Source organism: Cibotium barometz, chromosome 61, assembly GCF_041138505.1.
Source record: "Cibotium barometz isolate CiBa-2024 chromosome 61, ASM4113850v1, whole genome shotgun sequence".
NCBI lineage: Eukaryota > Viridiplantae > Streptophyta > Polypodiopsida > Cyatheales > Cibotiaceae > Cibotium > Cibotium barometz.
The window spans coordinates 738,345-810,433 of record NC_141106.1 but is presented as its reverse complement, the minus strand read 5'-3'; the positions used below and the strand labels follow the sequence as shown (position 1 = coordinate 810,433).

At 44.2% G+C, this 72,089-nt stretch overlaps 1 protein-coding gene across 5 annotated transcripts; it reads right to left on the bottom strand.

Annotated features, from left to right (window-relative positions):
• Nucleotides 1-19,455: 19,455 nt before the first annotated feature.
• On the bottom strand, nucleotides 19,456-46,851 carry LOC147604442 (P-loop containing nucleoside triphosphate hydrolases superfamily protein). Of its 5 annotated transcripts, none has more exons than XR_015265292.1 (13): nucleotides 46,457-46,842; nucleotides 22,705-22,846; nucleotides 22,129-22,557; nucleotides 21,766-22,034; nucleotides 21,541-21,668; nucleotides 21,322-21,440; nucleotides 21,132-21,224; nucleotides 20,864-20,965; nucleotides 20,671-20,773; nucleotides 20,491-20,561; nucleotides 20,280-20,375; nucleotides 20,061-20,188; nucleotides 19,456-19,778 (listed from the first exon to the last, which is right to left on the bottom strand). XR_015265292.1 is itself a non-coding variant. In XM_086794564.1 (13 exons), the coding sequence occupies exons 1-13, from the start codon at nucleotides 46,774-46,776 to the stop codon at nucleotides 19,677-19,679; spliced, it is 2,115 nt and encodes a 704-aa protein (XP_086650690.1). In that variant the 5' UTR covers nucleotides 46,777-46,851; the 3' UTR covers nucleotides 19,456-19,676. The 5 variants fall into 5 exon arrangements, 3 of the variants coding, with proteins under 3 accessions (XP_086650690.1, XP_086650691.1, XP_086650692.1); XM_086794564.1 differs by having other exon boundaries at nucleotides 20,491-20,574; nucleotides 46,457-46,851; XM_086794565.1 differs by having other exon boundaries at nucleotides 20,280-20,388.
• Between the last annotated feature and the right edge of the window lie 25,238 nt (nucleotides 46,852-72,089).

Sequence of the window (72,089 nt, the reverse complement as noted above, 5' to 3'; positions counted from 1 at the left end):
TCCTCTTGCTAAAGGGCTTGTTCTCGCACACACCCAATTCACTTGTAAATTTCAACACCTCCCCTCCAGTAAATAATCCTAGCACACCTGGATCCTATACCAAGTTTCCCTCTTACTTGATAGTCTGCGACTAGTGCTTCAAGTCCCTAAACTCATAGTCCTTGACTCTCTCTCTCTCTCTATGTGTCCAAGGCTACTACAAGTGCCTGTGACCTTCACTAAAGTGCTCACACATACATCTACCACATGGCCTACAGCATCGGTGGCTCAGAGGTGGTTTTACTCTGTTGGGGCAGGTTACATTGGTGGGTTGTGGGGTTTCTATCTCTCCCCCTCTCTCTCTCTCTCTCTCTCTCTCTCTCTCTCTCTCTCTCTCTCTCACAAAAGATGATCCGATTTCACTTTCGTAGGAGCCTCCATGAAGTTTGCCGATGTCGTTCCTTCTCCACTGGGTTTGTTGTAGTAGTCTCTTGCCATGTGTCCTGGCTTTCCACAGTTGTGGCAAGTGAAGGTCCTTCCTCCTAGTCTGCCTCTTCCTCGTCCTCATCCTCAAGAGAATCCTCCTCGGGTGAAGAATGCTTTTTCCTCTCCAGAGCCATTTCTTCTCTTTGACCTTGGTCTCTTGCTCTACTAGAGCTCCTTCTATCTCGTGTAGCTTCAATTCAGGTACATTGTTTAATGTTGCTACAATGTTTTCATATTCACCTTTGTCCACACTCTTCAGAAGCATTGCTAGTGCCTCATCATCTTCTACCTTCTTGCCAATGGCTGTCAGTTGTTGCTTAATGCTTTTATATTTGTTTGTGTGATTAAAGGTTCACTTTCCTTCATATCCAGTTTGTAGAATTGCATTAATAGATTTATCTTTCAATTTTTTGCTTGAGTGCCAAATAATTTATTGAGTTCATCCCATGCATCTTTTGCCCATTGTATCCCTATGATGTGATGAATGATTTCATCATTTAAACTGAGTGCGATAAGTCCTAATGATTTCCCATTCCTGCTCTTCCACTCATTTTCCCCACTTACCTCTGGGCATTCATCTCTTCCCTCAACTAGCCCACACAAATTTCTCCTCATGAGCAGATACATGGTTTTTGTTTGCCATGTATAAAACTGCTCCCCATTAAATTTGGCTATCACTTGTGTCGTGCTCATGATGATGTGAAGGGGGTCTTACCTCTTGATCCAATTTCAAGATTCAAGGGCAGTGTCTACGCTTTTACAACTCAATCTGGTGTTTAAGTGATGATTACAATAGATTTATCAGCATAAATTCACCAGAAATTACATAAAACAAAGAGTAACAAATCTGTACTGAATGGTTGGATTATCAAACCATCTACAAATTACAATCTAAAGTTATAGGGATCTATATCAGATACCCAATGGTTAATTTGAACCCTCAATTGTACCAAAATTTAAACCCTCAATTGTAATTTAAAGTTATAGGGATCTATATCAGATACCCAATGGTTAATTTAAACCGTCAATTGCACCAAAATATAGTGATTAGTACTAATTAATCACTGATTAGCAAAATAATCCTTTGTTTTGTGTGTAGAAAATAGACTATGCGGGGAGTTACAAAAACATGATGGGATATACAACTAAGCCTCATCTAAGAGGAACTAACATGTCCCCCACTACCTCCTTCTTGGCTCTTATGTTCTACAATGGTCCTCCGAGTAAGACACTCCTCTGCCATGGTTGAGGACTCACCACGTGTGGCACAACAACTGCATCACTAAGCTCATGGTCAATCACACATCGCCTCTATGCTTGTGCCTCATCTCCCATAAGAGAAGGTCAATGTACAACAATTAGTATAGTAGAGGATTAAGCCATTAATAGCAATTAGTATAGTAGAGGATTAAGCCAAGAAACACAAGATTTGACCAAACACTGAATGCTTAATCTCTATTTCACCAAAGTCACCTGCAAATTTGATGGAGAGCTTGGATCTCACTGTAGGCGTGGATAATAAAAAATTAGCAAATTCTCATTAGGCCAATGCCTCATTTTATAGAGGTTACATCCAAGCATCTAATCCCACTAATCTCTCCTTGATTCACTCCACCTCTTTTGCTTGATTCTCTCCACCTCTTCTCAGAATATCTCCACACATCCTAAATCTTCTCATGCTACCCTTTATTCTCTCCCAGTAGATACCTCTCACCTTTTCATAGCTTCTCACTCATTTACAGATTCTCTTTTACAGCCTCCTCTTGCTAAAGGGCTTGTTCCCGCACACACCCTATTCACTTGTAAATTTCAACACCGCCCCTTCAGTGAATAATCCTAGCACACCTGGATCCTATACCAAGTTTCCCTCTTACTTGATAGTCCGCAACCAGTGTCTCAAGTCCCTAAACTCATAGTCCTTGACACACACTCTCTCTCTATGTGTCCAAGGCTACTACAAGTGCCTGTGACCTTGACTAAAGTGCTCACACATACATCTACCACATGGCCTACAGCATCGGCGGTGGCTCAGAGGTGGTTTTACTCTGTTGGGGCAGGTTACATTGGGTTGTGGGGTTTCTCTCTCTCTCTCTCTCTCTCTCTCTCTCTCTCTCTCTCTCTCTCTCTCTCTCTCTCTCTCTCTCTCTCTCTCTCTATGAAAAGATGATCTGACTCCACTTCGGTAGGAGCCTCCTTGAAGTTTGCGATGTCGTTCCTTCTCCACTGGGTTTGTTGTAGCAGTCTCTTGCCATGTGTCCTGGCTTTCCACAACTGTGGCAAGTGAAGGTCCTTCCTCCTACTCTGCCTCTTCCTTGTCCTCATCCTCTCAAGAGAATCCTCCTCGGGTGAAGAATGCTTTTTCCATCTACAAATTGCAATCTAAAGTTATAGGGATCTATATCAGATACCCGATGGTTAATTTGAACCCTCAATTGCACCAAAATATAGTGATTAGTGCTAATTAATCATTGATTAACAAAATAATCTTTTGTTTTGTGTGTAGAAAATAGACTATGCGGGGAGTCCAGATCTGGGCCCTTAGAGTTCAAATGAGCTCAACTCCTTTCAAAGCCATTAATAGCAATTAGTATAGTAGAGGATTAAGCCAAGAAATATAAGATTTGACCAAACACTGAATACTTAATGTCTGTTTTACCAAAGTCACTTGCAGATTTGACGGAGAGCTTGGATCTCACTGCTGTAGACTTGATGAAATCAAAACCTGTCTTCACCAGCTCTTGTAGAGCACCCTTGAAAACCCCTAGGGCCAAGAGAAATTAGATCCATTGTATCTGTGGAAGACAAGATCTCCATTTTCCTTCAAAAAAAATGGTGCTTGAAGAAATGCGAAAAACAGGAGCATGCGCTGGTGGTTTTTTAATTTGATTAGATGGGCTGAAGTACAAGGAGTATGCCTACATGTGGCTAAGAGGTTTTGGGCCAATTTTATGTGTGAAGGGAGAGAGAGCTCCTCCACCAACTGGGGGTACCGAAGCTATTTGAAAAAAGAGGTAAAAACTTGATTATCTACTAATCCTAATTAACTAAGTGATTAGGAAGATAATGGGCTCATAAATTTGATGAATTCTAAGCTAGGCTCTGATACCATGTTAAATTTGCAGCAATGTGATGAGCTATGGTGGATCAAATGCTAGAATCAACATCATTAATAAAGAGATTAGATGATGATTAATATGTGATTAGTGAGCAATTAACTGATAGCTTAATGTAGGCATGGATAATAAAAAACCAACAAATTCTCATTAAGCCAATGCCTCATTTTATAGAGGTTACATCCAAGCATCTAATCCCACTAATCTCTCCTTGATTCACTCCACCTCTTTTGCTTGATTCTCTCCACGTCTTCTCAGAATATCTCCACACATCCTAAATCTTCTCATGCTATCCTTTTTTCTCTCCCAGTAGATACCTCTCATCTTTTCATAGCTTCTCACTCATTTACAGATTCTCTTTTACAGCCTCCTCTTGCTAAAGGGCTTGTTCCCGCACACACCCTATTCACTTGTAAATTTCAACACCTCCCCTCCAGTGAATAATCCTAGCACACCTGGATCCTATACCAAGTTTTCCTCTTACTTGATAGTCTGCGACGAGTGCCTCAAGTCCCTAAACTCATAGTCCTTGACTCTCTCTCTCTCTATGTGTCCGAGGCTACTACAAGTGCCTGTGACCTTCACTAAAGTGCTCACACATGCATCTACCACATGGCCTACAACATCGGTGGCTCAGAGGTGGTTTTACTCTGTTGGGGCAGGTTACATTCGGTTGTGGGGTTTCTCTCTCTCTCTCTCTCTCTCTCTCTCTCTCTCTCTCTCTCTCTCTCTCTCTCTCTCTCTCTATATATATATATATATATATATATATATATATATATATATATATATATATATATATATATATATATATATGAAAAGATGATCTGACTCCACTTCGGTAGGAGCCTCCATGAAGTTTGCCGATGTCGTTCCTTCTCCACTAGGTTTGTTGTAGCAGTGTCTTGCCATGTGTCTTGGCTTTCCACAGTTGTGGCAAGTGAAGGTCCTTCCTCCTACTCTGCCTCTTCCTCGTCCTCATCCTCAAGAGAATCCTCCTCGGGTGAAGAATGCTTTTTCCATCTACAAATTGTAATCTAAAGTTATAGGGATCTATATCAGATACCCAATGGTTAATTTGAACCCTCAATTGCACCAAAATATAGTGATTAGTGCTAATTAATCATTGATTAACAAAATAATCCTTTGTTTTGTGTGTAAAAAATAGATTATGCGGGGAGTCCAGATCTGGGGCCTTAGAGTTCAAATGAGCTCAACTCCTTTCAAAGCCATTAATAGCAATTAGTATAGTAGAGGATTAAGCCAAGAAACACAAGATTTGACCAAACACTGAATGCTTAATCTTTGTTTTACCAAAGTCACCTGCAGATTTGATGGAGAGCTTGGATCTCACTACTGTAGACTTGATGAAATCAAAACTTGTCTTCACCAACTCTTGTAGAGCACCCTTTAGAACCCCTAGGGCCAAGAGGAATTAGATCCATTATATCTGTGGAAGACAAGATCTCCATTTTCCTTCAAAAAAATGGTGCTTGAAGAAATGCGAAAAACAGGAGCATGCGCTGGTGGTTTGTTGATTTGATTAGATGGGCTGAAGCACAAGGAGTATGCCTACATGTGGCTAAGAGGTTTTGGGCCAATTTTATGTGTTAAGGGAGAGAGAGCTCCTCCACTAACTGGGGATACAGAAGCTATTTGAAAAAAGAGATAAAAACTTGATTATCTACTAATCCTAATTAACTAGGTGATTAGCAAGATAATGGGCTCATAAATTTGATGAATTCTAAGCTAGGCTCTGATACCATGTTAAATTTGCAGCAATGTGATGAGCTATGGTGGATCAAATGCTAGAATCAACATCATTAACAAAGAGATTAGATGATGATTAATATGTGATTTAGTGAGCAATTAACTGATAGCTTAATGTAAGCATAGATAATGAAAAACTAGCAAATTCTCATTAGGCCAATGCCTCAATTTATAGAGGTTACATCCAAGCATCTAATCCCACTAATCTCTCCTTGATTCACTCCACCTCTTTTGCTTGATTCTCTCCACCTCTTGTCAGAATATCTCCACACATCCTAAATCTTCTCATGCTACCCTTTTTTCTCTCCCAGTAGATACCTCTCACCTTTTCATAGCTTCTCACTCATTTACAGATTCTCTTTTACAACCTCCTCTTGCTAAAGGGCTTGTTCCCGCACACACCCTATTCACTTGTAAATTTCAACACCGCCCCTTAAGTGAATAATCCTAGCACACCTGGATCCTATACTAAGTTTCCCTCTTACTTGATAGTCCACGACCAGTGCCTCAAGTCCCTAAACTCATAGTCCTTGACACACTCTCTCTCTCTATGTGTCCAAGGCTACTACAAGTGCCTGGTTACCTTGACTAAAGTGCTCACATATACATCTACCACATGGCCTACAGCATCGGTGGCTCAAAGGTGGTTTTACTCTGTTGGGGTAGGTTACATTGGGTTGTGGGGTTTCTCTCTCTCTCTCTCTCTCTCTCTCTCTCTCTCTCTCTCTCTCTCTCTCTCTCTCTGAAAAGATGATTTGACTCCACTTTCGTAGGAGCCTCCATGAAGTTTGCCGATGTCGTTCCTTCCACAGGGTTTGTTGTAGCAGTCCCTTGCCATGTGTCCTGGCTTTCCACAGTTGTGGCAAGTGAAGGTCCTTCCTCCTACTCTGCCTCTTCCTCATCCTCATCCTCAAGAGAATCCTTCTCGGGTGAAGAATGCTTTTTCCTCTCTAGTAGCCATTTCTTCTCTTTGACCTTGGTCTCTTGCTCTACTAGAGCTCCTTCTATCTCGTGCAGCTTCAATTCAAGTACATTCTTTAATGTTGCTACAATGTTTTCATATTCATCTTTGTCCACACTCTTCAGTAGCATTGCTAGTGCCTCATCATCTTCTACCTTCTTGCCAATGGCTTGCTTAATGCTTTTATATTTGTTTAAGTGTTTAAGTATTATTGCTTAATGCTTTTATATTTGTTTAAGTGTTGTGTGATTAAAGGTTCACTTTCCTTCATATCTAGTTTGTAGAATTGCATTAACAAATTTATCTTTCAATTTTTTGCTTGAGTGCCAAATAATTTATTGAGTTCATCCCATGCATCTTTGCCCGTTGTATCCCTATGATGCGATGAATGATTTCATCATTTAAACTGAGTGCGATAAGTCCTAATGATTTCATCATTTAAACTGAGTGCGATAAGTCCTAATGCTTTCCCATTCCTACTCTTCCACTCATTTTCCCCACTCACCTCTGGGCATTCATCTCTTCCCTCAACTAGCCCCCATAGATTTTTCCTCATGAGCAGATACAGCTCCCCATTAAATTTGGCTATCACTTGTGTCGTGCTCATGATGATGTGAAGGGGGTCTTACATCTTGATCCAATTTCAAGATTCAAGGGCAGTGTCTACCCTTTTACAACTCAATCTGGTGTTTAAGTGATGATTACAAAAACAGATTTATCAACATAAATTCACCACTAGAAATTACATAAAACAAAGGGTAACAAATCTGTACTGAATGGTTGGATTATCAAACCATCTACAAATTGCAATCTGAAGTTATAGGGATCTATATCAGATACCCAATGACCCCACCTTACTAAACATAACTATATAACTTTGAAGCTTTGTAAACATCATCAAGTTCACTCACATGACTATTTAGCATTGTCATCATAACCAATATAAGACCTATGACATGGCACTGAAAACATAACTAGTAAGTCTAATGAGCCCTATAAGTGTCATCATAGCTACTAGAGGGGATGTAGCATTATCATGAATATTGGATGAGGGGGGATTTGTTGGGATATACACCCAAGATTTATGTCCAAATTCTAAGGTTATTTGGGACACATAAAATCTTGGCTTTACTCTTGTAGTAAAAGAGCATCATTCCTACCTAGAAGAAGACCCCCTATTTCACATACATTCAGGAACACACCAATGTTGACTTTGATGAGAGATTATAGGAGAGCATTTAGAGAGAATGTAGGAGATGATTGAGGAGGGTCTTGACATTATCCATGATACATTCTCTGCCTTGTATTCAACCTATTTAAGAGACACACCTTCAAGAATGAAACATGCCAGATCACTCCTCCATTAATGTTGTGATTATGCTAATTCTAATACTTAATCTTTGCATCTTGAAGAATGCACCCAAAGGTTTAGCTATGGTTCTCATTGATAATTTCATGAACCTATAGCATACATGTAAATGGGCCTATGGGTAAAACACTATAAATAGGGCCTTGGACACATGGATATGACCTTTTGTCATTTTACTAATCTTGGACATTCCATTGTACCTTTGGCTCCTACTATGGAGATTGGCTCCTACTATATGGAGATTGGCTCCTACTATGGAGATGGCCATCTATGGTCAAGGCTCATGGCTAGCTTTCAAGCCATCATCTTGGTGAGAGGTTAACACACTTAGGCCATTGTGTATCTTTCTCTTTTGCTACATATACATATGGATTCTCTCTCTTGTTCATCTTTGGCTATGATGCTTAGAAATGCTAATTTCATGTGTAATCGATGTTAGAATTCATCTTTCATGTGTTTGATTTCATCTTTAACTCTAGAATTCATCTTTCATGTGTTTGATTTCATCTTTAACTCTAGATCCATTTCATTTGGTATCAGAGCCTTGATTTTGATCCACTTTCAAGGTTTTTGGTGCACGAGATTGGTATTTCTTGATGGATTTCTAAAAATTTTGGGATTCTTGAGGTTTTGGTGCCTAGTCTTGTTTAATTTCTGATTAATCTTGAGGGATTAGTGGGGTTTTCAAGTGATTTTAGAGAGATTTATTCAATTTGGACCAAATTTTAGAGTCTTGGACCAAATTTTAGAGCGGGTAGACCAAAATTAGAAAAAATTTAAATTAATCACCTGTTAATCACTCTATTAATGACGATTATGAAATTGTGCTTATTCCTCAATCTTTCCATCACCATTGCTCCTGATTTTTGCACCGTTTTGCTTCCATTTCTTGGGGTTTTGATAGAGCTTGATGAGATGATGAGAATGAGTACCACAATATATGATAAATTCTAAAATTTTCTGGACATTTCTCTTCTTCTTCCTCATTTTCATGAAACCCTAGGAAGGACAGCCATTAGATCTCATTGCCATTCGATCCATTCTCCACCTCTTCGCTTCTCACCTCTCGGAACTCATTTCCTGCTGCGCGATGAATGGCGATGGCAAGCTGTGAGACAATGTGCCGTGAAGAAAACACACTTCGAACCCTAGAAGTCCAAGGGCGAGCTATGACAGCAATGGCGATGGCGTGAAGGAACTGCTACGATACACAATTAGAGTTTCGTACACAGATTTCCTTCTGTAGCTTCAGCGACACCATCACTTCCACACTCACAGCCAAACACAAACCCTAATCACAAGAGTGAAGAAGAAGACACCTATCGTAGACAAGCGTTGAAAGGCAGCCCACAGTAAATTGAAGCGCTTTTCTCTATGGGAAGGCCATTCTATCTCTTTGAGCAGTCCATTATCTTCTCTTTGTAGAAGGGGCAAGATCTACAAGGGATTTGGGAGCGTTTCCGCACCATAAGGGCCTTCCTTGGCACCACCAAGGGAGCTGAGATAGTGGTGGTGATTTCTTGGACATTCTTGGTGCTATTCTTGGCTATGGTGAGCTTCCAAAAATAGAGAACAAAGTTTTCACAAATAGAGGCATTCAAGCAATTTTCTTTATCAAGATCAATAATGGCGGTTCTAAATGCTCCATGGTAAGTGGCTATCCAACATTTTCCATGAATTCAAGCTTCCATTGCAATCAAGGGCAAGTTTAGGGATTCTATGTGTGGAAAGCCCTAAATTATAAAAATTAGGTTTCCTACATGCTTAATTAGCAAATTAGTATTATCTACTGCAATAATGGGAGTATATAGCAAACTTATTGCTCTCATTTGCCATTGAGCCACATGTTGGATGCCTTTTTGAAGAGTTTGATGATCAAGGCAAGCATTCATACCCTTATGATGAATCTATGGCTTACCATACTCCATTGGGATGACATTGATCACATTAGAGAAGGGAATCTTCATCAAATGAATGGTATTATGCATGCACATGAATGTAATGGATGTGATTCTATGCATTGGAAGAGTTATGGAACCCATGAATGAGCTATTGGCACCAATTATATTGCATTGATATGACACATATTCTCATATCTTTGAGCATTGCTAAGGGTATTGGATGCCATTGAGGCACTTATAGCTATGAGGAGTCACATGGAGTGTGGGCATGCATATGAGATTGTGGATTGAGCTATTGATCTTGCTTACCCTAACATGCTATTGTTTTGGTGATTGGATTTGAGTGGTTTTGTTGGATGGATGGAAGATTCATGGGATTTGATTGAAAAAAGCATGAGTCCATGCTCTTTGGTTGTAATGAATGAGTTGTAAAAGGGCATGAGTCATGCCATGTGGTTGTAAGTAATCTTCCTTGCTTTTACATTCAAGCAAAGCACACTACCACATCACAATTGTTCTCATAACTTTCCATTCCTAGCATCTAGTATGTTGTGAGGGTACCTCGGGCATTGGAGGAGAAGAGGCCCGAGGGGAGCATGGCTTGAATCCACCGTGCCGTGAGTGCTGTGATAAAGAGGTACGGTGGAGGATTAGGTGCTTGGAGGCAAAGAAATGGCCCCAACTTGTGCTTAGAATCAGACTAGGTACGAGGGTGGGAAGAGCTTGGCTAGGAGATTAGCAAGCTTTGACGCGCTTCATCTCGACGACGACGACATTGGTACATGTATTGCAGTGATTCACTTGGGTTATGCATGGATTTGATGCCTATTGGATGAGGCAAACATTGGGGCAATGTGATATGCAGTTTATGCAAGATGCCAATGAGTATTGATGCTGCTTAGGAGATTGAGATTTGGCTCCTAATACAAAGGAGATCATGTCAAAATTTTTCCAAAATCCTATGCATGGTTGGAGTTATGGGCATTGGTGAACACATTCTATGAGCTTTTGGATGCCAATGGAGTATTGGATGCTTGAACAAGTGAATTGGGGCAAGCGAGAAGCCATTGGTCACTAAGAAGGATACTTAGGCAAGATTCTACAGAATTGTCAAAACCCTAATTTAATCAAAATCCTTTAGGACTAAATTAAAGGTGATTACACAAGCTCTTAGTACTTCCTTAGACCTAGCCAACAAGCCCTTAACCTTTGAAATCCGATATTCTTTTAGGGTAAAAATTAGGGTTTTACCAAGATTGATAAACCCTAATTCAGTCACATGGAATTTATGGTCTCATAGATCTAATCACATAGGCTCATAGAACTCATCAAGGGCTTTGATTTAAGTAAGAAAGTTTTGAATTCCGATTCCTCTAGCTCAAGATATAGCCAAAATACGATTTCAACCTAGGGGTTTAGAGTATCTCATTGGCTCTCTATCAAGCTATAGATCTCTTTAATCCAATAACCCTACCCCAATCTATTGCCATTTTTCCAAAAACAGGGATTTTATGGCACTGAAACCCAAGGGACAACTGAGGCGCAATGCATTGGCCTCCGAGGAAGTAGAAGGGGAGGAAGCAATGAAGCATGGCATTTTTGGATGTGCAGGAGGAAACTTTTGGGCAAGCTTCAAGAGAAGTGGAGGAAGAAATGAATGTTGGGAGTGCCCCCAAGTATACCCCGCAATCCTCACACTCAGTCTCCAATGACACCCTCCTACAAATGCTAATGGAAATCAATGCAAAGATGGACACTATGGCTACAAAGGTGGAGTTCAATGATAAACTTGACACTATGGCTGCAAGGATGGAAGCCTTGGAAGAGAAGGTCACTCGACGAATGAGTTATGTTTCATCCAATATCCTTTACCAAATGAGGGATAGGCTTCATCCAATGATAATCAAGATACATGCAATGATAGGCAAAGTGACGCCTATGGTGATTATTTTGATGAAGGATATGTTCAACAAGAGACATGTGAAGAAGAGTATGCTCAACACTATGCAAGCGATTGTGACAGTGATGCTTATGATGATTCTTTTATGGGTGAAGAGCATGCTTTTCAAGATGCATTTGGCCATGTATGGTATGAAGACAAATATGGAAATGTTGTTACTCATGGGCAATATAGGAAGAGGAATGCTTGCCAAGGTGAAGGAATGTATTATGGGCACCATGTACATCCTTATGCGTATGAGTATGCACATTATGATGTCCATGAGGAGTCTTCACAAAGCGGTTATGCTTTTGAAGAGCAGACAAATGGCCAAGAAGATGAAGAAGAAGAGGATTCTTTTGAAGAGGACACCAATGGCTAAGAAGAGGAATAATATGCTTTTGAAGAAGAGCCTTCTCTCTATCGTTTGGACCTACAAGCGGCCAACCCTTCATCCTCTCCATCTACTTCTTCAATTCCTTCATACCCTTTACCCTCAACCTCGCACTCTTCAACTTCATCAACTTTTTCATTCCTTCATGCTCCTACAACCAATCTTGTTTGGACACAAGGCAATTGTAATGCAAGGGCAAGTATGCTCAAGGAGTGGCAAAAGATGCATGAAGATATGCAAGGACTACTTCGTCAAGAGTTCCAAGGAACATTTGAGAATATAAGAAGATTACCACTAAGGGATGTTGCTTCTTTTGATAGTTCTTCTTCATTTGGGAAGGATGGGAAATCTTCTTATTTGCAATGTCAAATGGAAATGATAGAACTTCCATGTATGAAAGTCCAACTTAACTTGGGAGAAGAAGGGGATGGAATACCTCCCTTGGTGTATACTCTTGTACATGAATTGAATTGCAAAATGGAAAAGAGAGGGTTTCCATTCACTCCTGCATTTGGGCTTTGCATGGAGATGGACATTGAAGATCTTTTGAGTGAAGGTTGCTATCAAGTCCCAAGTCAAAGAAGAGCGTGCTGCAATTTTTGGACAGATTAGTACATGTGGTTTCATCACTAATTATCTTGGCAAATTTGATATAATATCATGGTTGGATAGTTTCCATGTACCAAGAGACGTTCCATGCATCATGGAAACACCCTTTTGTGATGTTATGTGGACCAATATGGTTGACTGCATGTTTATTATGCAAGCTGAAAATTTATAGCTCGTGTGTTTGGAAGATAATGGAGTTCTTTCCTCCTCTATGAGCAAGTTTGATACTTGGTCACATGGATTAATGAATTGGGATGCTTGTGGACAGCTTGTATGCAAGAATGGAAACTCTTTTCCACTTTACAGACGGTGTTTTTTTGCATATTTTGAGAATAAGGATGCATCTATGTCATGCGTTGTTGATTCATGCGTGGATCTTAAGCATGAAGAGATGATGATGCTTCCTATGATTTTAGAAGAGACATATGAGGCAAGTGATTATGACATGGATTATTTTGATGCCTATACCACTTGGAAAGATGATGGATTGGAAATCAATTGTATAAAGGAAGCTATGTCATATGAAAGCTTCTCTTTTGTTGATGTTATGGACTTATGCTCATATTGGTTATGCATGGGCATAAACTTCTACATAGAGCAATGGGAAGTAGCATCTATGTACTCTCATTCATCGTTGCATGATCGTGAAGCTTTCTATTTTGGAGATTTGGATTTGGAGCCACATGGGGATTTCCAAAGATCATTACTCATGAAGGATGCATTTTTTGTGGATATTTGGGATGCCCATGTGGAAGTATTTTGTTTTCATGATCCAAATTTTGATCATACATGTCATTTGATGGATTATCCACCACTTGGTGATATGATTTTTGGGGAGATAATTTCCTACGATGTTTTTATGGATCATCATGTTGGCATGCCTCATGATCTGGAAGGACTCCTATGTTTCGCAGCAGTTTGTGTATGTCAAACAAGAGTGTTATTTTTGCTAAATTTGTGTTGCAGACAAGATGTCGAATGTGGAATAAACCAGATTGTTAGAGAGAAACTTGACAAGAATAACTTCCATGCTTGAAGGTTTAGATTGACAAATTTCCTGATGGAAAAAGGTTACTAGGACTATATTGAAGGTGAACATGAGGAGGCATCAGAGATACCAGAGATTAATCCAACTCTTACATATGTAAAAGAATTCAAGGATTAGAATCAAGGAGTAAGGAAAGTCATGTAGTGGCTTTCTATCAGTATACGGGACACCACGATTGGACATATACAGGATGCCAAGTCATCTAAGGAGGCATAGGACACCTTGGTGAAGCTGTATGAAACTAACACCAAGGCACGAAAGATTAGTTGAACAATGAGCTTTATACTGTGGAAAAAAAAAATGTCTAATGATTATGCTTTGAAGATCAAAGGCATTGTGGAATCCCTTGCGCATCAATTGGTGTTTCTATTGATAAAGTGTGTTTCGGGCCACAATACAAGGCGTTCAAGATGTCTATTTAGACTCAGGAGAACATTTTCAACTTCACAGATTTAGTGTCAATGCTGATCAGTCTTCATAAAATAAAAAACAATTCAAAGCAGCAGGCCTTCTACACAAGTTCAGGTAGATGAAGAGGTAGAGGTTGTGAATGTGGCCAAGGTGGTGATCGAACAGGTCAGCCAGCAACATACCCAAGATTCGCAATAACACACAGGTGGAAGAGGCCAGTTTAGAGGCAAGGTGGTCAACGAGGTCCTGGTAATTGGCAAAGGCAATATAATGATACACACGAGGCTATTTTTATTATGGTAAGTCTGGACATGTGCAGGTAGATTGTTATAAAAAACAGAGTGACATGTGAAATGAAAAAGTACAACAAAATAACTATATATCCTCTAGTAGAAATAATGAGAGGTTGTTTGTAATGCAACATGTAGTTAATGCTATGTCTGGAAATGATGTAGCAGCATGTAAGAATGATGTATAGTATGTTGATTTAGGTGCTTCGAACCACATGACAAGTCATGGTGAGTGGTGTAAGGAAATGAAGAGTCTTAAAAGACCATGTTTTGTTAAAACAAGGGATGACATTGCTCATCAAATTGCCCATGTTAGAGATGTGCCATTGTCTATGCATGATGGTAAGGTGAAGTACCTTGCAGATGTACTTCATATTCCAAACATTACTAAGAATCTGGTTACAGTTGGCCAGATGATTGAGTAAGATTTGCAGGTTCGGTCTAACACCGATGGCTGTTATGTAGAAGAATTTAAAGATAATGCAGGTTGGTTGCAAAAGGTAACAGAGTAGGCAGAATGTTTACATTAAATGTAAATATGCCTGAAGTGAGTGCTGCAATGTTTGCAAATGGTTCAGGAGTTGTTGCAGATACAAACATTTGGCATAAGAGAATTGGGCATGTAAATGTGCAAAGAATGAAGTCTATGCAAACTAAAGAAATTGTGACAGGGTTGCCTAAGTTTAAGGTTGAAGGCATGCAGAAAGTATGTGAAGCATGTCAATTTGGAAAGCAAACAAAGCATGTATTTTCACATGACATAAATGTGAGCAGGAATGTACTAGATGTTGTGCATTGAGATATATGGGGTCTTGCAAAGACTATGTTTATGGGTGGCTGTAGGTACTACGTAACATTCATTGATGACCACATGAGAAAAGTGTGGGTGTATTTCATTGATGACCACATGACCACATGAGAAAAGTGTAGGTGGCTGTAGGTACTACGTAACATTCATTGATGACCACATGAGAAAAGTGTGGGTGTATTTCATTGATGACCACATGACCACATGAGAAAAGTGTGGGTGTATTTCATGAAGGAGAAGAGTGAAGTTTTCACTCATTTTTAAAATTTTAGAGTGATAGTGGCTAAAAACAGACAGGAAAGCATGTGAAGTGCCTAAGGTCAGATGGAGGGGGAGAATACTTCTCCAATGAGTTGTCTAAATTCCTTGCGAAAAGAATGGCATTCAGAGATAATTTACATGTAGATACACTCCGCCAACGAAATGGAGTTGTTGAGTGAAAAAACAAGCACATTGCAGAGATAGCACGAGCATTGATGGCACAGATGAATATGCCGCATAGCTATTAGGCTAAGGCTGTGTCTACAACAGTTTATATCATGAACATGACTCCTAGAGCAACCTGTAATGCCAGAGGAGAAGTTTACTGGCAACAGGAAACCTGATTTGTCTCACTTGAAAATTTTTGGATGTATTGCATAGGTGCATGTGCCAGATGAGTAATGTACTAAGTTGGATCCAAAGGTAGAAAAATGTGTGTTTATTGGGTATACCCTTGAGCAAGAGGGATATAGATGCTATAATCTTGCTGCACGTGAATTGAGAGCAAGCAGGGATGTTGTATTTAATGAGATGAGTAGCTAGTATGCTGTTGAAAAAGATGCTGTTGGGGCTAATGTAAGTGGAAACGTGGTTGCACAGAATGCAAGTCAGTAATCAGTCACATTGAGTGGACCAAGAGAGTCCTCATCCAACGGTTCTGTTGATAGACCAATCCTGGAAATATTGTTGGTACATCACATAAAGAGCTTGTAAGAATGCTCCTTTGGAGCTTAGGAGATCTTCTAGGCTTAACTTAGCCTTGTGCATGCAATGGCCTCTCATTGAGGTGCAATTGATGAATTTGCAATGAGATTGCCAAAGAGGAGTTCTTGGGGAAGGTTACTATTTTAGTGACCTAACAAAGTAAGAAAAAGGATCAATGTAGAGGCACATATTTTGAGAGTGAAAATTTGTGACAAGGGAGGGAAACTTTATGTGATAAGATTCTATGATAGGGGTTGTAGAGGCATGATGATATTTTTAAAAAAAATAGATGCTTTAGTCACCATGTATGCAAGTTGTGGCGTGTTATAAAAGAAAAATAATTACTTTAAGAGTAGTGTCATGTTTGTTTGAATTGTGCTGAGAAGGGTGAGAGTCAGGATACTCAATTGTATTCTAGATGAATGCAACAAGATGGTTTCTCTCCAAGTGCATAAGCATGTAATTGACTAGGAAGTATGGGCTTTCAAGTCTCATTCATTCAATTGAATAAGACTCTCCAAAGTTGAAAATTTCCTTGAAAAAGAGAGCTTATTATGACTCTAAACATTTGAGGACAAGAAGACTGTGGGGATTGCTATGTCCCACAGGTGACATTTGTACTCATTTGAAGGTGGACTAGGACCTACAATCATGTAGGGAATGTGCAATGAGTCTTCCCTAGGAGTTCCCTAAAAGGCAATGTTCTAAAGGGAATGAAATGTAGGGTCACCAAGAACTGTGGAAAAAAAGGCGTTGACCCATTGGAGAAAAACTTCAACCTTCCTAGTTGGATTGGTTCTAGAGCCGAAGGCTCCGAAATTGGCTCTTTTTGAAGCCTTGACTTGGTAATTTCTAGGCTCCCAAAAACGTAAATTCTCTTTCTCAAGTCTTGACTTAGAAATTTCCAAGCTTCCAAAAACGTAAAGTTCGAACCAACTCTTGGATGTAGGTGGACTTGCCACCTTTGTAGTAAGGTGTCATTCTTCAAGAAGCCAAGCCACACTTTTGCACGTGCAATGGCTTGTTGGTTAATGTTGGTGTTGTGAGGTAGGAGGAGGCTTACCAACTATACAAGTTGTTGAATTGGCTACAAGTTATTGGTTATCTATTGGTGTTATGAGGGTAGTAGATGGCGACCTTACCAATAGGTTCTAAGACTATACAACGTATCACGTTTGTTGTGTTCTCCCCTTCTTAGAGGAGCATTGTTACCTTGTCTGTGGGGATCTCTAGGATTGCTTTTTAGCCAAGTTGACATTGCTTTTAGCTTTTCCCACTTACCTTCCTCGAAGGATGACTTCCTCTTTGAGTACACTTGTAGGGACTACATGAAACTTGCACACCAAGTGGGATTTCTAGCAAGGAGTCACCTATCACAATCAAGGTGTGAGTGAGGCATATGCTTAGTACATATTATGGTTTGAATCCACATACTAAGTGCCTTTGATTCTAGCAATGGAAACGTGAATCACTGCTATCCAATCGTTGGCATCATTGTGCTCAACCTCTAGGGCTTGATGACAAATCCAACAAATATTTTATGATTGAGGTCCTTGCAATCGTGACAGACTCATCAGGTAGAAAGTGTTTTACCCATGGGGTGTGCTTTCCATGTGCAATGATTGACCTTCAACGTTTTGCACTTGTTTTGAATATAGATGTGGTCGATGCCCCAATCATGATCAGTTAAGATTCACATGCAAGGACAACCTAGGATGATTTCAGAGTTGATTGTTAGCTAAAGTTCCTTACCATGAAAGTGTATCTAAAACTTAACCCAAAGGTTTTGATTTAGAGGTCTCAGTTGTTACGCACAGGTTTTGTGGTTGTTCTTCCATCTACAACCCCATTGTTCCCAACAATGTTTCGTTAGGATGCTAGCTCCTGGACCATGTCCTAGAATTCTCAGCCTTTATAAACTATGAGCAACAATTTGTGGCATCACACTCAAAATAGTGCCCTAGTTTATTGACCGGTATTTTGCGTACCTAACCTGATGCAAGACTATTTCAGCAAATGGGCTTAACCCAATTGGTTTGGGTGATGAGCTCCAATGCTATCAAAAACTGGCCTTTAGTGTATTTTCAACCAATTGAACTTTATCCTCAAGAAAACTGACGAAATTTTTAAATATTTAGTTATATACCGACTAGTAGCAAGATTTTTATTAATGAAAACCGGGTAGGCTTCAACCTTGTCCTTTTTAGACCAGTTGAGAAAAAAGTTTCGCATGAGCACTAGTGAGCTCCCACTTGTGGATCATGAAATCCTATGAGTTGGACAAATCAAATGGCCATGCTTACATCTAAAAGTGGACTGCTTCAAGACTGTAACATATGCCTTACGAACGCGTCACAGGACATTACATAGTGAAGCACTCTCCTTACTTTCTCAGATATCTCTACATCCTTGCTAAAACAAGAATCTGTGCATTCATTGGTGGTGGCAACCTCGGGCCCAAGCCCCAATGGATTCTACTCAACCTGCCGATGCATGAGTGCCAAGTTCAAATTGTGAAAAGGGCTGCAAATCTTAAAACAGAATTGAACACACTGATACATTTACATTATGTTGATGGAATGTTTCTGCAAGCACTATTACAACAGTAAGCGCTTCTTGACCCAAGGTCTGCGTGTGTTGTATTGGTGACCTAAAAACATCCAACCGGACCCCTCACCTAACCACTGCATAGAGGCCACGCTGTCTAGGTAGTACCCTTGAAACGTAGCCTACAGGGGAAACCTTTTTTTTTAATGCAAGGGACCCTATGGTGCTGGACTAACATGCCATCACTCTCCACTATAGGAGTACGCAGATTTGAACCCTGTACCTCCTTCAGGAGGCAAGGGCACTACCGCTGGGATAAAGCCCCAAGGTGAATTTTTAAGGGACCTAAGACTCTGCACTTACAAGTCTTTCAAGAATGACCCTAAACTTTAAAAGTCACTTCAAACCTAACCCATCCCTAAAGATGGTCACAGTCCATCTTAGCCTAGCCAAATAGCAAGTAATAGTATGCACCGTATGCTCACGAAGTCAGCGTGGTATCCAAGGCAACCAAATGGCACTGCTGCCACATGCGTATTTGCCCATCTAGCATCCTTCACGGATGTATGAACTCTTACTAAGATAACCAATGCACCGTCTCTATATTATCTTAAGGAAGAGTTTCACAAAGCTGCCATGTGGTAAGAATTCGAAGGTTCGGGAAGGGGATGAGGAGGTTTGGGTAGAATTTGATTTTGGAAGCCTAAAAAGACGTGCGAAGCATGGGTTCCCATTGCCCAACTCGTATTTATAAGTATACTTGTGTTCTAGTTCGTGCACTATGTTTACATCTTAATCAAGGGTTATTAAGTAAAAGCTCCTAACCCACTTAACAACTTACGATAGATTAGTATTCGCACTATCTTTTAGCAATATAGAACTATTATGTAATAGCAATGGCAATGGCCAGCAAGCCACATTGTCCAGAAAAACAGATATGATCTACAAAAGGGGACAGGCGGTTCTTCAACAGGTTGCCCATGCTGAGTCCGTAGCTAGAATCTCATTTGAACAACAGGTGGCTGTAATCTGTAAAGAGCCTAAGACTTGTCCTTGTGCAACGTTCCATGTCCTGTGTGTCCGTCCTAAAAAGAGTGACTTCCAAACTGCCGGTTCCAGTCTTCATAGATGCCGAGCTCGCTCTGAGAGACAGATGGTTTGACATGCTGCAGTGCACTTTGGAAATCCTGCACAAGGCCAGACGTAAGCAAGAGAAGAGACAGAATTCAAATGCCCATTGGCTCCCAGCGGCATCTGGGCTATTTGTGACCATAATTGTACCGTCTTCGGGCAGGAGACCAAGCCACCATCGGGTGGACACTCAAGTTGCTACTACAGAAGAATCCTCGAGGAGAAAAAAAACAGCTTTGCCACAAGTCTTAAAATAACACCGCACTCTTACATATCCAGACTCATTTGCCTGTGGCTGATAGCAAGAGCTGCTTTATCTCTACCCCTAACTGACTTACCTGCAGCATAACAGACCTCATCTCTTCCTTTTTCAGCTTACTGATGTCAATCCCTTGCATCAAGACTTCCCGAAGTGGACCCATGGAAGCTTCTTTTACAAGATTACTCATATCAGACCCTGAGTAACCTGAAGGTTGCAGGTACACAAGGTTATGATACAGGTCTTACATGGTTAGCCTTCATAAAAGGACGTGCTTTTGAGATACATAAACCCACACCTTCGGTGCCAGCACAGATTTTGTAGATGTCATCCTCTGATAGCGTGAAGAGGCCATCCTTTTTCAACAGATTGCGGATAATCCAGGCCCTAGCTTCTGCACACAACATCTACAATTTTCTTTGATGTTTTGGAGACAGAAACAAAGGCCTCATTAAGTTCACGTCTCAATTTTTACTCTAAGGAGAAGTCAAAGAAGTCACAAAGCACACCTGCAGAAGGCAAAGGTATGTAAAGGCGCTTGGACAATCGTCTTCTAGCCGCTTCATCAAGCTCTTGAGGCCTGTTTGTAGCCCCTGCCCAGGTAATCATTTCTAGTAATACTCGATGCTTATAATATACAATCAAGTTAAACCAGCAATGGTGCATATCACATTCAATTTCTAAATTACCAATAAGAAGTAGCTGATCATTGCCGCTTCCACATCCCTCCATCTCTATGAGGAACTGAGTCTTCAACCTCCTACTGGACTCGTGCTCTCCATCCGACTTGCGCTGCCGTGAATAATTACCTCATATCAGGATGAATTCTGGAATGTGAATCAAGCTTGGCAGGCATATGAGCAACAGTCCCATGACTCCTACCTGCGACAAGAGTGAATCTATCTCGTCTATGAATATAACAGCTGGTTGACGGCAGCTTGCAACTCCAAAAAGAGCCCTCACTAGCTTTTCAGCTTCCCCAATCTGCATGATTCACAAAAATTAGGAAACTTGCTTGACAAAAGTTTGTAGCTAAACAGCAAAAGCCCAGCAACACCTACATCACATCACGTAAACAGCTTTGCACCAACGAAGTTAACACGGTTATAAAGAGCACAATGAATCCTCAACAAAATCCATGTAAACCAACCCATTTGCTAGTCAAAGAGCTTGCAGAGATTGAGAAAAATGTGGCCTTTGCTTCCCCAGCGATGGCTTTACCAATCATTGTCTTACCAGTACCCTGGCATTCCCAAGGCCAGTATGTAAAGTTTGTTAACATTCGGATACACCCAGATAGGCAGTTTACAAACAAAACCTTCTTGACCTCAGAGACTTACCGGCGGACCAAACAAAAGAAGACCTTTACCAGGAGAACGGCAACCTTGAAAAATATCCGGCCGCAATAATGGCCAGATAACCATCTCTGTGACACACTTCTTCGCATGCTCTAGTCCAGCTGAAGCAGAAACGTACAAGATAAAGAGAATGTGAAAACACATTTTGAAAGCAGCCAGGGAGCATACATCAGTCCAACATGCAGAATACTGCAAACTCACCGATATCATCCCACCGCACATTGGGGTCTTGATCCATGATCTCATTGCTAATGTGTTCAATGAGCCTGGGCTCCACATTCTTGAGCTTATCTGGTACTTCCCCATCTGGTCCTGCAAGAAGCTCCAAGCTGAAGTGCAAAATCCAACAAGAGTTATGATCCAATCGTGCTATAAATAAATATTCAGGAACAATGAACAAATGCTTGTTCGACCAGTCTTCTTTACCATCTTCTGGTAGACTCGTCAAGCCCATTCTCTGGTCCTGCAGAGTTGCGAGGGGTCGCTGCATACCCAGCACCACCTCCACTGGAGCGAACAGGAGGGATGAAATTTCCACGAACACCTCGACGGCTCATGCCTAGCGTCTTTGGCACAGTGCTTCGATGACCATTGCTACCCGAATGATATGCAGAAGCTGAGGGACCTGTAAAGGCCGGAGATGTAGGTTGGGTATGGGCAGAGCTGCTACCTTGCTTCTGAAAACTATCCATTGCCTGCAGAAATCACCAAAGAGCATAAAGACACTCAAATCAGTGATATAGAAAGCTTGCTATGCTTCTGATGGCAAGATAAATGCAAGAAGGTTACCCATTTTTGTTTTGCTGTAACAAAACCAGCAGCCCTAACATCTTGCTCATTTTCATCTCCAACATTTAGTGTTTCTACTCTTTTAGGGACACAACTGGACTCTTCTGGATGACAGGCCTTTTGCCTCTTTGCTGTGGACACATAACCTTTTTCCTCTTCGTCATCCACATACACAGGTGAGGTGGTATGTTTCTGAACAAGTCCAATATGCTGTCTGTTCGATGCAGTGGGAGTTTTTGTGCTCCCATTACCGTAAAGAGTGGTCAATTTGGCTTGAGTTAGACTCTTGCATGCCTTTGGACCACTGTCCACTTTCAGGGACTTGTCCTTCACCACCTTATTACCAAGCGGAGATCTTTGATGCCTTGTACTCTCCCCTGTCAAATTTTCTGTTTCCAGAACTGATGTGCTGCAGTCAACTGCAGCATCCTGCAGCCACAGCATCATGAGCTTGGATTAAGAGGCATAACATTAAAGTTTTCTCCTCAACAGTTCCCAATTAAGCAGGTATGTAAGTAAAAACAAAGGTGTATAGGCTTAGGCTCAAAGTAAAAACGAAGGTGTATAGGCTCATACGATTCTTCTTTCCGACTGTACATTGGGGTTAGAGTCCATGTATGAAAGGAAGTACTTGGATCGCTTTATCTTGCCCAGATCCACACCTGCACTTTTCTTGAAGACACAACTCTCTTTGCAGTTGGCCTGTTCAAACGTACAACTGAAATAAAAATGAGGTCATTGGATGGCTTTCAAATGAAATCAGTAGAGAAATATCAAAGTTGATGCACCACATATCATTGGATGGCTTTCAAATGAAATCATCAAAGTTGATGCACCACATATCATGCCCATGAGAATGCAGACATAACATAGCCATCATAAACATGGTAAGGCTAACACTTATAATGAGAGAAACCTTGAAAGCTTCATTAGAGTGAACGTAAATGCCAATGAAGGTTAGCATGTTGCAAATAGGTAACCTAATCTTTAACACCATAAATTGGGGATTTTGTTAACATAATCAACCTCATGTTTTGGTAAAACCCCTGGATAACCTCCATAAAAATAATTACCCTAATTCTTTATGACCATAAAATAGATACCATGATAAACCCAGTGTGCTTCGTCTGAAAATATAGTGATTACCCTAATGACAAGTGATCATTCACTTGATATTTAGCACCATAAATTAGGGACTTGATACCACCATTGACTTGCACCGTTGAAGTCTCACTGGGATGCAGGATTGCGGATCTTGCGGTATCTGTAGGGTACGAAGGATCTTGGACTCTTCTACACCACTGGAGGTGAAACAAAAGAACAAGTTTGACTCCAAGGTTGGAGTGACTCAGATTGGGGAGGAGATCCAGACACAAGGAGATCTACATCAGGCTACAGTTTTACCCTCGGCTTAGGAGCAATTTCATGGAGCAGCACGAGGCAGTCAACTATTGCCTTGTCGTCTACAGAGGCAGAGTACCGGGCTACTTGATGTGCTGCTTGCGAGGTTGTGGGGCTGCGGAGGTTGCTAGGTGAGATTGGGTTTCCACAAAAGGAGCCCACGGTCATCCAGTGCGATAACCAGAGCTGTATCGCTATTGCTTGGAACCTGGTCTTCCATGCCCGGACCAAGCACATAGAGATACAATATCACTTTGTTCGTGAGAAGATCTTGGCTGGTGACATCTTGCTTCTTTATTGTTCGACGGAGGACAATGCGGCGGACCTCTTCACGAAGTCTCTACCTCAGGCTATTCTCCGGCGGCACTCCAACTCACTGGGGTTGGTTCCACATCTAGGAGCTGAGAGGGGGTGTTAGCAGTCATCTCCTGTCTGTACACTATGTTAGGGCCTCTGTTGTGGGTGTGCCCGCCCGTATTTGGTGTCTTCCCATTTTTCCTCACTCTCTGTATTTTTTCCCATTTATTTGGAGCTCTGTTTGGGTTGTCGCTGCCCCCAGGTTTCTGGCAGACTGAGTTTGTGCTGCCCGTGTGATCTGGTGCTGCCCGACTGTACCATACCGCTGGCCGACTACTGAACTGCTGGCCGACTGGGTATTTCTACAGGTCGTGGGCACCAGGGCAGCAGTCGGCTGACTTTGGGCTGGCCGACCAGCAGCCAGAGGCCATTTGCCCTCACACTCATTCATTGTGTATTCCGGGATTTTATTGGTGTATATAGCAGAGTTACACCAGCTTCTTTTTCTCTTTCATCTGTGTATTGCTCTCTACAGCAGTTGTCTTCATTTCCGCTGTGCATTCTGACATCCTCTGCAATCAGGTTAACCTTCATATTTAAGCTATCACATAAGGTTTGTGATGACGATGTCAGAACCATCCTTTATGATACTGATGAGTCAACTTCAGTGAGATTTAACTATGATATCATCTGCCAAAAGGTTAGGTGGATATGTTGTCAAATCCTGAGAAATTAAGTGATCTGTTGCTGCAGGTAGGTCAACCTTCATATTTTCAGTCAAATTGTCAAGTCAATAACCAACCAGCTTCCAGTATAGAGAGGCATCAACTGACTCACAAGGATCATTCACTATAAGCTTTGTGTTCGGGTCCATCGGTGACGTGATAGGCTTGTAGTTCTCCATCCCAAAGGCCTCAAGCAACTCATGAACATACCGCTGCTGAGCGACAAAGAACCCCCTCTAGGTCTACCAAATCTCCAATCCCAAGAAGAAGTGGAGTAAGCCTAAATCGGTCATCTCAAACTCCTTTGACAAGGCAGCCTTCGTCACTGCAATGTGCTCCATATGACCGCCAGGGAGAATGAGGTCATCCACATAAAGAATGATCAACGTGACCATACCACGTTTCCGAAAGAGAGATAGATTGGGATCTGCAACCGATCTCTGAAATCCAGTCCGTAGAAAGAAGGAATCAATCTTCTGATTCCAAGCCCTGGGAGCCTGCTTAAGACCATACAAGGCCTTCCGCAACCTGTAAACCATCCCCTTTGATCCTGGAACCTCAAAGCCTGGAGGATGCTCAACATACACCTCCTGTCAGAATATGCAACGGAGATGAAGACAAGATCTGAAAACACTAGAGCAAGTACACAGAAAAAAAACGTAGAGAAGAGAGAGAGAGAGAGAGAGAGAGAGAAGCGTATAACTCCGCTATATACACAAGAAATCCCGGATACAAGATGTGTAGTATGGGGGGGCAAGGGGCCATTTTATATGGCCCCCAACAGCCAGTCAACCTGCTGAAAAGACAGCCGACAGCCAACATATCAGCCCACGACCTGATATCCTCCAATCGGCCAGTAGTAGCAATCGGCCAGCACACAGATCATGTTAGGGCAGCCAGTGACCAATCAGCCAGCATCAGGTACAGCCGACAGGTCCAATACAGCCTCCCACACCCAGAAAAATAGGAAAAAAATAGAGAAAAATATGAAGAGTGGGAAAAAATGAGAAAACACCTAAATCGGGTGAGCACACCCACAACAGAGGCCCTGGTGTAAATATACAGACAAGAGATGACTCCTAACACTCCCTCTCAGCTCCTGGATGTGGAACCAACCCCAATGAGCTCGAGTGCCGCCGGAGCATAGCCTGAGGTAGAGACTTCGTGAAGAGGTCCGCCGCATTGTCCTCCGTCAAACAATAAAGAAGCAAGATGTCACCAGCCAAGATCTTCTCACGAACAAAGTGATATTGTATCTCATGTGCTTGGTCCGGGCATGGAAGACCGGGTTCCGAGCAATAGCTATACAGCTCTGGTTATCGCATTGGATAACTGTGGGCTCCTTTTGTGGAAACCTAATCTCGCCAAGCAACCTTTGCAGCCACACAACCTCGCAAGCAACACCACAAGCAGCCCGATACTCCGCCTCTATCGATGACAAGGCAATAGTTGGCTGCCTCTTACTGCTCCGTGAAACCGCTCCTGAGCCGAGGGAAAAACTGTAGCCTGATATGGAACTCCTCGTGTCTGGATCTCCTCCCCAATCTGAGTCACTCCATCCTTGGAGTCTGACTCCATCCATCAATCCCCCTCCTGTGTAAAAGAGTCCAAGATCCTTCGTACTCTGCAGATACCGCAAGATCCGCAATTCTGCATCCCAATGAGCTCCACTCCATAAACTAGTTGAAAAGGAGCAAGCAAAAACCTCGTGGCCAATTCTGTCACGTGCATCCCGCACTTGGATGCCATGTAGACATTTCTGTACAGAAGGTGCAGGACCTGGGATGGTGAACTGGTCCCATGTGAGCCCAGTCCGGGACGAGTCAGCCAGGGATCCATCTCAGTCGTCCGAGGTCAGGTGTGCATCCTCCTGCACATGAGTCCAAGGTCAGGTGTGCATTGTCCTGCACATGAAGCAGTGCCAGTCCGCGCTGTGAGTCTCCCTCTGGAATGATGTCAGATGTGCTGTGTATCTGGTTTGCAACTGGATGCCAGGCCTCTGTAGGCATGTAGGTTTGCATGTAGAGATGGGGCCAGTCCATAGGGCTACCCCAGTGCAAGGATTTGCATTTTGCATTCTTAGTCTGGGCATATGGGAGGTGTAGAACCACCCCCAAGGGGCCAGGAGGGCCCAAGATTTGCCCACCAGCCAAGGCATGGGCTGGAGGGGCTGTCGGCCAGCTGTACTACTGCTGGACAGGTAGCCGACCAGGTCTAGTACCCTACCCACCTAGTCGGCCAGGTGTAGGGAGCTGTCCCACACCTCTGCGCAGCATGCCCAGCAGCCAGGATGCTGCCCCAGAAGCATGCGCAGGCTGGACAGCAAGGTAGCATAGTATTTAACATAGTGTGAAAACACTTTAATAATAAAATTCAGTCGTGGAGCTCCCTGAAGCCAGCCGACTGGATGATATGAGAAGTATAAAAGCCCAGCCCATAATTCATTGTAGTCATCTCATAATTCACCAAGTGCTCCAAGCAACCAAGGGCCAGGACAGCCAAGAACATTGCTAAAGCAAAGGGGTGAAGGACTGAAGGTCAAGGGCAGGTTTTCCAGCCAAGAAAAGGTCAAGTACTTTGTATTTGTTTCAGATTTACATCATTCTAATAAAGCAAATACACCATCCGTGGTGGGGGCCCTACAGAGGGTAATTGGGACCCAATACTGTGTCCTTCTCCATCTCCCCCTTCTCTCTCTATTTTCTGCACATCGTCTTTCAGTTTGTGCGTTAATTCCGTCGCGAAAAGAGTGCTGTTTTCTGAGTTTTGAAGTACCGATCCTTCTCCGAAGCTTCCGCATATTACAGTGGTATCAGAGCTCACTTCAAGGACAAAGATTCAGCAAAGAAAACCAGAAAATTTTTTCGCTCGTGTGGTTGGTTTTTAGACGCCGGTGGACTACCCCTTTCGGAGTGACTCCTGTCCCTCGAAGGACGGTTGGTTTTTAGCCTCCGGAAGCCTCTGGAAGTCTCCCACACAGATAGTGGATGGTCAGATTGCGTTCCGGAAAGGAACTGCATTTTCCCGCTATGGCGAACTTCGGCGACGAGAGAGAACCAGAACCATGGGACCAGAGTGCACCAGGCAGCCCAGCGAGGGCACCCGGCTTGAGTGTACAGGAGGAGCGTTCTCGCTCGCCAGCGTCGCGTTTTCCATCTCCTCCTCCCTCTCCTTCCGTATCCCAGATACCAGATCCTCGTCACAGGGACCCTCTCGCAGGGTCACAGCCGCAGCCAAGCTCCTTGCTTGAGATGCAGATGCGTGCATTGGAGATTCGACAACGAGAAGACGACGCCATGCGACGAGTGGAACACGAGCGTTACCTCCGGGCTTTGGACGCCAGATTGACACCGGCGGCGCCCTCGAATCATTTTCCCGAGAAAATGAATTTCAGTAAGTATAATGGTAAACTCAATCCCACTACACTGTATTCATGGTTACATCAATTTGAAGCTTACTTTGCCGCAGTTAGGAAATCAGATATTGACAAAGTGATCTTAGCCAGTTGGTACTTGGAAGGTGAGGCCATTCCTTGGTGGACTCAGTGGGCTCATGCCCACACTAGAGCAGGTATGGCAGCTTATGGGTGGGACGAGTTCGTCCGTGACCTTAAGCAGCGGTTTCTACCGCCCCACTACCTTGAGCGACTCGAAGACGAGTTCAGGGGAGCGCGTCAGAACGCGCAACCAGTCCTTTAGTTTGCCAATAGAATTTCGACCTTGTGTCTACAATTAGGCTTATATGATTCGGACAAGAAAGGGCAGTTTTTGTATGGCCTGGACACGCAAATCCAATGGGAGGTGCGTATGTTTAGGCCAGCCACCTTTGAGGACGCACTCTCGCTTGCGCAGAGTGCAGAAATGAAACACAATGGTGGCAAGCCCAAGACTTCCCAGCCGGCTTCTCCCAAGGCTAACGCCTCGGGGGACAAAAGCCAGAACCAGACGGGGTCTTCCCCAGGACAGAGCCCGGGAGCCTCTGGCTCCAAGAACTCGAACAATGCGTCTAATCTTACTCCAGACCAGAAAGCGGAGGCAGGCAAGACAGGTGGCAAGTTGAGTGCTGAGGAGCTTGCTCAGTACAGGAAGGAGGGTAGATGTTACTTTTGTCACACAAAAGGACATACTTCTCGGGATTGTCCGAAGAAGCCTCCAAAGGCTGCCGCCGCCTCCACAGCTTCCGTGGTGAGCACAGCTCCCACACAGACCCCAGTGGCTACCCCTAGTTCTTCAACCCCCGGTGCTTCAGTTGGAGCAATTATTAGCCGGGAGCTCGAAGATAAGCAGAAGGGCGCCCATGACCAGGAGTATGAGCGCAACGAATTGCTCAAGTCCTTTGGCTACATAGGTGGCCAGAGAGTCGTTGTCTTGTTTGACAGCGGCAGCACGGAGGATGTGATCACGGAAGAGGCCGCTAGGCGTGCCCGTTTCGAGCTAACTCCGGTGGACAAACAAGTTGAGGGTTTTAGCACAGGTATGACAACGAGCGTCAAGTATGAAGCTCTAGGTGCTAAATTAGTGATTCAGGGCATAGAGTTTGTGCATGACTTTATGGTTGCCCCTCTTGTAGGAGCAGACATAATTTTGGATATCCAGTGGTTTCACAAGTTCCTTCCTGATGTCAAGTGGGACAAGCACACGTTCCAGATCGATCGGAATGTGTCAAATACCCCCGTGACCATTAAGTGTGAGCCAGGTATTCCAAACTTTCCGCTCATAAGCCACTTGCAGGCTAAGAGAGCAGTCAGGAAAGGCGCACAGTGTGCGATGATTTACATCCAGACAGCCCAGACGGTGGCCAGTGCTTCCGAGAAGTACTCGGTTCTCCATGAAAAGTTCCAGAAGATTTTTCTTCGGGACAGTCTCCCTCCCCAGCTTCCCCCGTCCAGACCGGAGGATCACAAGATTGACCTCCTCCCAGGCTCGGAACCCCCGAGCAAGTTTCCGTATCGCCTTTCTAAGGCAATGGAATCGGAGTTGGACCGCCAACTCCAAGAATTGTTGCAAGCTGGCTTCATCCGCCCCAGCGTGTCGCCATTTGCAGCACCGATCTTATTTGTCAAGAAGAAAGATGGGTCTTCTCGGTTGTGTGTCGATTATCGTGCACTCAACAAGCTGACTATCAAGAGCAGATTCCCGATGCCTCGAATTGACTATATTCTCGAGAGGCTGAATGGAGCTAAGGTGTTCTCTAAATTGGATTTAAAGAGTGGGTACCACCAGGTTCGGATTGTTGAGGGGGACATCCCCAAGACAGCTTTCCGTACAGAACGGGCCCACTATGAATTTGTGGTTATGCCATTTGGATTGACGAACGCCCCAGCTACATTTAACCGCATGATGATGCGTATTTTCCGGGAGTTGATTGGAGTGTGTGTGTTCATATTTTTGGACGACATACTCATATTTTCAGCTACAGTTGAGCAGCATGACATTGATGTGGAGAAAGTCCTTAAGTTGCTGGAAAGCAACGAGCTCTACGTCAATGAAAAGAAGTCAGAATTTTATCTGTTCCAGGTACATTACTTGGGATATATAATCAGTGCCGAAGGCATTCGACTTGATCCGGCTAAAGTGGCCGAGATTGTTAACTGGGAAGTACCTCAAACTGCTTATGACATTCGATCATTTGTGGGTATATGCCAGGCATATTCCACCCACATTGACAAGTTTTCTGATCTCTCGGCAGACCTCACCGATCTGCTAAAGGGAGTGAAAACAAGGAGGCAAAAGATTCGAATGACTCCACGAGCGTTGGAGGCATTCCAGAACCTCAAGGTGGCTTTGTCAGAAGCGCCTTGTTTAGCACTTGCCTCGTGGGACGAACCATTTCAGGTGATCACCGATGCGAGTAACATCGCAATTGGAGGTGTATTGCAACAGAATGGTCATCCGGTAGCTTACATGTCTCGTAAGTTACTACCCGCCGAAAAGAACTACTCAGTCTATGATCGTGAACTCCTAGCAGTTATTCAGGCCTTGAAACATTGGAAGCATTTCCTGTATGGCCGTGACTTCGAGGTTCGCACTGACCATCAGGCATTGCGCTGGATTCAGACGATGCCAAGTGCACAGTGGAGTGATCGACAACACCGCTGGAGTCAGATATTCCAGCAGTTTGGTGGCATGATTGAGTACCTTCCAGGAAAGGCCAATCCAGTGGCCGATGCTTTGAGCAGGAAGGGACAAGTATCTGCGATTCAGACCACTAGACTTGACCTTGTTGGTACTGGACTAGAAAACATGAAGCACACGTACGCGAATTCCGAGAAATTCGGTACTCAGTAGGAACAAGCATTGGATGCCACAGGACCATGCCATTTTCTGATACGCGATGGTTGGCTTTACTACAAAGGCCGACTGTGTGTCGTGAAATCATTCCGGGCAGCTCTTCTCCATGATGCCCATGACGCCATTACAGGTGGTCATAGGGGCATGAATTCGACTTTGGAGAAATTAGAACGGCAATACTATTGGCCAAAGATGAGACGTGATGTGTTTACATATGTACAACGCTGTGACATTTGTCAAAAGGTGAAAGCTCCTCGTGGAAAGAAGATAGGGTTGTTACAGCCTTTGCCAATTCCTGAGGGTCCTTTCCAAGACATTTCAATGGACTTTGTCACAAATCTGCCTCCCAGTCCGAGTAAGCGTAATACACAGTGTTTGACTATTGTTGACAGGTTCAGCAAATTTGTGATGCTTATTCCTTGCAGGGCCAATGTGACCGCCGAGGATGTTGCCCAGCTATTCATTCGGCATTGGTACCCGATTGGTGGGATTCCTAGGACCATAGTGTCAGACCGAGATGCCAAGTTTACCAGTCATTTTTGGAGGGCATTGTTTGATAATTTTGGTACTAAGTTGAATTTTTCCAGTGCATTCCACCCACAGACAGATGGCCAGACAGAGATATACAACCAGTTGGCCTTTGATGTGCTGAAGTGTTATGTCCACGATCAGCAAGGTAAGTGGGAATCGTTTTTGCCTTTAGTTCAAGCTGTTTTGAATGACTCTTTTTCTTCAGCTATTGGCAGGACTCCATATGAGGCAGCGTTTGGAAGGCCTTTCCAGTCGTTGTTAACCAGGACTTCGTCTTCCGTACCGGAGGCGAACAGAGTGATGGAGTCTTACCAGGAGATCCTAGAGTCCGTTAAAGACAGATTGGCTAAAGCGCAAGAGGCCTACACTCGACAGGCCAATAGAGACCGAAGGGACATGAAGTTTTCGGAAGGGGATTGGGTGTATCTTCGGATTATGAAGCAAAGATTGAAGCAGGTGGGCAAGCGATGCCCAAAGTTGTCTTTCAGGAGCTTCGGACCATTTCCCATCCGGAAAAAGATTAATGAGGTGTCTATGCAGTTAAAGCTACCTCCGAGTTGGACTATGCACGATGTATTTCATGTCAGTTGGTTAAAGCCATATGCAGGTCCACCCCCTTCAAAGGTCAAAGACGAAGCGGAACCAGACATCATTGATGAAGCAGAAGTAATGGTTCCAGAACAGATCCTTCTGCACCGTTTCAAGCATGGCTCAAGCCGAAGACTACGACAGTTTCTCACGAAGTTTCAGGACCGAGGAACTCATGAAGCGGTATGGCTCGACAAAGAATTTTTCGAAGACTATCCGGCTTTATTGACGGATTATTTGGAGGCTATGCAGCTTCCGTCAAGTTAAGCAGAAGGGGATGTCACGTGCATCCCGCACTTGGATGCCACGTAGACATTTCAGTACAGAAGGTGCAGGACCTGGGATGGTGAACTGGTCCCATGTGAGCCCAGTCCGGGACGAGTCAGCCAGGGATCCATCTCAGTCGTCCGAGGTCAGGTGTGCATCGTCCTACACATGAGTCCAAGGTCAGGTGTGCATTGTCCTGCACATGAAGCAGTGCCAGTCCGCGCTGTGAGTCTCCCTCTGGAATGATGTCAGATGTGCTGTGTATCTGGTTTGCAACTGGATGCCAGGCCTCTGTAGGCATGTAGGTTTGCATGTAGAGATGGGGCCAGCCCATAGGGCTACCCCAGTGCAAGGATTTGCATTTTGCATTCTTAGTCTGGGCATGGGGGAGGTGTAGAACCACCCCCAAGGGGCCAGGAGGGCCCAAGATTTGCCCACCAGCCAAGGCATGGGCTGGAGGGGCTGTCGGCCAGCTGTACTACTGCTGGACAGGTAGCCGACCAGGTCTAGTACCCTACCCACCTAGTCGGCCAGGTGTAGGGAGCTGTCCCACACCTCTGCACAGCATGCCCAGCAGCCAGGATGCTGCCCCAGAAGCATGCGCAGGCTGGACAGCAGGGTGGCATAGTATTTAACATAGTGTGAAAACACTTTAATAATAAAATTCAGTCGTGGAGCTCCCTGAAGCCAGCCGACTGGATGATATGAGAAGTATAAAAGCCCAGCCCATAATTCATTGTAGTCATCTCATAATTCACCAAGTGCTCCAAGCAACCAAGGGCCAGGACAGCCAAGAACATTGCTAAAGCAAAGGGGTGAAGGACTGAAGGTCAAGGGCAGGTTTTCCAGCCAAGAAAAGGTCAAGTACTTTGTATTTGTTTCAGATTTACATCATTCTAATAAAGCAAATACACCATCCGTGGTGGGGGCCCTACAGAGGGTAATTGGGACCCAATACTGTGTCCTTCTCCATCTCCCCCTTCTCTCTCTATTTTCTGCACATCGTCTTTCAGTTTGTGCGTTAATTCCGTCGTGAAAAGAGTGCTGTTTTCTGAGTTTTGAAGTACCGATCCTTCTCCGAAGCTTCCGCATATTACAAATTCCAATTCTTGACACAAAGAATAGACTACCATTGAATTAGCATTGTTTTCCCTTAACTGAAATCACCAAGAATCTAGTTGAAAATTCAGCCAAATGATGGATAGATTACCCTAATGAGAGATCAATGACTCTCATTAAGAAAATCTGGATTAAGAGAAAAAGAGTTTTGTGGAACCAATCTCGAACCGGAAATTCTACTTGCATAGAACCTCTGTTTTCTTTTAAAGGACCGTTTTACGCCAGAATGCTGGAGGAAGCATTTGGTATGTGTTTAATTAAGGAGAGACTTGTTGCAACAACTGGCGAGAGAGTCTTCACCTGCAGGCCAGACTCTTTCTCCACCATCACATGCCACTCCTTGAATCAAGCAAAAGCTTGGTCCTTCTAAGAAAGAAAATAAACCCATGTGAATCTGGAACAATCATCAACAAGCAGCATGAAGTACAAAGAACCTCCCAAGGATGCTATCTGCATAGGTCCACACAAGTGTGTACCAACTCCAAAGGTTTCGAAGCCTGCCTAGAAGCCTGCTTCAAAAAAGATTCCCTGTGCTGCTTTCCATGAATGCAAGAACTACAATGTCCTTGCCTACTGCCAACATCTGGCAAGCCTGTTAGAAGTCATCTCCTGTCTATTTTTATACACCAGGGCCTTTGTTGTGGGTGTGCCCACCCTTATGAGGTGTTTTATCATTTTTCCACACTCCCCATATTTTTTCCCTATTTTTTCCCATTTTTCCTAGTGGTGGGAGGGCTGCCAGAGGATGCCAGGTGCACTCCAGTGTTGGCCGACTGGATGTTCATCAGTCATGGGCTACTGGGCTGCTGGCCGACTGGATTTCATCAGTCGTGGGCATCTGTCTGCTGGCCGACTGCATTTATGCAGTCGTGGGACTTTTTCATCAGTCGTGGGCACTACATCTGCTGGCCGACTGCCCTTCCTGGGATGTATATATAGCCTCTCTGCCACCACCACTTCCTCATTCAGTTTTCTCGGGATCTTGTGTATAGAGAAGAGTTTACACACCTATCTCTCTGTGTTTCTTGTGCTGTTTATTTTCTGCAGTCTACTTGCTCTTGTCTACCCAAGTTTGGTTATCATTTCCGCTGCATATTCTGACATGGTATCAGAGCCCTAGGCTCTAGACAGATCTTGGGCGTTTTTCTGAGCAAGAGGGGGAGCGTTAGGCTGCTGATTGGTGGACTGTTTTGGGCTGAACGGGAAGAGAAGGTGCAAGAGGAAGGCGGGCAAAGGTGCTGGACAGCCACTTGCAGGTTTTTAGATTTTTTTTCCCCACCCACCCACCCTTTTCAGGTTACTCTCCGCGATGGCAGATTTACTAGAGATGGCTGAGAAGCACGTGAAGATTCCGACTCTCCCCACGTTCCCAGCGGATCGTCAGTTGGACGGGTCCAATTACGGCATCTGGAAGGTCATGATGGAGTCGGTTCTAGAGTCATATGACCTTGCTGATTTTATTATCATCGGGGTGCCACGGCCGGAAGCTGAGGAAGGGGAGTTATTATCGACGAGGAAGGACCGAGAGGCACAAGCACACATATGGGATCGTGTCAACGCCAGGGTCCGGTCGTTTATTTTCCTCAATTGCACACCACAAGTGATCAATCATGTGAAGCACATGACGCTGGCGAGAGGCATATGGGAGCACTTGGCTTCTTTGTATAACAAGATGTCACCCATGAAACGGATCTCCTTGGAAGTGCAAATGCGGGTTATGAACCCTGCAAAGTCTTCGACGATGTGGGAACACATTAACAAGCTCCAGGCCCTTCAGCAGGAAGTCCTACAAGCTGGGAAAGAGATATCATCGGAAGATATGGCCATCACTTTGCTTTCCCACTTGCCTGGTCAATATTCTGCTTTCTATTCCTCGTTGATCACGAGTGGCAGGCTCAGCACCATTACTTGGGAGGAGCTTGTGCCAATGGTCTTGGACCAGGAGGAACGTTTTACGAACCCTCCTCACGGCGGAGGTTCGGAGGCCTTAACTGGCCAACGGTCGAAAGGCCGGAATACCAACAAGGGCAAAGGGAAGGCTTCACCGGAGAAGTCTTCTGAGAAGAAGCCTGATCCAGAACGAGAGAAGCTGAAGGCCGAAAGATCTTGTAATGATTGTGGCAAGAAAGGCCACTACTGGAGGAAGTGCCCAAAGCGGTTAGGGAAGAGTGTTGATTCCTCAGCCTCAGCTGCGAAGACTCCGGCATTTGTGCACTTAGAGATGGTGGACTCTGATGCTTCATCATCTTCGAGCGAGGAGGCAGTTGGCTTCACCGCGAAGGATACCCGGGAATGGATTCTCGACAGTGGTGCTTCCAGGCACATGACTCCATCCCGTGACTTCTTTCTGGATCTGAAACAGCAGTCAGGTCGTATCTTTATTGGTGATAACTCCACTATTCCGATACATAGTGAGGGCCGGATGGAGACTATTCCCGACGGAAAGGGGGGCAAGCATGCTTCCCGTGTTCTTTATGTCCCTGCTCTGGGTTTTCATCTTTTGTCAGTGCATGAGGTGTGCAAGACTGGCTTCCGGGTGGAATTTTATGAACATTCAGTTGCTCTAAGGGACCGTGAGACAGGCAAAGTTGTTTGGGAAGGCGGTGTGGAGAATGGCATCTACAAGCTCTCTGCACTCCCCTCATTGACAGGCTCTCAAGTCGGAGATTTGTGGCACTTTCGTTTTGGCCACTTAAATGTGGATGCTTTGCGGCACGCCTTCCGGGACCAGATGGTGGTTGGCTTGCAAGATGTTGGTAATAGGCAAGGACGCTGCAGTTCTTGCATACATGGTAAGCAGCACAACGAATCCTTTCCGAAGCAGGCTTATAGGCGGGCTTCGAAACCATTGGAGTTGATTCACACTGACTTGTGTGGACCACAGTAGCTACCATCCTTGGGAGGATCTCTCTACTTCATGCTGCTGCTTGATGATTGTACCAGATTCACGTGGGTCTACTTTCTTTCCCAGAAGGACCAGGCTTTTGCTCGGTTCAAGGATTGGCACGTGATGGTGGAGAAAGAGTCTGGATTTCAGGTCAAGACTCTCAGGGCTGACAAAGGAGGTGAATTCTCCTCGACTGTATTTTTCAGGTTTTGTGCAGATCATGGCATCAAAAGGGAATTGGCCAATACCGGATCGCCTTCGGAGAATGGAGTTGTTGAACGTAAGAACAGGACTGTGGTGGAGATGGCGAGGACCATGCTGGAGCATCGTGATCTTCCTCGTCCACTTTGGGGTGAGGCTGTGGCAACGGCTGTCCATACCATTAACCGCTCTCCTACGACTTCTGTACCCCATATGACTCCATTTGAGGCATATTTTGGCAGGAAACCCGATGTCTCGCACTTCCGTGTCTTTGGGAGTGACATGTATATACATATTCCGAAGAAGCAGAGGGGGAAGCTTGACTCCAAGTCCCGCAAGCTGGTATTTGTGGGGTATAACTCTCTTTCCAAGGGATACAGGTTGTATGATCCAGAGAGGAACGAGATTGTTGTCAGCCGGGATGTGGTCTTTGACGAGCATGTTCCAGCATCCACTGTCGAGGAGCCGCCACTTCTTGGAGATCCAGAGGAGTCTGATGATGATTCCCAGTCTATCACTCCAGTTGATCCACCTCAGTCATCACAGGAGGTTGAGCCCGCAGCTGGAGTTGAGCCCCCGCGACCACAGGAGGCTCCACGATCTCTTCGAGTACCTAAGTGGTTGTTAGACACCCTTCAGGAGTCAGGTGTCACGGAGCTACCCTCCGAGTGGACCACAAAGGACGGCCCTCGAAGATCACATCGAGTCCGAGATAAAAGCAACACGGCGGAGCTTCTTCAGGTGAACTATGCCTTGATGTCTCGTATCATGCGGGACAAAAAGCCCACTTCCATAAAAGAAGCCCTTTCACAGGATACTTGGAGGAAAGCCATGCAGGTGGAACTTGATGCCATCGAAAAGAACAACACTTGGGAGTTGGTACCGAGGCCGTCGAAGCGGTCAGTCATTGGTGTCAAATGGGTCTTTAAGACCAAATACGTCTGATGGGTCGGTGGACAAACACAAAGCCAGGCTTGTGGCTAAAGGTTATGCTCAGCGGCCAGGCATCGACTACGAGGATACCTTTGCACCGACAGCGCGGATGACCACGATTCGGACCGTTCTTGCCCTTGCTTCTTCTCAGAGGTGGCCCGTGTATCAGATGGATGTAAAATCTGCGTTCCTTAATGGTGACCTGCAGGACGAGGTGTACGTTGAGCAGCCTCCCGGCTTCATTGTTCCAGGATCGGAAGGGATGGTTTACACGTTACGTAAGGCCTTGTATGGTCTTAAGCAGGCTCCCAGGACTTGGAATCAGAAGATTGATTCCTTCTTTATTCGGACTGGATTTCAGAGATCGGTTGCAGATCCGAACCTGTATCTCTTTCGGGAACGCGGCATGGTCACACTCATCATCCTTTATGTGGATGATCTCATTCTCACCGGCGGTCATGTGGAGCACACATTGGACTGACGAAGGCTGCCTTGTCAAAGGAGTTTGAGATGACCGACTTAGGCTTACTCCACTTCTTCTTGGGATTGGAGATCTGGCAGACCCAGAGGGGGTTTTTTGTCTCTCAGCAGCAGTATGTTCATGAGTTGCTTGAGGCCTTTGGGATGGAGAACTGCAAGCCTATTACTTCGCCGATGGACCCGAACACAAAGTTAACCGCTACAGATCCTTGTGAGCCAGTTGATGCCTCGCAGTACCGGAAGTTGGTTGGTTCATTGATCTGGTTGCTGAACACCAGATTGGACTTGAGCTTCTCCGTGGGGCTGTTGAGCTCTTTTATGCAGACGCCATTGAAGACTCATTGGGACGCACGATTGCGGATCTTGCGGTATCTGCAGAGTACGAAGGATCTGGGACTCTTTTACACAGGAGGGAATGGAGTCAAGCTCCAAGGTTGGAGTGACTCAGATTGGGGAGGAGATCTAGACACGAGGAGATCTACTTCAGGATACAGTTTTACCCTCGGCTCAAGAGCAGTTTCTTGGAGCAGCAAGAGGCAGCCAACTATTGCCCTTTCTTCGACAGAGGCAAAGTATCGGGCTGCTTGTGGTGCTGCTTGTGAGGTTGTATGGCTGCGGAGGCTGCTAGGCGAGATTGGGTTTCCACAGAAGGAGCCCACAGTCATCCAGTGCGATAACCAGAGTTGTATAGCTATTGCTCGGAACCCGGTTTTCCATGCCCGGACCAAGCATATAGAGATACAGTATCACTTTGTACGTGAAAAGATCTTGGCTGGTGACATCTTGCTACTTTATTGTTCGACGGAGGACAATGCGGCGGACCTCTTCACGAAGTCTCTACCTCAGGCTATGCTCAGGCGGCACTCCAGCTCCCTTGGGTTGGTTTCACAGCCAGGAGCTGAGAGGGGGTGTTAGAAGTCATCTCCTGTCTATTTTTATACACCAGGGCCTTTGTTGTGGGTGTGCCCGCCCTCATGAGGTGTTTTATCATTTTTCCACACTCCCCGTATTTTTTCCCTATTTTTTCCCATTTTTCCTAGTGGTGGGAGGGCTGCCAGAGGATGCCAGGTGCACTCCAGTGCTGGCCAACTGGATGTTCATCAGTCGTGGGCTACTGGGCTGCTGGCCGACTGCATTTATGCAGTCGTGGGACTTTTTCATCAGTCGTGGGCACTACATCTGCTGGCCGACTGCCCTTCCTGGGATGTATATATAGCCCCTCTGCCTCCACCACTTCCTCATTCAGTTTTCTCGAGATCTTGTGTATAGAGAAGAGTTTACACACCTATCTCTCTGTGTTTCTTGTGCTGTTTATTTTCTGCAGTCTACTTGCTCTTGTCTACCCAAGTTTGGTTATCATTTTCGCTGCATATTCTGACAGCCAACCACCATCTGGTCCCAAAAAGCTCGCCATAGCGCATCCACATTCAAGTGGCCAAACCGAAAGTGCCACAAATCACCAATCTGAGAACCTGTCAAAGAGGAGAGTGCGGAGAGTTTGTATATACCATTCTCCACGCCGCCTTCCCAAACAACCTGGCCAGTCTCACGGTCCCGTAGAGCAACAGAATGCTCCTCAAACTCCACCCGGAAGCCAATCTTACACACCTCATGCCTTAACAACAGATGAAAACCAAGTGCGGGGACGTAAAGAACACGAGAAGAATGCTTCCCCCCTCTGCCATCGGGAATGATCTCCATCCGGCCCTCACTGTGAATTGGTATGGTGGAATTGTCGCCAATGAAAATGCGACCTAACTGCCGTTTCAGATCCTGAAAGAAGTCACGGGAAGGAGTCATGTGCCTAGGCCCTAGAAGCACCACTATCAAGAATCCATTCCCGAGTATCCTTGGCAGTGAAGCCAAATTGTCAAATCCCCACGGATATCCTCGTAGGATGCTCTTGATACAAGACTCGAAACCTGCAAAACAAAGCCAAATAACGTGAAGGGGGTGCAGGCCTAACTCACCACCGAACCTTGACAGCCGTGGGCAAAACCCACAAGTCTTGGCTCTCCCCACCGAGCCACGAGCTGAGCTAACTAGCATGACGTACCGACCAATCTCTACCCCGTGACGTCCCATACCGCCATGGAGCTACCCTCGTGGGCCTCGAGACTGCTGCCGGCCTCGGCTGCATAAAGCATGTGCACGTTTGCACTACATCCAGGCTCCTGACCATAGAGCTCTCACAAAGACACGCAAGACTCTATGAACTATTGACTAACCTTGGCCACCCATTTATAGACTCTTGGCCGGTCACCGGGCGTCCACACTTGGGCGCCCGCCCGTCCATATTTGGGTGCCCGCCCGTCAGTCTATCCCTAGCCTATCCCTAGCTCGCCAATCAACCTGCCTAGCTCCAAGCTTCCCCAAGCCTCGAAGCTAGTCTTGTGTGCGTGTAGCACACGGTAGATACACTCTGTGCACATGACACAACTGCCTCCTCGCTCGAAGAAGATGAAGCATCGGTGTCCAACATCTCCAAGTGCACAAAGGCTGGAGTCTGAGCTAAAGCTGAAGAATCAGCACTCTTCCCAGGCCGCTTGGGACACTTCCTCCAATAGCGGCCTTTCTCGCCACAATCATTACAGGTCCTCTCGGCCTTCAGTTTCTCTCAGTTTGAATCGGGCTTCTTCTCATAAGACTTCTCTGATGAAGACTTTCCTTTGCCCTTGTTGTTGTTGTTACTGTCAAAATGCGCAATGGAAGACTAACGCACGTAGGAGACGCATCACCATCGAGCTCCACGAACACCCCCAATGGGCACTGTAGCATCCCTCCACCGGGCTCCCATCTCCCGGTGAGCTGCCTCCCAAAACACCGGCCGGAGGAGATGACTATGACAAGGTGCCACCACACCCTATATATGACGCTTCAACTTCCCATGCTTCCACTTATGGGATAATCCAAGGCACGCTCTAGCCATAGATCACAAGCTCGAAATCGCCAACCTTCCAACACCCTCCCTTGATTCGAGCTCCGCAAGCCACCGAGGCACGAGGAGGTCACCCAGGACCACACACGCCTGAGCCGCCCAGGACCACACGCCCGGGCTCTGATACCATGTTAGAATGCGCAGCAGAAGACTAACGCACGTGGCAGACGCATCACCATTGAGCTCCACGAACACCCCCAACGGGCACTGCAGCATCCCTTCACCGGGCTCCCATCTCCCGGTGAGCTACCTCCTAAAACACCGGCCGAAGGAGATGACTATAACAAGGTGCCACCACACCCTATATATGGCGCTTCAACTTCCCATGCTTCCACTTATGGGATAATCCAAGGCACGCTCTAGCCATAGATCACAAGCTCGAAATCGCCAACCTTCCAACAGTTACGGCCTTTTGACCGTTGGCCAGTCAAGGCCTCAGAACCTCCGCCCTGTGGAGGGTTCGTGAATCACTCTTCTTGGTCCAAGACCATGGGCACAAGCTCCTCCCATGTGATGGTGCTGAGCCTGCCCACTGGTAATCAAAGAGGAGTAAAAGGCTGAGTACTAAGAGAGCAAGTGTGACAACAACGTTATGGCCATATCCTCTGACGATATCTCTTTCCCGGCCTGGAGAACTTCCTGTTGAAGAGCCTGCAACTTGTTGATATGCTCCCGCATCATCGACGACTTTGCAGGATTCATCACCACCCGCATCTGAACTTCCAAGCCTCTTCATGGGTGATACCCTGTTGTAGAGAGAAGCCAAGTGCTACCAAATCCCTCAGCCATCTCAAGCAAATCTACCATCTCAAGGGTTTGTCAGAATACGCAGCGGAGATGATGACCAAATCTGGGAACACAAGAGCAAAAAACGCAGGCAGAAAAACAGCACGAGAGAGAGAGAGAGATGTAGGCGTGTAACTCTGCTCTGATATACACAAGAAAATCCCGGTATGATACAAGTGTGTATGGGGGCTGGGGGCCTATTTATATGCCCCCACAGCAGCAGTCGACCTGTTGTAGGCAGCCGACTGGCCATGAGAACTCCACGACCAGCACACATCTCCAGTCGGCCAGATCATCAGCAGTCGGCCACCTCCCAGATGCAGTCGTGGACCAGTTCAGCAGTCGGCCAGCACATGGACTGCCTCCCAAGCCACAGAAAAATGGGAAAAAATAGGGGAAAAATGCAGGGAGTGAGGAAAAATGATAAAACACCTGATAAGGGCGGGCACACCCACAACAAAGGCCCTGGTGTATAAATCTAGACAAGAGATGACTTCTAACACCCCCTCTCAGCTCCTGGCTGTGATACCAACCACAGGGAGCTGGGGTGTCGCCTGAGCAAATCCTGAGAGAGTGACTTCATGAAGAGGTCCACCGTGCTGTCCTCCGTCGAACAGAACTCTAGCAAGATGTCACCGGGAACGATCTGTTCACGAACAAAGTGCCTCTGGATGACCATGGGTTCCTCCAATGGAAGCCCAAACCTGCAATGCAACCTCTGCATCCTCACCACCTCAAAAGCAGCATCACAAACAGCCCGGTACTCTGCCTCTGTGCTCGACAAGGCAAAAGATGACTGTCTCTTACCACTCCAAAAACCTGCTCCTGGGCTTGAAGTAGATCTCCTCGTGTCCAAATCTCCTCCCCAAACCGAGTCACTCCAACCGTGGAGTCGGACTCCATCCAACAATCCCCCTCCTGTGTACAAGAGTCCATGATCCTTCGCGTGCCGCAGAAACCACAGGAAACGCAATCCTGCCTCCCAAAGAGTCATCCGCAACCATGAGCTGAACTGCCTCATCAGGAAGCTCCTGTCCAAACTGGTGTCCATCAACCAGATCAATGAACCATACAGCTTCTGAGTCAGAGACATCATACTGCTCACAAGGATCAACACCTGTTACAGTGTACAAACCAGTCCTGGAAACCTGATGAAACCTGTCAACCACCCCCTCTGAATCCGGAACCACAAAGCCTGGAGAAACCACCTCCTTCTGCAAGTAAGCACCTGACACCTGCCTGGCTTTCCGAAAGGTCCCCGTGGAAAGAACATCCTCATCTACTGGAGGTTCTATGTCCCGAAAACTACGAGACATCAGAGCATAAGTGACCTGTTCAGCTTCCTCTGACTGACGAACACAAGAACTACCAACATCAGTACTGGAAAGTTCCTACCAACTGCTGCCATCTACTGGCAAGCTATCCACCACCTGGTCTCGGAGAGCCCGCACCTGCAGCGTATCCACACTTAAGTGGCCATTACCAGACTGCCACTCATCATCACAAACCTGAGGACCTGGGAGAGAGAGTGTTGAAAGCCTGTAAACTCCATTCTCCACTCCGCCTTCCCAAACCACTTGGCCTGTTGCTTTGTCCCGGAGAGCAGCAAAATGCTCATCAAACTCCACCCGAGCAAACCTGATGCACTGACAACAAATAAAAACCAAGTGCCGAAACATACAACACCTGGGAGGAATGCTTCCCCCCTCTGCCATCGGGAACTATCTCCATCCTACCCTCACTGTGAACTGGGATAGTGGATGTGTCTCCAGTAAGTATGCGACCAGAAATCCTGCAAAGATCCTGTAAACCGGAACGAGAAGGAGTCATGTGCCTGGAAGCACCACTATCGAGAATCCACTCCCGAGTATCCGTTGCGGAGAGTCCTCCAATCTCCTCCCTGCCTGAAGAAAATGAAACATCGGTGTCCATCACCTCCAGATGCACAAAAGCCGGAGTCTTCATGATTGCTGCTAAGGAATCTTCATCCTTCTCGGTCTTCCGCTTGGGACACTGCCTCCAGTAGTGGCCTTTCTTGCCACAATCATTACATGTCCTCTCTGCCTTTAGTTTCTCGCGGTCAGTAACAGACTTCTTCTCAGAAGACTTCTCCGACGAAGCCTTCCCTTTGCCCGTGTTACGGCCTTTCGACCGTTGGCCAGTTAAGGCCTCCGAACCTCCACCCTGAGGAGGGTTCGTGAATCGTTCCTCCTGGTCCAGGACCATAGGCACAAGATCCTCCCACGTGATGGTGCTGAGCCTGCCCACTGGTAATCAATGACGAGTAAAATGCTGAGTACGAAGAGGGCAAGTGCGACAGCAACGTTATGGCCATGTCCTCTGACGATATCTCCTTCCCAGCCTGAAGAACCTCCTGCTGAAGAGCCTGCAGCTTGTTAATATGCTCCCGCATCGTCGACGACTTTGCAGGGTTCTTCATGGGCGATACCCTGTTGTAAAGTGAGGCCAAATGCTACCATATCCCTCTGGCCAGCATCATATGCTTTACATGGTTGATTACATGTGGTGTGCAATTGAGAAAGATAAACGAACGGACCCTGGCGTTGACACGATCCCACATGTGTGTCTGAGCCTCCCGGTCCTTCGGATCGACGGTAAATCCCCTTCCTCAACTTCCGGCCGTGGAACCCCAACAACGACAAAATCAGCGATGTCATAAGACTCCAGAACAGATTCCATCATAACCTTCCATATGCCGTAGTTGCTCCCGTCCAACTGACGGTCCACTGGGAACGTGGGGAGCGTCGGGATCTTCACATGCCTCTCTCGGCCATCTCATACAGATCTGCCATTGCGGGGAGTAACCTGAAAGGGTGGGTGGGTGGGAAAAAAAAAATCTGAAAATCAGCAAGTGGCTGTCCAACAAATCAGCCCGCCTTCCTCTTGCTTCTCCTCTTCCCGATCAGCCCAAAACAGTCCACCAATCAGCCACAAAACAGTCCCCCTCTTGCTCACACAAATCCCAAGAACTATCTAGAGCCTAGGGCTCTGATACCATGTCAGAATACGCAACGGAGATGATGACCAGATCTAGGAACACGAGCAAAAAACGCAGGCAGAAAAACAGCACAAGAGAGAGAGAGATGTAGGCGTGTAACTCTGCTCTGATATACACAAGAAAATCCCGGTATGATACAAGTGTGGTATGGGGGCTGGGGGCTATTTATATGCCCCCACAGCAGCAGTCGGCCTGCTGTAGGCAGCCAACTGGCCATGAGAACTCCACGACCAGCACGCATCTCCAGTCGGCCAGATCATCAGCAGTCGGCCACCTCCCAGATGCAGTCGTGGACCAGTTAAGCAGTCGGCCAGCACATGGGCTGCCTCCCAAGCCACAGAAAAATGGGAAAAAAATAGGGGAAAAATGCGGGGAGTGAGGAAAAATGATAAAACACCTGATAAGGGCGGGCACACCCACAACAAAGGCCCTGGTGTATAAATCTAGACAGGAGATGACTTCTAACAAGGTTCACAAGGTCTTGTGAAGTAAGGGTCGGTGGGAAAAAAGAAGAAGAAGAAGAGGCTGCAAATAGAATGCAAGGTGGCTGTCCAACGGTGATGGCCGCCTTCTACCCGATCTCCAAGTCCCGTACAGCCCAAAGTCTCCAATCAGCACCTCAATCAGCAAACCCTCGACGTCCCACTGTCTCCAAGCTTCAAGCCACCTTGGGCTCTGATAACATGTCAAAATGCACAACGAAAATGAAGACAACTGCTATAGAGAGCAATACACAGATGAAAGACAGAGAGAGAAGCTAGTGTAACTTTGCTATATACACCAATAAAATCCCGGAATACACAATGAATGAGTGTGAGGGCAAGGGGCCATTTTATATGGCCCCTGGCTGCTGGTCGGCCAGCCCAAAGTCAGAGCCGACTGCTACCCTAGTGCCCACGACTTGTAGAAATACCCAATCGGACAGCAGTTCAATAGTCGGCCAGCAGTATGGTACAGTCGAGCAGCACCAGATCACACGGGCAGCACAAACTCAGTCGGCCAAACACCTGGGGGCAGCCGACAGCCCAAACACAGCTCCAAATAAATGGGAAAAAATACGAAAATTGAGGAAAAATGGGAAGACACCAAATACGGGCGGGCACACCCACAACAGAGGCCCTGACATAGTGTACAGACAGGAGATGACTGCTAACAGAGGAGATAAATGACTTAATTTCTGGCACCCTTAGAGTGAGTTCTCATGATGATTAGCCCTAACTGCAGACACCATAAAGGTTGACACCATCATTGACCTAATGTCTTAGCTGAAAATATGATGGATAATCTTAATTGCAGTGATAAATTTTGGCACCCTAGGGTAATGATGTTGTCAAATTTTTACGTTATGCTGTTTAAGTATATAATCTGTCAGTTAGGGACCAGGGTGCAAACGTTTTGGCCATTCATCAATGGAGGTAGGCTAATCTAATGGTTAACCATCACCATTAAGGAGGGTTTTGACACCATCATTGATCAAATGTATGAGCCGAGAATATGAGGGTTAGCTAATTGTAGTGATGAACACCCAAATTTTGGCACCCTATGTGCGAGTTACCATGATTAATCTGATGATGGCTGCAGTTAATTCTTCAACACTGTATAGTAGGCATTTGTCACTATAATAACACTTATCTGATAATTAGCAACACCATAAAAGAGGGTTTTGACACCACCATGCCCCTAATGAGATGGGGATATGATAGGGGAGCTAATTGCAGTGATGAAAACACGAATTTGTGACACTCTAAGTGCGACTAATCGTCAGAAACCATACGTGTTAAGCTTAAATGCAATGATAAATCTCAACTTGTGGCATCATAAGCGAGGATCACACTGATGGATCTGATAATAACGAAAGAAACTTACCGGTCGATGGAGAGGGCGGATTTCTCCCGGGCGACATCGATACGCTGCTTGGTGTGTTGGATGATGGGGGAGATGAAGGTGCGGTCATCGGGGGTACGGCATTCACTCTCCAGAAACCCTAGCAGGCAGAGGCCGAGGGCAAGGGCAGTCTCTGCATCCCCTTTATCGAGGGCGAGGTCGGCTCCGAACTGCAGAGAGTGGAGCCTGTGCAGCTTCTCGTCCACCACCTGTTTCCAGGACCTCGCAGGCCCTTCATCTGCTGCAGCGTCATCGCCATCGTCATCTGCCCCACCCACCTCCTCCTGCTGCTTCTTCTTCATCTTTCCTTTCGAGCTATCTGTGGCCTCGTCTTCCGAACGGCTCTGCGAGGAGGGCCCGCTATGTAATAAGATGTCTCCAAATCAATGATGGCGGGAATCACAAGCCAGGGCTAACCAGGGTTACTAAACCATAGTTAACTCCACCTTGCATTTTTATTTTTGGCTAACCATACATTTTTGGATCTTTATGCATACATTTTTATTTTTGGCTCAGCATTCTTTTTTACCAAGAAGAGAAAATCCATGAATGAGGCAGGGTTATCAGACCAAATGCAATGTAATCGTAGGCATATATTTTTTCATAATTTTTCAAGATGGTATTGAAATTACAAGTGTGGATATCAGTGAGCTACAACCTAGCAGGACAATTTTCCATAATTGAGATAGATCACATGAACATTGTCAACATAAATTGTAGGACTTACTATTAAAACAATTTGTCAAAAAAGCTGATAGAAGGTTTCTCTCTCTCTCTCTCTCTCTCTCTCTCTCTCTCTCTCTCTCTCTCTCTCAACCCAACTCAATACCTTAAGATGTTTGATTAGATCTACAAAGCCTTTGGACATGTTGATAATCAATCATGTCAAGTGCATTAGGCTTGACTCTTGATGGAACATCTAGACAATAAACTACATCCCTAAAACCATAAGACCAGGCAATATCACTTCATTCTTGAGTTGATCATGGATGCAGAGGTGGAGATGGTCTATTACTTTATTTAGTGAAGCAAAACGAGGGAGGATCCATTAGGGATTACATAGCGCATACCTAGTATCTTAACTCTTAAGGATATTGAAAAGCTTAGCAATGAGAAACTTCTATCATGCTTTTTCATTTTAGAGCCATATGAGCACTCCAAGAGTAGCCACCAATGGAGTAGTAATGCAACAAGCAAAGTTGCATAGAAATTACAAAGAATCTCATGTTCTAGGCTTGTAAAGAGCACGTTGAGATTGATTATCACTTCATGCTTGAGTTGATCTAGGATGGAGTGATAGTCTATTGCTAACAATTGAGAGTTATGCATACATATCCTGTGAGAGATCTTTTAAACATTGATTCAACACTAGGCCAAAGAGTTACCGAGGTTGGACATTGCAGGGTAGTGCTGAAAAGATGCGGGGGAGAAGAGAGCTTGAGCTCTTGCAAGCACACACACACACACACTCACAAAACCCTAAAAGAGAACACACGAGGTGAGAGGCTGAAAATCTTCTTCTTCTTCACACAACACTCAACACACCATATACAAAGATAAGAGTACACCTAATATGAAAAGGTACTCAACCAAATACATACTAGGGTTCTCTATAGTGTGAACCCAACTAAATGAGCTGGCGCTATAACTATGCCAGTCTCTAGAATGGTTGTCACACAGCCTGTCATCCCACTGGCCGCATATCACCCATGATCTCACCAACCATGCTAGTGGTGTAAGTGTGGGGCCTATCCCCCAGGTGGGTCATCAGTGTCCACCGTCTCACTAGATGAGCTCGATATCTCAACACTCCCCCCCTTGAGCTCAACTCTATCTCATGTACACCAAGCGAAGCCTTGAATCTACGGAGCTTCTTTGTACCCAATGCTTTGGTGAAGATGTCAGCGACCTGATCTTGTGTGCTGACATAAACAAGGTCAACATCTCCTGCCAAAACCTTCTCGCTAACAAAATGGTAGTGGACCTCTATATACTTTGTGCGAGCATGAAAAACTAGGTTCCTGGCCAACTGTATACTGCTAATGTTGTCACAGAAAATGAGGACTTGTCTCTCCACTGATAGACCCAAATCTGCAAGTAGCTTTCTCAACCGAGCTACCTCACATGCTGCCATAGCAGCACCTCTATACTCGGCCTCTGTACTGGATAGAGCAACCGTAGGCTGCTTCTTGCTGCTCCAAGTCACAGCAGTACTCCCCAAAGAAAACATGAAGCCACTAGTAGATCTTCTATTTGAGATACTACCAGCCCAATCGACATCTGTGTACCCATGTACACATATCTCTGTCCCAGTTTCATAAAATAGTCCACAATGCAAAGTAGACCTCACATACCTCAGTATGCATCTCAATGCATCCAAATCGGCTTCCAAGGAACTTGCATAAACTGACTCACCAACCCAACAGCATAGCTCAAATCTGGCCTGGTGATCGTCATGTAGATCAAGCTTCCTACTATGCACCTATACATAGTAGCATCCTCCAAAATCTCTCCTCCTGAATCTGCACTCAACTTGCCATTCTGATCCAATGGCACTGAGATAAGCTTAGAGCCTGTCATACCATACTTGGACAACATGTCCAAGCCATACTGTCTCTGCAGTAATCCAATACCATGTGGTGACCTAATCACCTCAATGCCCAAGAAATATCTGAGCTCCCCCAGATCCTTCATCTCAAACTTCTGTCTAAGCAAGATCTTTACATCAAAGATCTCTGCATCATGGTCCCCCGTAATGATCAGGTCATCTACATAGATGACAACAAGCACAACCCCTCTATCACTGTGTCTCACATACAGCGAGAAATCTGCATTGGCTACATGAAAGCCAATAGTGACAAGATATTCAGAAATCTTGTCAGACCATGCTCTTGGTGCTTGTTTTAAGCCATACAAGGCTTTCTTCAACCTGCAAACATGCTCGGGGTGACTCACATCCTCATAACCAGGTGGCTGCAACATATACACCTCTTCCTGCAAATCCCCATGCAAGAATGCATTCTTTACATCCATCTGAAGTAAAGACCATTGCTTCGACGCAGCCAGTGCTATCACAACACTCACTGTTGCCATCTTGGCAACTGGGCTGAAAGTTTCCTCATAATCAATGCCATATGTCTGTGCATATCCTTTGGCTACCAATCTAGCCTTACACCTGCTTATGCTTCCATCACTGTTATGTTTTACTTTGTACACCCACTTGCATCCAATGGCTTTCTTGCCTTCAGGCAATTGCACTAAATCCCAAGTCTCATTTCCATATAGTGCATCCATCTCCTCATCCATAGCTTTCTCCCAACACACATTTCCAAATAGCCTCATCAATGCATGTGGGCTCTACAACCTGTACAACTTTTGCCATGTACGCATAGTGATGTGCCACATAAACATCATAGGTAAACCTCTGCACAGGATTCTTCACTCTCCCAGATCTTCGCAGCTTTGCATTCATGGCTTCCATAGCCTTTACACCACGTGTTCTTATAGCTGGTATCCCAAGATCCTCATCAAGGCTCATCTCTGAGCCACTAGACTCTCCATCAACATGAGAATGCCCTGCAGAAACGTCAGGCATACTAAGGAGCTCAATCACTTTCTCTTTGCCTTTATGTGATGTACTAATCACATTTGCAGGACTGGTATTATGAAGCAGCCTGCCACTCCATGGTCTATCAACAACTGAACCACTAGATGAGGACTCTCCTGGTCCACTCAAAGACTGTGATTGCCCAACTTGCATTCTGTGCAACCACATTTCCACTCACATCAACCCCAACAGCTTCTTTTTCAGCAGCATACCAGTTGCTCATCTCATAAAAAACAGTATCTCTACTTACCCTCAACTCACGTGTAGCAGGGTTATGACACCTGTATCCCTTTTGCTCAAGGGAATACCCAATAAACACACATTTTTCAGCTTTTGGATCCAACTTAGTTCTCAGCTCATCTGGCACATGCACATATGCAATGCATCCAAAGACTTTCAGATGAGACAAATCAGGTTTTCTGCCCCAGTAAACCTCTCCTCTCTGGAGTTACATCATGTATGGCTACAGTTGGAGTCTTGTTCATGATGTAAACTACTGTAGAAACAGCCTCAGCCCAATAGGTATGCGGCATATTCTTCTCTCCCATCAATGCTCGCGCAATCTCAGCAATGTGCATGTTTTTCTGCTCAGCAACTCCATTTTGCTGCGGAGTGTATCTGCATGTAAACTGTCTCCGAATACCATTCTTCTTCAAAAATTCAAAGAACTCATTGGAGAAGTACTCTCCCCCTCCTGACCTTAGGCACTTTACATATTTCCCTGTTTGCTTTTCAACTATAACTCTGAAATTCTGAAAATGAGTGAACACCTCACCCTTCTCCTTCATGAAGAATACCCACACTTTCCTTGTGTGGGTCATTAATAAATGTCACATAATACCTACAGCCTCCCATAGACATGGTCTTCGTAGGACTCCATACATGTGAATGCACAACATCTAGTGCATTTCTACTCACATTTCTGTCACGTGAAAATACATGCTTTGTTTGCTTTCCAAATTGGCATGCTTCACATATTTTCTACATACCTTCAACTTTAAACTTTGGCAGCCTTATCACAATTCCTTTAGTCTACATAGACTTCATTCTCTGCACATTCACATGTCCAATTCTTTTATGCCAAATGTCTGTGTTTGCAACAATTCCTGAACCATTTGCAAACATTGCAGCACTCACTTCAGGCATGTTTACATTCAATGTAAACATTTTGCCCACTCTGTTGCCTTTTGCAACAAACCTGCACTTGTCTTTAAAGTCTTCAACATAATAACCATCAGGTTTAAACCAAACCTGCAAACCCTGCTCAATCATCTGGCCAACTGAAACCAGATTCTTTGTTGTGTTCGGAACATGAAGTACATCTGCAAGGTACTTCACTTTGCCATCCTGCATAGATAATGGCACATCTCTAACATGGGCAATTGGATGACAGTGTCGTCCCCTGTTTACAAAAACCTAGTCTTTCAAGGTTTTTCGTCTCCTTGAACCACTCCCCACCATGACTTGTCATGTGGTTTGAAGCACCTGAATCAACGTACCATACATCATCTTTATGTGCTGCTCCAACATTTTCAGACATGGCATTAACAACATGCTGTATAACAAACAACCTTTCATTATCCTCATTGTTTTTGCTCGAGGATGCATAGTTGTTTTGCTACAATTTTCCATTTTGCATGTCAGCCTGCTTCTTATAACAATCTGCCTGCACATGTCCAGGCTTACCACACAATAAAAGCATCCACGTGTATCATTATACTGCCTTTGCCAATTTCCACGACCTCTTTGACTCCCCATGCCTCTGAATTGGCCTCTTCCACCTGCGTGTTGTTGTTGTTGTGAATTCTGGGACTGTTGTTGTTACAGCTCTGCTGGCCATAATTCTGATTACCTGTTCGGCCACCTCCTTGGCCATGTCCACGACCTCCTCTTCCTGAACTTGTGTAGAAGGCATGTTGCTCTAAACTATTTTTGTTTTGTGAAGACCGTTGGTCTTCACCCAAGCTCTTCTCTTCTATAATCAACATAGATACCAAATCTGTGAAATTGGGAATGTTTTCCCCAGTCTGAATAGACATCTTGAACGCCTTGTATTGTGACCCGAGACCACGTAGATAGACTTCCACCTTATCATCATCATTTACTAAAACGCCAATAGATGTAAGGGATTCCACAATACCCTTGATCTTCAATGCATAGTCATTCACAGACATACTCTTTTTCTCCACATTATGAAGTTCATTCTTCAACTGTATCTTTCGTGCCTTGGTATTCGTTTCATAGAGTTTTACCAAGGTGTCCCACGCCTCCTTAGGTGACTTGGCACCTGTATGTGCCCAATCATGGTGTCCTATATATTGATAGAGCCAATACATAGATTTTCTGGCTCTTTGGTTCCAATCCTTGAACTCTTTCACGTCTGCAACAGTCGGATTGATCTCCAGTATCTCTGGTGCCTCTTCATGCTCACCTTCTATGTAGTCCCAGTAACCCTTTTCCATTAGGAAATTTGTCAACCTGAACCTCCAAGCATGGAAGTTGTTCTTATCAAGCGTCTCAGCAACAATCTGGTTTATGCCATCATTTGACATCTTGCCATACACACAAATTTACCAGAAACAGCACTTTGGTTTGTCCTGCACAAACTACTGTATTTTCTACAGCGGTACTGTACTACACTCAAATGTCACAACCAGTGACCTCAATGTGCATACATACACCCCAATGGCAAATGTTGACCTCCTTGCAGCACACACAATGGCAACTGTTGACCTCCTTGCAGCACACACAATGTCTGCCAACCAATCTGTCTTCCTGTAGTTCTTAAAACAAAGTTATGCAGAGATTCAATGACTTACCTGCAGTGCTCGAAATCGCCTGCTTTCCGAAAAACGGAGGTCCTAACGCGCCCGAAACGCATTTTTGGCCCAAAAAATACTATCCGATAGGACCATTTAGTTTTCCTATAGCTTTACTCCCACGAAGAAAGCTCCTCAATTAGAGATCGTTTGCCGGTGCCTCCCGTAGAGCTCCCGACAAGGGTGTAGTCATCGCCAACACAAATAGGAAAGAGTAGATGAAGCTCTTACCCTTGTATCGCTTCCTGTGTTTCTCTTGCTTGCACCTCAACCCTTAGCATGAACCATGCTCTGATACCATGAAAAGATGCAGGGGAGAAGAGAGCTTGAGCTCTTGCAAGCATACACACACTCACAAAACCCTAAAAGAGAACACACAAGATGAGAGGCTGAAAATCTTCTTCTTCTTCACACAACACTCAACACACCATATACAAAGATAAGGGTACACCTAATATGAAAAGGTACTCAACAGGGTTCTCTATGACCCAACTAAATGAGCTGGCGCTATAACTATGCCAGTCTCTAGAATGGCTGTTGTCACCACACAGCCTATCATCCCACTGGCCGCATATCACCCATAATCTCACCAACCATGCCAGTGGTGTAAGTGTGGGGCCTATCCCCCAGGCGGGTCATCAGTTTCCACCGCCTCACTAGATGAGCTCGATATCTCAACAAGTGCTAGAAATTAATTCTCCCCCCTCTTTATAAGGAGAAGTTGCTTTGTATGAATGTACAAATTCCACTTTTAGACACTAAATGGTGGCGGTTTAGTGTGACCAAATGGATAAGAGATGGCTTACATAGTCTTAAGATCCAACCAACAAATATGATGCATGCAAGTGCTTCACGGGCTCTAGAATCGTGACAACTTGAAACCTAAGATGGTGTAATAGTGTTGTCAAGCTAGAGTAGTTCAAACATCCTTAAAGTCTCTAGCCATTTTGTAATAAGCATCCAACTAGATGGCTTTGGATAACTGAATATAATCATACATCTTTGAGTCACGTACTCTCTCTTGAAAGCATGGAAATAATTGATCATTGGTCAACCTCTCTCGAAGTTTACACCAAGAGTTTAAATATTTTAGAATTGGGTACGAATATATTTTAAAGCCTTGTGAAATTGTTGTCTTTAAGCTTTAGAGTTTTTTATTGATGAGCTTTACCATCTAACATTAGGAAAAATAAATAATTTTTTTATAGGCTAGTTGAACAACTCACAAACTCACAAAAGGATTCAAAGGTTTCAAGATGCTAGATTGAATCTCCATCACTTCTAAACTTCTGTATCAATTTAGCAAAAATGGCTTCATCTATGTTTACCCTAATGAATGTGATGTTCCTAACTCCCTTCTTGTAATCCCCCTTCCTATTTCTTCAACCATTCTTAACAAATCAACCAAGGTTGCAGCAATAAGTTGTGAGATTGGTCTTAGGTTTGGTCTTATCGAGTCTCGAGCTTATCGAGGTAGTATGCCTCGTGCACTCTAGAATTGGGCAAATGTTGAGGTGTATGCCTAGGGTTTGGAACATTATGACCACTTATTTCCCTTAGATTGTCAATTGGAGTTTGATCCTAGGCTGACAGTAGCATTGCCTACATATGTGCAAGGGAATCAAGTTGCTGCTCCACCAGCCAACAAGACCAAACCTTAGGCACCAAGCTACTATCAAGCCCATGTAAATTGTGAAATTGATATCCAAGTTCAATGGGACTTGAGACCCCATTGCACACCTGGAAGTGTTTGATCAAATGTGTGCCTCATATAGATGGCCTAAAGACCTTGTACAAGTAAGTGCCTTTAGCCTCACCCCATAGAAGGAAAGTCAGGACAATGGTTTCAATCACTAAACTAGAAGGTTGACTGCGACTCCCTAAAGACCATGAAACCGAATAGAACCTAGTTGATCAGCTTTACAATGTCAAACAACAAGAGATAGAATCCATCAGAGACTATATCAATAGAGTGAGATACTTTCACTCGAGATGCTTAGACAGTGACAAGTTCTTTGATGAAAAATTAACTGCTGGGAGATTCCTAGAATCATTGATTTGACCTTGCATAATGCCTTGTACTCAGAAAAGAATAAGAACTTTGAACCATGCTATAGAAGTGCCTTAGACTTTGATGATAGCGTTCAAGGAATCTCCCTGAATGAACCCTTCTAAAGCATCCTTTGACACAATACCTTCCAAAGTAGGCATAAAAGGGAAAGAGCCACATGCCACACTAGCTACAGAAGACTTAGCAGAGTCATGCTCATGCAACAAACGACTGAGCAATGGAAGGTTGGGGTAAGGAAAGATAAGATAGGCCAACCATATCTGTACCCTAGACATGAGTTGGTCTGGTATTCAATATGTCATGTGCCAACCACATAAGCACGGAATGCCCCCACCTAAGATTGAAGCAAGGAGGTATCTGGTGCACATACTGCATGAGCATGGGAAACCATGACACTATCCATTGCTATAAAATTCAGCCTTAGAGGTAAAAATCGATGGTTTCACCAGCTCCATTTAGCCAACACCGCTGGCCTTGAGAGCTCCACCAACAAGACCCATGCTTGTCAATGCACCTTAACTACCCCTACCACCTTTGGTATTATCATAACAAAAACCACCCATTCCACGAGTGATTCTCATGAACCAATTGACCCTAATAGAAATCCTTGAGGGGGAGGAAGAGGGAATAGTAAGGGACACTAACTACCTAGAACCATTAGAGGTTCAAACTCCCCCAAGTCAAACCTAAGCCACTACATTCAAGATGGTGATAGTGTCTACCCTCCTATATATATTGCCGCAATATGATCAAATAGGGAAAGGGACATTAACCAACCACCTATTCCCCGAGTGATCCTCATGAATCAATTGACCACCCTAACAAAGTCCCCGAGGAGGAAGAGAGAATTGTAGGGGATACTAGCTAACTATGGAACCATTAGAGGCTAAGAGTCCTCCCCACCAAGTCAGATCCTAAGATGGCGATAGTGTCTACCCTATATATATTGTTGTAGTATAATAAAATAGGGGAAGGAACATTGATTCCCTAGGATCCCGCATGCCATTACAATAATATCATTGTAAGGGACCCCATGGGGCGGTAGAGTGTCCCATGAAGAAGGCTATGGTGTCCGCACCAACCAACCCACAACCATTAGTACCACTTTGCACAGGATGTGGCATTGACCACATGTACAAGGATTGTCTATTAAGAGCATCTAATCTAGGTTTAGCCCGTAAACATAAACCAAGTACGAGCCTTTATTTGTTAAGCGTCAGGGATGGGCTATTACAAATGGTTTAGCCCATATGAATAAACTAGTTATGAGCCTTAATTTGCTAAGCATCAGGGATGTGCTAGTACAAATGGCATCTCTCAATGTTGTGACTAAAATGCAGAATAGGAGGAGACATGCTACTCATGAAGTTGGATAGGCTTCAAATCCTAGTACTCAGAGGGAAAATAAGTTGACCACCAGTCCTACTTGTCGATGAAGTTTCAGAACAGTATAGAGTTACTCCTAAGACTAGAAGACAAAGAACCAGGAAGATAGGATAAGGGGAAGAGTGCATGAAAGTTCCAAAAGGACCATATTTTCCAACATCTCTTTATCTTCTTCAAAGGAAGAGGTGAATCCCTAGCCCACCAAAGACCTAGAGGAATTAGTCATAGACCCTAGCAACCTACCTAAGAAACCGGCAGAGTATCCTAATCCTATTAAGGGAAAAAGTAGGCTCAAAGAATCCCAAGAACTAGTAAGAGCATGCCAAGCTCAAATGGAGGTTGAACCTCTAGTGTTCCCAACCATTGCAGATGATGCTTATGTAGAAACTAGTTTCACAATTGGAGATGATGCTAATGTAGAAACTACTTTCACCATTAGAGAAGACACTAATGTAAAAACTAGTTTCACCTTGCTCAAGAGAAGACCAGGGAAATAGCTAATCCTTCCATGACCCAAGGAAACTCGGAATAGGGATTAGAGGATGAGGAAAAAATATTTGAGGCCATGGTCTCCGAACTCTTGGATAATGACTGAAGAGTACCACACTCACTGGAACCTGTGCATATTTCATACACCATTACCAACCCCAAAAGCTATGGAAGTGATAATGGATAGACACCAAGAGACATAGTTGAACTCTTCATGTTACTTTCCTCTCAAGTGTAAATTCATGTTGGCCCCTTACTCTAAAGGAAGTCTAATCCTACGGAAGGACTTAAAGGATTGGATGGATGGAAAGTTAAAAGTAGGAATGGAAGAACAACCGATTCGAGTGCTTGGATGAGTCATAAAATGATGAACCTCCTAAGGTAGATCCCATTCACCACGCCTTTTCAAAGGTACTGGTGAATAAGCTAGGCCATTACTTTAAAATGATGAACCTCCTAAGGTAGATCCCATTCACCACGCCTTTTCAAAGGTACTGGTGAATAAGCTACGCCATTACTTTAAAATCAATGACATGAATGACATCCTCCTGATGAAATAGGAAATCCAAGTCACTGCCATCTTGGGCGCTGAGGGCCTGGCATCAATATTATTACCAAGCAATGTTGCGGGGGCAACCATTCACTTGACACTCTACAAACCTAATAGTCAAGCTTGTTAATAAAGCCATGGCAAAACCCATGGGATTATTGGAAAACCTAAGAATTAAAACTTTTACCCTAAGTTTGCACCACTCCTTTGTGGTGATGAACTTTTCTCACTCAGTAGCCTAATTCCTATGATTGTATCCTAGGCTGACCCTTCATGAGAGAGACCCGAATGGTCCATGATTGAGACATGGACCACATCTATGTTTTAAAGAGAAATGAAACCTTCAAAGTGAACCTATGAACATGGAAAATCCATCTAATGAGTGGTGGACCTTTTGCCAAAGACTTCATAACCACCAACAATAACACCACTAAGTTGATGAACATGTGCAAACCTATACAAACATTGGATGAGGAATGTGAAAGTTTGGAGTTTGTCTCACTTCTAGATCTGGAAGACTTAGAAAATTGGATACACATTCTTGTAGTTAATGGATATCCTCCCAACAAGAACAAGCACAAGATATGCCACATCTATGGTTGAAAGAGAAATGAAACCCTCAAAGTGAACCTATGAACATGGAAAACTCATCCAATTAGTGGTGGAACTTTCGTTGAAGACTCCATAACCACCAATAACACCATTGAGCTCCATGTGCCAAACCTATAATACAAATTCTTATAATTATGGATATCCTTCCAACAAGAAAAGAACAAGATATGCCATGGTAGATGGCAAGGAAATTGCTTCCATATATATGTTGAGTGCTGCAGGCAATGCAACGTGCACCTGACTTTGAAGACGATATCCGTGTGACAAAGAGGTGGTAGCTTGGGCCCTAAAAGATAAAAAAAGGATGACCTATATCTTTTCTAGGGAGGGAAAGAAGACCATTAGCTTTGATACATTGAAGCCATAGACTCCCATGTAGACTTCTGCCATCATGCAAAAAGAGCTCAATCGTTTTGAAATTCCGACCAAGTTAATGGCCACATAGAGAGATGACTCCAAAGGATCAAGTGAGTCTATAATACTCTCTTGCTCTGCAAGAAGGGAAAAGAATGAAGCCTTTTCTCGACACTAAAAAAGAAGCTAAGTGCATCGTACAAGAGAGCGCATGTGCGAAAGACCTTAGACAAGTTCCTAAGCATTTCAAAACATACAATGTGTGTGACCGATTTGTACACTTTGAGAAGGCAAAGAAAACCCCCGATGGGAAGCCTGAGACATCTTTCCATGGATCGACTAAGGATAAAGAGGTCAACCTAGTAGGATCTGATGAGGATCCAAAATTTGTATACATTGGGAAGAAGGACCTATCTCCTAAAAAAGAAAAATGTCTCATTGACCTACTCGCATAATTTTAAAGACTTATTTGCTTGGAAATATACGAACATGAAGGGTGTACCTCCAAGGTTGTCAAGAACACCATTCCCATTGTGGAAGCAGCACGACCATCAAGGCATAGAGCCTACTAAATGAATCCAAAGTATTATAGAATGGTCAAGGATGAGGTTGACAAACTCATGAAGCTAGATTCATTTATGAGATAGAGTACATGGAATGGCTATTCCCAATAGTCACAGTAACTAGGAAAAACGAAAAGATCCAGATTTGCTTTAAACTCAAAAAGATCCAGATTTGCTTTAAACTCAAAAAGTTTAATGTTACCATGATAAAGAACCATTACTTGCACAACCATTCACACTGAGCATGTGTTGGAACGAGTCATAGGCAAGGAGGCCTACAACTTCCTTGATGGGTTCTCAAGCTATAACCAAGTGGAAATAGACCCAAATGATCAACATAAAACTGCATTTGCCACACAGTGGGGCACTTATGCATACAAAGTTATGTCATTCGGCCCATTCAATGTCCAAGGCATATGTGCACATCATACAAGGAATACCTTAGGGAGTTCCTTGAAATTTTCATGGATGATCTCTGTGTCAATTCTAAATGGAAAGCACATCAATGGTGCCTTAGAAAGGTGCTAGAAAAATGCATATTATATTGAATATCCCTTAACCCACTCAAATGCCAATTTTGGGTGAGGCACCAAATAATACTAGACGAGTATCTCCATTGATGACAGCAAGGTAAAGCTAATTGTTGAGCTTCCACCACCCACTAACTCAAGGGTGTCCAATGATTCATGGGACATGTCAGATACTCTAGAGATGATTTATAATCATGTACATCAACATAGCTAGACCCTTGTACAGGCTACTTGTCATCTTTGAGTGGACGGATGAGTGTTAAAAGTCCTATGACACTCTCAAAGAAAGCCTTAGCAAGTGTACCAATTCTATGATCTCCCAACTAGAATATCATTTTCCATGTGCACATAGACACCTCAGCTTTCACAATTGGCTACATTTTAAAGAGAGAATAACATGGATTTCCCTATTAGCTTTACCAAGCAAATGATGTTGAACAAAACTACACTACCATGGAAAGAGAAGGACTCTCAATGGTCTATGTTGTGAAGAAGTACCACCATTATCTGTGGTAAATAAATTTATATTCTTCGTAGACCATAAGGCACTTCTCTACTTGGTCAATAAGCTTTGCACCATAGGAAGAATAACCTGATGGCTCTTTATTCTTCTAGAGTTTGATTTCATGGGATTGTGCAAAAAGGCTCATAGCATGTGCATGTCGATCACTTGTCACACATCTCCAATGGAGAACCATCGGTCGAAGTTGAGGACGAACTTCGTGATGCCCCACTCTTTAGACTCTACATTGTTCTAGAATGGGCCGAAGAGATTGCCCATTATTTGGCTAATGGCATTCCCTCTAGGAGAGACCCCTCAATCATGACATAGCACATGCCTTAAAAAAAAGATAGCCTCTTACCAACTGATAGTAGCAGGACAATTATACAAGTTAGGCTAAGATGGAATCATCATGTGTGCTATTCTCAAGATTTTGAACATGTCAACATCCTTGAGCAAGCCCACTCTAGAACATTTCTTTGCAGACACCACCACTAAAAAAGTTCCACTGTCAGGCTTGTGGTAGCCCACTTTGTTTTGAGATGCGGTTGAATTTATAAAGGTTTACGATGTAAATTTCAACAATTTGTTGCTGGTGTTCACAACCATGATAAAATGTACCTGCACTCTATAGTGTTTCTTCGACCATTTAAGAAGTGGGGCATTGATTTTGTTGGACCAATTAGTCTAGTAGCTTGAGGTACTCAAGCACGATTCATCATTGTCCCGTGAAGCTATATAGAGAAGTCCCGTGAAGCTATATAGAGAATCTTTCACTGCTGTGATAGGTAAATGTGTATAATTGAGAAGATTGATGGAGGAGGCTTTACTAATTTTATTAATGAGGATAAATTTAGTATAAAATATCTTCTTAGGCTTCACTAATTTTACTGCATCTACCTCAACCTTGGTGTAAGTTTTGTTTGAATCTCCTCATGAAGTTCCTTGTTCCGTGAGAGAGATGTTGTTGCACCAAGCGGGTAGAGGCTCGTGCAACCCGAAAGGCTGATGTAAATGTAACATCCGAATTCCTTTACAAGATCATAATTACTAGATTTGGTTGGCTTGCTCAAACTAGTAAGCAATAGGGGAACCTACTTCATCAATGATATAATCAAGTTCTTGCTGAGTGAATTCATGGTCAAACATCGCAAATCCTCACCCTAATATCCCCAAGCCAATGGTTAGGTGGAAAGCACCTACTAAGTGAATTCATGGTCATACACATCGAAAATCCTCACCCTACTATCCCCAAGCCAATGGTAAGGTGGAAATCACTAATAAGATTCTATGTGCTATCCTGACCAAGATGATAGAAGCCTCATATAATGACTGGGAATAGAAGTTACTTGCTGCGGGCTTAAAGGATGTCCTATAAAGTCACCATCCACATGATGCCTTTTCACTTAACATATGGAACACATGTTATCATTCCCATGGATGTCTTGGTACCAAGCTTAAGGATTACCACTAAGGAGAGATTCACATGGATGTATTCATCGATCAATTATTTGAACTTGAACGCTTGAATGAAGCTTGCATGTGTGTCATCTATGAATTGGTAGTCGAAAAGGTGAGGCAAAAGTAATGGTTCAATGAAAAGTTTAAGTAAAAGATATCAAAGTCAAGGACATGGTTCTCTTGTATAGCACAAAAAACCAAAAGCACAAGCTCATGTTTAAGGGGCTAGGACTATTCCATATTTGCAAACTTGTACCCCACAACGATCACCATGCGTTGAGACACTTAGTGGTGTCGAAATGCAAGGCTTCTTCAATGGTAGCAAACTTATATGCTACTATGGACCCTTGATTGAGAATGCCTTCTTAAAGGCCATTCACCAGAAAAAAGATGAAAAAATTAAAAAAAAGCTGCAGTAAAATGAGAGGCATAGCGAGAAGCTAAGGCTCACTCACCAATAAAAGTTGCACAACCACCACATTTCAATAAACATGGCCCAAGTTGTTGACCTAGAAGAGGAGGATCGGGAGGTGAAGCCCACCGGACTCTAGCTAGGCATGACCGCAGAGACTAGCCTAGAATACAAGCTTGCCCTCTCAACATGGGTGCGGGCCATAACCTAATGTCCTATGCAACTTGGTGTGCACTGCAAACAACCATTGTTAACACCCACAAATGTGCACTGCAAACAACCATTGTTAACACCCACAAATGTGCCTAAAGCAACTTTTATCCAATATCAAGGCTAGACCCCAACCCAAGTAGATCATGATGACCATTGAGAAGAAGGCAGACTACTTGATGGACATGGCCATTGACCTCCCAAACCTCGCCATCCCTCCCCAACCCCCTTAGGCCTCCTTGAGCTCCAGCATTGCACCCTCCAACTCAACCTCCTCCAGAACAACATTTTCCTTGATGAGGAGATCCCCACTACCACTTTCTCCACCATCCTCGTCAAGGTCCCTTATGCCTCCCACACCACCCTCATCATGCTCTTCTTCCAAAACTCCATCTCCCTCATTGAGGCCTCCACCATCTTCCGCTTCCCTTACCATGTCCTTTGCCCCAACCTCCAATCTTGGTGCCACATCCTCAACTACCTAGACAAGGGGGATTTAATAGAGCTTTTTGTCCCTCAATAGTTAGCCCCACACCCTTGCTCCAGTGACATCATCAGAGCTGAGCACTCTAGTGGATGCACACACATGGCTGGCATGTTGTTGACGTTGGCTATTGCCATCTCATTGTTGAGGCAAGCACTACTTATATCCCTTTGGAAGTCTTATATTGTACCATCACATCTAGAAGTAACTAATTTGGCATGCACACCACCAAATTCCACTTGTTCAACAATGAGATGTCTATTGCCATCTCATTGTTGAGGCAAGCACTACTTATATCCCCTTGGAAGCCTTATATTGTACCATCACATCTAGATGTAACTGATTTGGCATGCACACCACCAAATTCCACTTGTTCAACATAGTCCATGTGGCATACCCATGCATCTCTGAACGAGGAATCCCACAAGGCCTTGGAATTCTATTAGTTCATGAAGCCTACACTTGAGGTTAAGGATGAAGAGGATGATACCATAGATGCTGCCAGGGACAACAACAACAATGATGTGTCTAGCAACAAAGACCTCTTTGATGAAGCCCCCTAGCAGTAGCAGGTGAAGCAAGTGGTCCCAATGTCCCTTCCCATGGCCTTCTATTCACACAGGGGGGAGAGCAGTTTAGGAAACCCTCTCCTCATCAACACAAGGGGTTTGACAAAGTTTGAAAATCTTTCGGAACTTTTAAATAAACCAATGCTCCTGGTTCAAAAGACGAAATTGAGTGTCCTCTATCAACATAGAACCGTGCCCTATCCTGAGCACTCCTGATAGAATCCCGAGCTTCGGTCAGCTTTTCCTACATATCACGCAAGAAATCCCTCGATGCATCAAGCTCAACATCCTTAAGACCGACATCAATAGGTGCCCTGAGTTGATACCCATACATAAGTATGAACGGACTAAAACCAATAGCCATATGTTTAAAACCGTTATATGCAAATTCCATCATTGGAAGATATTTTTCCCAATTTGATGCTTTTCTAGAGACATATGCACGAAGCATATCCTCTACAATCTGATTCATATTCATGTGAAACTCGTCAGGGTGGTCATTCCTAACCACAACCGCCCAGGTTTCACCTCCCAATCCTCTTCTTTGAGGTCCACTACTACTTGGGCCATGTTTACCCACGATGTTTTTGCCCCTAAGTTTTTCTTGTCGCTCTTTTGCTTCACGTTGGGCCATTTCTTTCATTTCTTCATGCTGTTTCTTTTGCTGTTTTTTTTGGGCATGAATGGCCTTAATGTGGTTTCAGTGTGAGTGGGCCCTAGTAGTGTTTTAGTTTGCTACCATTGAAATATCCTGCCATCTCGACGTCGTCGAGTGTTTCTATGTGCATTGAGCCTTGTGGGGTTATTTCAGTGACCAGGAAAGGTCCAGAGCATCTGAATCTGACTTTATTTTTGTGGTTTTATGTGTGGTAGAGGAGGACCATATCACCCTCACTCATTTCCGTATCTTTGAGTTGGTTGTCAAACCACTGTTTATGCCTCAACTTTTCTACAATCATACTATACAAGGCAAGGAGGCGTGTTTCATCAAGCCTTTCAAGTTTAAAAATGCAACAACCCACGAGATTTCCCGTGAGTTTCTCCTATACCGCAATTCTTAAGCTAGGCACTAAGAACTCCATAGGCATGACTGCTTCAGTACCATAGGTTAAACTGAAGGGTGTTGCATTTGTGGTTATCCTGTAGGATGTGCGATACAACCAAAGTGCAGTGGGTAACTAAGGGGGAGGATTTCTTGTGGGTCACTAGGAATTCTTGTAGCAAGAATTGTATCACTTGATTGATGAAGTGTGTGTCGTTGTCACTCACTAGCTCAAGAGGGAACCCAAAGCACTCAGATAAGAAACGTGAAGTTGATTCATCTCTAGACAAGTATGCCTTGGAAGGAGCTAAAATCAAGGTGACGGAGCATGCAATGCCACTAATGACTCGATGTGGTTGTATAATAAAAAGAAAACAACCTAGCCCCCTCCCCTCCCAACACATACACACACATTAATTTACATGTATGATTTATGAAAATATACAAACTTATCCACTATCTTTTCAGGTTACACCTTTGCATGGCACTATAAAATGCATTCCTCCTTCAGTTTGCTAAGCCCCACTTCTCAAATGTTTGTAAGGACATGACCGGGTTTAGGGGCATTCTGTCCTTAAATCGTGGGATTGCCACTCATTGGCATTCATCACACCGTTTGATGTATTCTGCTCTGTCTGCCATTAAGGTGGGCCACCATAGTCCTGCTATGAAGACTTTGCAACAAGTAGTAATGTCTACTATGAGAAGTGTCCACCAGTATTGATGGCATGGGTTTGCTCTGCAAAAGGAAGACATATTTGTCTTTGTAGACACAACATCTTATGATTCTGTCTTTCCCTTACCTGTAGAGTTGCCTTGCAATAGCCTTTTCAATGAGGTGCCTTGCTCAATCTTTGTTGAGAAGTGGGTCAATGGGTAGGCCGTTGGAAGTGTGCATTTTCCTCTCCCCATTCAGGAATAAGCATAGCTGGAACAAGGCGGCGTTTGGCAAGCCATCATCGACACCCACCAGAGGCTCACCATTGTGGATGCATGACATATGGTCAGCCAAAACATGTTGTGAGCCCTTCCCACACCTGATAGTGAAGCCGAACTCAAGCATAATTAGCAGCAATCTAGTGATTCTACCGGTGGTACAAGGTAAAGGAGAGCTTGATGGTCCACAAAGAAAATGAACTTAGTTGCCAAATTATAATGGGAAAAACTTTTTAACTGAGTAGACCATGGCTAACCATTCCCTCTCTGTGTGCTAGTGTAGTTTTGTTTTGCCTCGTTTAGTTGGCGACTAGCAAAGCTAATAGGGAAATCCCTATTTTCACCAGGTTGAGCTAGAACACACCCAATTGCAAAGGCGGAGGCATCGATGTCAAAACATGGAATATGATGTCCTGAATGGGGGTCCTCAAGATGGGAGCGCTTGCCAATGCTTTCTTCAGGGTATTATATGCTTGTTGGCACTCCTTTGACCATTTAAAAATGATTAGAAGTCCATAGAGGGGACAAGCAATGTCGGCATACATGAAGATGAAACATCGATAATATCCGACGTGTCCCATGAAGCACTAGACTCCCTTTAAATTAGTCGACGGTGGCAGCCCAATAATGAGTCGTACCTTATTGTCGTCTATGCAGATTCCTTGTTTTGATTTAATGTGTCCCACGATTACTTCGTACCAAGATTACTCCGTGCCGAACCCAAAATCGGCATTTAAGAGGATTGAGAGAGATTCGGTAGAGTCGGCATCTCTCCATGAAGACTTCAAGGAGTTTCAAAAGATATTCCTTATAGGCCATGCACATTAGGTGCTGGAAGGTGCCCGGGGTGTGGTTAGCCCAAATGACATAACATAGCATGCATAAGTGCCCCATTCGAACCCAAAGGCTATTTTATGTTTATCCCTTGGGTCAATCAACACTTGATTGTATCTAGAGAATCCATCAAGGAAGCTGCAGGCTTCCTTTCCTACAACTCTCTTGAGCACATGCTCCGTGAAGGGTGATATAGGCTTCCTTTTCTACAACTCTCTCGAGCACATGCTTCGTGAAGGGTAATGGATAATGGTCCCTTGCATTGACCTTTTTGAGGTCTATGCACACTCTTACTTTTTCGTTCTTTTTGGGCACTATCACTATGGGTGAAACCCAGTCTGTGTGCTCTATCTTGTAGATGAATCTAGCGTCTATAAGTCTTTCTATCCCCTCTCGGACCATCTTGAAGTATTTGGGGTTCATAGGGTATACCCTTTGCTTTATCGATCTCACTCCCTCTACCATGGGGATGGTATGTTTGACCACTTTTGGAGGTACACCCTTCATGTTCGTGTATTTCCATGCAAAGCAATCTTGAAATTCTACGAGGAGAGCAACCAAGTCTTTCTCTTCTTCAGCTGAGAGGTCTTGCCCTATGAAGATGGGTCTTAGATCCTCACTTGGGCCTACCAGGTTAACTTCTTTAACTTTGTCTAGGCCATCATAAGAGGTCCCTAGCTCTCCATAATGGGTTCTTTGGGCCAATTCATACTGTACAAAACGATTAGAAATCTTGAAGGTCATGAAGTACTTGGGGACTTGTTTGGTCTCCTCAGCTTTAGCTCTTTCTTATTCTATTAGTTTTTGGCTTCTTTTTCTATGAGCACTAACTTTTTGTTGCACGTGAAGCAGTAAATTTTTTGGGGTTCAAGTAGGGAATCAATGGGTTCCTTTAGTTTGGAGGTGACCGTATTGATTGGAATGAAGAAATTGGTGAGCTCTTTTTGCCAAACTTAGCTAAAGTATGCATGCACACTGCCCCTACATATTTCAGCCCCCACCAATGTGTTTCTGAGTCGGTAGGGCAGACATACGCCTCTTTTCCAAAAAAACCATTGGATTTGCAAGATTTGCGTGGATGGTTCCCTTGTAATAATGACTCCTCCCTATTGTCATTCCTAGGCTAATGACGTGACTTCGGGCATACATGTGGCTCGTAAAGGGACGTGATTTCTTGCCCGTTAGCTATAGCAAACTGGATTCCTGTGGGTCTTGGAAGTATTTCCAAGGTAACAAGGATATGCATCCGATTCTCAAAGTCTTCCAGTTCTAGGAGAGGTGCAAATTGTGCTCGCTATCCCTCTCTTCATCGATTGCCTTATGGCACTTTTGGCATAAGTGGACTGTGATGGATTGGGTTGTTGTTACCGAATCCTCTGCAAAGGGTCGACCATTCATGGGATGGACTTTCCAAGTGCACAAGTTGATCTTTATTGTTTCATCATTCTTTTGGATATCGATATAATCAGTGTCCCAGTCATGGGGATCATTTTGGTCTCTCTCATGAAGGGGCATCCTAGGATGCAATCATACAAAATAGGCTGCTGGCCAAAGTTCATCACCATGAAGGTGTGTCAAAATTTGGTCCCACAAGGATCTTGATCTTCAAATCCCTCAAGGTTTCTATAGGCCTTGCGGTGGCACCATCAACTAGTTTCACAAGTAAAGCCCTGTCATCCATGACAGGTACTCCCCATTTCTTCCAACATTGTTTAGTGACAATACTCACTCCCGCTCCTCCATCTAGGATGGCAGTGGCCTGAAGACCATCAAAGGTTATGGTGGTTAGTGTTGTGTTGTGTTCATCTCCTTCAAAGTGGTTAGTGTTGTGTTGTGTTCATCTCCTTCAAAGTATTGCCCTAGTTTTTTGACTCTAATCTCACTCTAATAGTGGTGGTGGCACCAATGATTCCTTGGGTCTCTACTATGAATTCATCCTCATTTGTCTCGTTAGAGATTTCTAGCTTTGCGGGATCCTGCATTCCTGCTCCTTAGTGTCCTTCCATCCAATCCTTCCTGCTCCTTAGTGTCCTTCCATCCAATCCTTAAAATCTTTCCATAGGCTTGGGCTACCTTGGAATAAGGTGCTAATGGGGATTTGGATTTGAGAAGATAGGAAGGAGGAGAGACCTACAATGTCTGTAGGAATGGATGCCATTTTCTGAGCTAGATCACCCTTGTCCGTGTTGGCTCTTGTGGCTGTAGGGTATTGAAACTTGGAATTCCGTGTCTGTTCTTTTTGGGCGACCATCTCTTAGGTTTTTGAGATACTCCCCAACTAGGTTTCCCTAGTGGGGAGTATCTACAGCTATTGGTGCTGCCACTTGAGGGGGGTGCTTGGTCATGGAAACCTCTGTTATGTTCTTGATCTTCCTCAGTCAGTCTTATGTTGGAGATCGAGGGAAATGGTTCAAGGTATGCCGTTGGAGGCTCATCCTCCAATTGAGCTTGACAATCCCTAACCAACTCTTGAGCCTTCTTTAGCCTTTCCTTCTCTTCAATGGGATTAGAATATTCGGCTAACTTCTGGGGTAGCTATTTGGGGTCTATCTGTCCTCTAATGAGAGAAGCTAAAGGTAGTGCTTTCTCCCCTTGAGATGAGGATGTCGACTCATTGGTGGGTTGTTCCATCTTCGGACCCACTCTTTATGACCACATGGTTATCCCCCTTGCCTATCTTTGTGGCCTTCTTCTTTCATGAGCCCCTTATTGTATGTGCTTGTTCCAAGACATCCTTATGATATAGAACTTTTCATGTCTAGAGTATCGTTGATTTTGTGAGGTTGATGCCTCGGCTGACGGTAGCGTGAGCTACGGCCCTTCTTCTACTTTTCACTCTAGTAACTGCATTGAGAGGGACTATATGGATGAAGCCATCTCACACACTTAGCAAATTAATGCTAGTGCTAGGATTAGCTTCATGTGTTTTCCCCATTGCACTCATTCTTAGAGGAAAGTCCTTGTAAATATCCCCTGGTTTATCCACACCCCGTGCATAAGGGAGTTAAGGTGGAGGTACTCACATGAGTACTAGCCATCCCTTTTTTGATCGGACACTCAACCACTTGATGTGGTCTTGCACAGTGATAACATTACATGGGTGGTCGTTTGGTCATGTTATTCAAGTCCCATCCTTGGCGAAGTTGGGGTTGCTAGGTACATGGGGTACATCTGGTCTCCCTCCATCACATAGTGACTTAGGATCTAGGAGGGTGGAGTGTTTGATTCGAAGGTGGTCCCTTTTGTGGCTTCCCCCTCATCACCCCCCTACTAAAGACATATACACCATGGCTACTCCTCATAATGGGGGCCTAACAAATGTGCATTATACATCAAAGTGAGATACATGATGAGAGGCAGGCATGAGTGTATACTAACACCACTAGGTTTTTGTCCCAACACCAAGTCGATGAAGATGCCAAGTGAGCTAGTCCTTCCCAAGAGCCTTGGTGAAGATGTTAGCACAGTTTTGCTATGTAGAGCAATACTCTAGCTCCACTATCTCATCCTCTATTAGCTGCCGCACATAATGATACTGAATCTCAATGTGCTTCGTGCAAGCATGAAACACAGGGTTTTTGGAGACTCTTTGGAGATAGCCATGCAACTATGATTGTCGCACCTCAAGACTGTAGCCTCCCTGATTTGAACTCCCATGTCAACCAAGATTCTCCTTAGCCATACTACCTCACATGCAGCAAAGCAAGCTGCCTTATATTCAGCTCTGTGGAAGAAAATGCCACTATAGGTTGCTTTTTGCTGGTCCAAGAGAAGGCACCGGAACCAAGCGAAAAACAATATCCAGAAACTGATTTCTTAGAATCACAATCTCTTGCCCAATATGAGTCACAAGTGTCACCCATGCTGTAAGTGATGCCATACTCAAGAGTACCTCTGATGTACCTAAGTACCCTCATCCCTTCCTTCCAATGACTCTCTCGTGGCTTGTTGGAAAACTTGCTTAACACACCAACTGTGAAGCTAGTCTAGTGTTAGTGAGAAAAATCAAATGCCCCACCAACTTCTTGTACTTCCCGATATCAACAAGTAATGAAGAATCCTCTACAGAAAGCTTCATGTTCACTTCCATTGGCGTAGACACAAGCTTGCAGTTTGTCATCCCAAATGCTTTGAGAATCTCCCAAACAAGCATACTTTTGCTGTGAAATGAAGATTTTATCTGACTCTTTCTAGACCTCAATCCCCAAATAGAAATGCATGACCCAAGTTTGTCATCTCAAACTCATGGCTCAGCATATCCATTATCTTCTGGATCATCTCTTCATTGTCACACCCGAAATGTTTAAGTCATCTACATACAAGACAACCAAAACAATCTTGCCATGCCTTTTTTAGAACATACAAGTTAGCATCAGAAGCACTTCTTATAAACCCAATCTTTTTGAAAAAATGGTCTATCCTATGATACCATGCCCTTGGGGCCTATTTTAGCCCGTATAATGCTTTCTTCAGCCTGCAAACTTTGTTTTCTGATTTGGACATCTCAAAACCTGGTGGCTGAGCTACATATACCTCCTCCTTGAGATGGTTGTTCAGAAATGCCGATTTGACATCCATGTGGTGAAAGACTGGCCACTTTTTGTGAGCAGCCAAGGCCCTGATAGTTGTCATCATACGAGATGTGGGAGCAAAGGTTTAAAGTTGAAACCCTCTACCTGTGCAAATCCATGTGCAACCAACCTAACTTTGTATTTTTCAAGTGAGACATCAGCATTATACTTAGCTTTCCAAACCCATTTGGTACCAATTACCTTTCTATTTAATGGCCGGTCAACTAGCTCCCAGGTGTTGTTCTTTATGATGTTGTCATACTCAAACTGTGTCGTGGCTTTCCACTTTGGATTTGCTAAGGCTTCATCCAAGGCGGCTGGCTCCTTCACTGTTCCCATTATCTCAGCCACCATCAAGGCCATATTGACAATGAGATTAGATGCTCTTCTCTGCTCCTCTATTCTCCTTGATCTGTGTGGTCCATCTACTGAAGATTCTGGCTTCTCAAGTACTGGATTACACTCATCAAAGAGCTATTGTGCCCACTTTGGAAGTGGCTTTCCTTGTGGTGCAGCAGAGCAGGAGAAGAAAAATTCTAGAGAGAGGTAATTCAATATTGAGATATTTTTGGATATAAAAATTCTACAAATATCAAAAATATATTTCCTTGAAACAAAAGTTCAAAATAAATTCTCCAAGGTGCATTAGGAATCAATTAAAAATGATATAAGTGACCTCAGCCTAAGGGTCAAGATTTTCAAAGAAATTTGGATTATGGTCCAATTAAGGTTCCTATGGGCCAATAGGATTAATCCAAGTGTTGTGATGAGATAAATCTAATGAATAAAATAAAATACCCAAAAATGAGTAAATGCTCACATAAGATGAAGAGTTGACTGAGTATAAGGTTTATTAGTTAAAAATTAAGAGATATTACTAAAAAATAAGATATTTTGGAGGAATGATGAATTTTTGACATCTTGGTAAGGAGAGGTAGCAACTGATAGTAGATTTCTCTTTATCTAGGGCACATAGAGCACATCTGACAGCTTCTTCTCTTCACTTGTGGATGCCACAAAATATATGGTTCCAAACCCTTCAGCTGGACATTTAGCATTATTCCCAACAACAACATTGATGGGTTCCTGTAGAGGCTTCCAAGAATATACTAGCCCTTCTTACCGGTCATGTGTCGAGATGCTCCACTATCCAGAATCCATGAATCATCATCTGGAGCCTGTGCTTGCACATGAACATACCTCTTCAATGGGGACCCAAAGTTTAAGCTCGATCTTGACATTGTTGACTAACTCCTTTCCCTTCCAATGAAGACTTCAAGGTGTCGTTCTTCTCATCAGCATGCTTCTTTCTACAGTCTTTGACAGCGTGACCCTTCTTGTCACAATAATAACATCTCCCTTGAAACTTCTTCTTCTTTGGCTTCTTCTTCTTCTCATCAGAAGATGTCACACCTTTGCCTTTAGCATTGGCCAAAAATGCAACATCACTACCGCGGGTCTTCAGCCGCCGCGGTAGTGATGCGGGTCTTCAGTCGCATCTCCTCCTCAAGTAGCATAGCACTAAATTCTTCAAATGATAAAGATGGTACTCTAACCTGAGTGTTTAGTGATGTAGCCAAGCCATCATACTTTTGTGGAAGAATTCGGATGCA

What these genes read in the sequence shown, in the direction of transcription:
- LOC147604442 (XM_086794564.1), bottom strand. Translation starts at nt 46,776, where the DNA reads ATGAAGAAGAAGCAGCAGGAGGAGGTGGGTGGGGCAGATGACGATGGC. An exon ending in TAGATTCACTCTTGTCGCAG is followed by an intron (nt 20,774 to 20,863) that starts GTAGGAGTCATG and finishes TATTCACGGCAG; the next exon opens with CGCAAGTCGGATGGAGAGCA. An exon ending in TGAGGTCTGTTATGCTGCAG is followed by an intron (nt 19,779 to 20,060) that starts GTAAGTCAGTTA and finishes GGCCTTGTGCAG; the next exon opens with GATTTCCAAAGTGCACTGCA.